The sequence below is a fragment of the Nicotiana attenuata genome, chromosome 6 (assembly GCF_001879085.1).
Source record: "Nicotiana attenuata strain UT chromosome 6, NIATTr2, whole genome shotgun sequence".
NCBI lineage: Eukaryota > Viridiplantae > Streptophyta > Magnoliopsida > Solanales > Solanaceae > Nicotiana > Nicotiana attenuata.
In genome coordinates, this window is record NC_031994.1 from 97152615 (window position 1) to 97224703 (window position 72089).

The window sequence follows — 72089 nt, forward strand, 5'->3', positions numbered from 1 at the left end:
CAAATTTAGTACTTGGTTGTAACTTGCAAGAGTTGAATTTTGAAATTTGAAAAATTGAAATACATGTTGCACTTGCAATTTATAAGTGCAATTTTTTTCATAATCATTGTTATCTTTATATATTTTACTTTATATTTTATATCAATTACAATACGTGTACAAAAACTTTTTTTAAAAAATTGAAATACCTGTAACCCGGCCCGCCCCGCCCCGTAAACCCCTACCCGTACGGGTTACTTTTTATCCGGATAAACCCGAACCCATTAAACCCGTTAACAATTAACCGAAACCAGCCCGTACCCCCAACCCGTCTGGTTAAAAAAAAAAAAGTCTACCCGGCTAGGCCCGGCCCACCCGTTAGACACCTTTACACCAACATAACCTTGTCCACGTATCTTGGATGGACTTAGTGAATGTTTCAAAAGCAAAGAATAAATCTCTTTTTTGTAGATGTGTCACTCACATGGACAATATCCAAGAATCGTTCTATAACCATTCCCCTTTTGTTGACATATCTCAAAATTACAGTCATTTGCTCGTTATATGAGGCGTCTTTTAATTCATCAACTAATATTCCAAAAAAATCACCACCCGGGTCTTCAATGATAGCTTGTTGTTTCTTTAGCACAAGCTTCCACAATCTCTTCCTGAATTGTCGGACAAATCATCATATCATTTAGTGGAGCATGACGTAATATTACTTTTCCCAAATCCGGATGCCTATCTCCATGCCATTCCAAAAGTTCAAGAAAAAGGGCATTTATATTCAGGAATCTTCACTTTCATCATGTCCACGAAATGGAAATCCCGATCTTAAGAGAAATATTGCCACATCTATCGAGGCTTTTAAGCGCATACAATAATCACTTTTTACTTTTTCTCTTTGCTTGTCAAAAGAAGAAAGAATTGATTGATGTTGATTTATCAAATCTTGCATCTTATTAAAACACTTGTGATGGATACTATTCACTTCACCAACATGTGCATTGAGTCATTCCACACCTTTGTTCTAACCCCTAAAACCGTCTTTTGTAAATGCATCTCCCCCATTACCACGACTTTCGCGTTCGTTCTTGAATAAATAACAACACAAACAAAATGCAACATCTGCTTTTATGTTATACTCCAGCCATTGCGAATATGGTCCGTTGAACCAAGTGGAATTAAATTGAAGCATTTTGTTCCCAAACTTAGTTTGAGGGGAGACATGGCCTATCGGTTTACAAGGCCCTATTTGAATATAATTTATTCTCACTTTATCTCGAATATTACGACCACAATTCGAAATAGGCAATCTTTCTTTGGATCCACTTCAAGAGATTCCAAATCAAGCACATTATCCACTATCAAAAGTGGGGAAGGATGTGTCTCCCTTTGAACTTCTGGATTTAACTGTGAATTCGCAGATGGCCGAGAAACACAAGAACTTAGTTGGCCATCATTTAGCTTGGAGAAGTTTATCCATTTCAATGTTAGGATTGCCTTTCCTACAAAATCAAATTTTCACAATTCTATTCAATCGGAATCCAAATAAAATTATTAAAGTACAAATCAATCATAATCATAATAACAAAAATCACAAGTTTGCAATTAGAAGAATTACAAGTTATAACTTATAAGTATTAGACAATTATTTGGGAATTAGGAAATTACTGTCATTTTTTAAGAAGTGCAGTAGCAAGCCATCAATAGTTTCAGTACTTTTAAAATAAAAAATTCAAGCAAATATGAATAGAGTAACATTGACAAGAAAATGTCACCCTTAATTAAAGCTCCTAAGTCTATGAGATTAAATAGATTTCCTCTGTTTTCAAATAAAAACTTAATGCTTTGACCAAAATTGGTCAAGTTACTAGAAAATCTGATGCACATGATTCTCAATTTTCAATAGTCTGATGTATGTCAAAAATAAATGGCAAAATATTTGACATTACTCTAAGAAGCTAGAAGAAGTGAAGAGCAATACCAATTTTGAAGAACTGAAGACGACAATTGACTTAAATCTTCTCAATGCCGATTATAACACTTCCTCTGTGCTTGACTGTCAAAATAAATTTAAACATTCAAATAATCAATAAATATTCCTGATGGTGTCCATCTCGTTCAAAATCCAGAGTAATAGGCATGTGCCTAAGGGAAGTTTGTTTGATTTGGTAGCCAACCTTGTTGAATTGGTTTGGTTTGGTAGCCAACCTTGTTGAAATTGTAAAAAGTGTGTGCAAATTGTCAAATATTGTAGGCTTTAGAGAGTGAGGTTTTGGCTATAAAGGGAGAGCTTTAACTCTCATTTATACACACCAACAAAAGAGAGAAAGAAAGAGTGAGGCTTCACAGACAGAGTATAAGAAAATAGTATGTGAGAAAAATAGAGAGTGAGCGATATTGTAGTGAGGTGGGAATATCAAAAGAGGGTTATTTCTTTTGAGTGTTGTAGTAGTCTTTGGAGTATTTTACTCGGACCTACAACGTGTAAAATTCCTTTCTATAGTGATATCGGTTGCTCCTCTCGAGGCCGTATTTTTTCCCTTATTCAAAAGAGTTTTCCACATAAAATCTTGGTGTCGTTGTTACTCTTTTATTCATGTTAATTATCGTATCTCGGTGCTACATTATTATTTTGCTTTTATTACCGTGAATATTATTTCTGTAGGGGGTTTATTCCAAACAACTGGTATCAGAGCACAAGTTCTGCTCGTTCACAAAAATACTATTCACTCTCGGTAGTACTATACTCGGTGAAAAATAAAAATGTCTGGAGTAAAGTACGAGGTAGCAAAATTCAACGGAGATAACGGTTTCTCAACATGGCAAAGAAGGATGAGGGATCTGCTCATCCAACAAGGATTACACAAGGTACTAGATACTGATGCTAAAAAACCTGATACCGTGAAAGCTGAGGATTGGGCTGACTTGGTTGAAAGGGCTACCAGTGCAATCAGGTTGTACTTATCAGATGATGTGGTAAATAACATCATTGATGAAGACACCGCTTGTGGCATTTGGACAAGATTGGAAAGCCTATACATGTCTAAAACGCTGACAAATAAATTGTACCTGAAGAAGCAGTTATACGCCCTACACATGGGTGAAGGTGCGAATTTTTTGTCCATTTAAATGTATTTAATGGACTAATCACACAGCTCGCCAACCTCAGAGTGAAAATCGAGGAAGAAGATAAAGTGATCTTGCTATTGAACTCTTTGCCATCTTCGTACGATAATTTGGCAACAACCATCCTACACGGTAAGACTACCATTGAGTTGAAAGATGTCACATCGGCTCTTTTACTCAATGAGAAGATTAGAAAGAAGCCTGAAAATCAAGGACAAGCTCTCATCACAGAAGGTAGAGGCAGGAGTTATCAAAGGAGTTCGAGCAACTATGGTAGATCTGGAGCTCGTGGGAAATCTAAGAACCGATCTGAATCAAGAGTCAGAAATTGCTACAATTGTGATCAACCAGGCCAGTTCAAAAGAGATTGCCCAAATCCAAGGCAAAGGTGAAAGCAATGGCCAGAAGAATGACGACAACACAACTGCCGTGGTGCAAAACAATGATACTGTTGTCCTCTATATAAATTAGGAAGAGGAATGCATGCACATGTCAGGTCCAGAATCGGAATGGGTGGTTGATACAGCATCATCTTACCATGCCACACCGGTAAGAGAAGTTTTTTGCAGATATGTAGCAGGTGATTTTGGAACTGTGAGAATGGGTAACACGAGTTACTCAAAGATTGCGGGGATTGGTGACATTTGTATCTAGACAAATGTCGGATGCACATTGGTTCTAAAGGACGTGCGCCATGTACCTGATTTGCGGATGAATTTGATCTTAGGAATTACTTTAGACCGAGATGGATACGAGAACTATTTTGCAAATCAAAAGTGGAGACTCACCATCCTTGGTGATTGCAAAGGGAGTTGCTCATGGTATGTTGTACAGGACAAATGCAGAAATATGCCAAGGTGAATTGAACGCGGCACAAGATGAGATTTCTGTAGATTTATGGCACAAAAGAATGGGTCATATGAGCGAGAAGGGATTGCATATTCTTGCCAAGAAATCACTCATTTCTTATGCCAAAGGTACAACAGTAAAACCTTGTGACTGCTGTTTAATTGGTAAGCAGCATAGAGTCTCATTTCAGACATTGTCTGAAAGAAAATTGAATATACTTGATTTAATTCTGATGTTTGTGGTCCAATGGAAATTGAATCGATGGGCGATAACAAATATTTTGTTACTTTTATTGATGATGCTTCACGTAAATTGTGGGTTTATATCCTGAAAACCAAAGATCATGTGTTTCAAGTTTTCTTGAAGTTTCATGCTCTGGTGGAAAGGGATATGGGTAGAAATTTAAGGCGTCTCCGAAGTGACAATGGACGTGAGTACACTTCTAGGGAATTTGAAGATTACTGTTCAAGTCACGGGATCAGACATGAAAAGACAGTTCCTGGAACCCCACAGCACAATGGCGTAACTGAAAGGATGAACCGCACCATTGTGGAGAAGGTGAGAAACATGCTCAGAATGGCTAAAGTGCCTAAGTCATTCTGGGGTGAAGCAGTTCAGACAACCTGTTACCTGATCAATAGGAGTCCATCAGTTCCGTTGGCATTTGACATCCCAAAGAGATTTTGGACCAACAAGGAGGTGTCCTACTCACACCTGAAGGTGTTCGATTGCAGAGCTTTTGCACATGTATCAAAGGAGCAGAGAACAAAGATGGATGATAAATATGTTCCCTGCACATTCATTGGATATGGAGATGAAGAGTTCGGATACAGATTGTGGGATCCTGTAAAGAAGAAGGTCATCAGAAGTAGAGATGTACTCTTCCGAGAAAGTGAAGTTGGAACTGCTGATGATATGATAGAGAAGGCCAAGAATGGTATAATTCCTAACCTTGTTACCATTCTTTCTTTTTCTAACTATCCCACAAGTGCAAAAAGTACGACCGAGGATGTTTCCGAGTAGGGGGAGCAACCTGATAAGGTTATTGAGCAGGGGGAGCAACTTGATGATGGTGTCGAGCCAGTGGAGCACCCCATTCAGGAAGAAGAACAACCTCAATCTCTGAGGAGATCAGAAAGGCCAAGGGTAGAGTCATGCAGGTACCCTTCTATAGAGTATGTCCTCATCAGTGATGAAGGGGAGCCATAAAGTCTTAGCTGTCCCATCCAGAAAAAAACCAGTGGATGAAAGCCATGCAAGAAGAGATGGAATCTCTACAGAAAAATGGCACTACAAGCTGGTTGAACTTCCAAAGGGTAAAAGACCACTCAAATGCAAATGGGTCTTCAAACTCAAGAAAGATGGAAATGGAAGAGCTGGTCAGATACAAAGTTCGATTGGTGGTTAAAGGCTTCGAACAAAAGAAATGTATTGATTTTGATGAAATCTTCTCACCTGTTGTCCAAATGACTTCTATTCGAACAATTTTGAGCTTAGCAGCTAGCCTAGATCTTGAAGTGGAGCAGTTGGATGTGAAGACTGCATTTCTTCATGTAGATTTGGAAGAGGAGCTTTTTATGGAGCAGCCAGAAGGATTTGAAGTAGCTGGAAAGAAACACATGGTGTGCAAATTGAATAGGAGTCTTTATGGGTGAAAGCAGGCACCAAGGCAGTGGTACATAAAGTTTGACTCATTCATTAAAAGTCAAACATACATAAAGACCTATTCTGATCCATGTGTATACTTCAAAAGATTTTCTGAGAATAACTTTATTATATTGTTGTTGTATGTGGATGAGATGTTAATTGTAGGAAAAGATAAGGGACTGATCGCAAAGTTGAAGGGTGATCTGTCCAAGTCATTTGATATGAAGGACTTGGGCCCAACACAACAAATTCTAGGGATGAAGATAGTTCGAGAGCGAACAAGCAGAAAGTTGTGGCTATCTCAGGAGAAGTATATTGAACGTGTACTGGAACGCTTCAACATGAAAAGTGCTAAGCCAGTCAACACACCTCTTGCTGGTCATCTAAAGTTGAGCAAGAAGATGTGTCCTACAACAGTGGAGGAGAAATAGAACATGGCTAGAGTTCCTTATTCTTCAGCAGTCGTAAGCTTGATGTATGCAATAGTATGCACCAGACCTGATATGCTTATGCTACTAGCAGATTCCTTGAAAATCCTAGAAAGGAATATTGGGAAGCATTCAAGTGGATACTCAGGTACCTAAGAGGTACTGTAGGAGATTGCTTATGTTTTGGAGGATCTGATCCAATCTTGAAGGGCTACACTGATGCTGATATGGCAAGTGATCTTGATAATCGTAAATCTACTACGGGATACCTATTCACATTTTCAGGGGGGAGTTATCTCATGGCAGTCGAAGTTGCAGAAGTGTGTTGCACTCTCTACAACTGAAGCGGGGTATATTACCACTACTGAAGCTGGCAAGGAGATAGTATGGCTCAAGCGGTTTCTTCAAGAGCTAGAATTGCATCAAAAGGAGTATGTCGTCTATTGTGACAGTCAAAGTGCAATAGACTTGAGCAAGAACTCCATGTACCATGTAAGAACAAAGCATATAGATGTGAGATATTACTGGATTCGTGAACAGGTGGAGAACGAATCTTTACAGGTCAAAATGATTCACACGAGTGAAAATCCTGCTGATATGTTGACCAAGGTGGTACCAAGAGACAAGTTTGAGCTATGCAAAGACCTTGTCGGCATGCACTCAAACTAGAAGACGATGCTACCTCCTCTAGATGAATGAGACTGGAGGGGGAGATTGATGGTGTCCATCTCATTCAAAAGCCAAAGTAATAGGCATGTGCCTAAGGAAAGTTTCTTTGGTTTGGTAGCCAACCTTGTTGAAATTGTGAAAAGTGTGTGCAAATTGTCAAATATTGTAGGCTTTAGAGAGTGAGGTTTTGGCTATAAAAGGAGAGCTTCAACTCTCATTTCTACACACCAACAAAAGAGAGAAAGAAAGAGTGAGGCTTCACAGACAGAGTATAAGAAAATAGTCTGTGAGGAAAATAGGGAGTGAGCGATATTGTAGTGAGGTGGGAATATCAAAAGAGGGTTATATCTTTTGAGTGTTGTAGTAGTCTTTAGAGTATTTTACTCGGACCTACAAAGTATAAAATTCCTTGCTATAGTGATATCGGTTGCTCCTCTCGGGGCCGTATTTTTTCCCTTATTCAAAAGGGATTTTCACGTAAAATCTTGGTGTCATTGTTACTCTTTTATTCTTCTTAATTACCGTATCTCGGTGCTACGTTATTATTCCACTTTTATTATCGTGAATATTATTTCTGTAGGGGGTTTATTCCAAACAATTCCAACCCAACTTCACAAATCAAAGAAAAGAGATAGAAAAACAAAAGGAGAAGTGAGATTGATAATGAAACTGGAAAAATATGTGACCTTTGTTTGCAAACAAGTTGGTATTTTGCTGATTTGCAGAAGACTTGAGAGCGCTAGAGAGCTTTGTGCGGAGAGGTATTTACTTGAGGTTGGGTTCACCCATACAAATTTAAGTATTTGTGTTGAAATTTACGGGTGCTATACCGGGTTTAGAGAGAGGAGGATAGGTTTACGTGAACCCACCCCTCCTACGTGAACCCGTCCCTGAAGGTAGGGATAAGATTTGCGTACATACTTGTTAAAATACACTGAGTATGTTGTTACTTTTGTCGTCATTCTCTTCGCAAAATTTGATATGGCCTAAAAGTTTTGATTTAGTGGAATACCGTAATGTGTAGGCGTACATTAAATTCAAACTCTATTATAGATAAAAACTTAATATTTAAGTGGAGAAAAAATAGATAACGAATTCATTATGAAAATTTTACCTCATATAGCAAAGGTATACACCCTATTTTATTATGAATCAAATTATTTAAAAATATTATTTTCTATAGCTACCTTTTATATTTTATAGCAAAATAAGTATTTATGGTATATACTACCATTGAGGCATGAAATACGCTATTTATGTTTTTCCTCTCTCTTAGACAGCTAGACATACCTATTTTTAAGGTGATTGTCGTTACTATATTTATGAATACATGTGAATACATGTGCGTACAGCTGGATTGCCCTGATATTTGGCACTTTTTCTGCTGTATTCATGAATACAGCAGAGCGAATACATGTGAATACATGCGCGTACAGTTGGACTGCCCTGATTTTAGGCGTTTTTTGCTGCTGTATTCATGACTACATGGTGCGAATACAACATCGCGAATACATGTGAATACACGCGCGTACAGCTGGACTGCCCTGATTTTAGGCTTTTTATTTTTATTTTGTATTCATGAATCATGACGCTAATACATGTGAATACATACGCGTACAGCTGGACTACCCCTGATTTTTAGGCACTTTTTGCTGCTGTATTCATGAATACAACAACGCGAATACACTAGCGTAACAACTGAATAGTAGCTATAAGAAGTAATTATATATATGATAGCCATAAAAAGTTAATAGCCACTAAACAATAGTGCTTTCTGAAAATTCCTCATTCATTATCTACAGAATTTCAAATCTTGGGGGTACTAATCTTCAAGAATTGCTCGATTATTTGGAGAAAAAACAAATATTTTGCCCAAATGGGCTTTTTCCTAGGGCTGGCCCAACTAGCTGTCTGGCTCGGTCCATACATTTCCAAAAGTACTTCTCTATTCTTTCGGAGATATTTTCCAATTTCGTCATCTGTTTGTTAAACCCACAAAACCCCCCTCATCTTCAACCCACTCCCTTATCCTCCCCGAGGACCCCGACACACTACAAACTCTGATCACTATGGCGGGCACAACATCCACTGCATTCCGTGCTACCTCGCCAGCTCTCCTCGACTTCGAACCTTTCTTCTGTAACCCAAAATTCATACCCGCAAATTTCCCCTTTCAAACCCGCTCCGCGCACTCCATTTCCCATTCCATCTGCGCCGTAGCTCCGGGTTCGGGTCGGATCAACACAACCAGATGCAAAGCCAATCGTTCCGCTTATTCTCCCCTTAATTCCGGGTCGAACTTCGGGGACCGCCCGCCCACTGAAATGGCTCCGCTTTTCCCCGGTTGTGATTACGAGCACTGGCTTATAGTTATGGATAAACCTGGAGGTGAAGGTGCTACTAAGCAGCAAATGATTGATTGTTATATTCAAACTTTAGCCAAAGTTGTCGGAAGGTAATTGTTGATGCTCTTTTTACTGTTTTGAATAAAAAACTTAATACTTTAAATATTTATATGAATTGTATTTGTAGTCTGGCCTTATAATTATTTTTATGCTGGATGTGCCGTTGATTTTCTGTAGCCATGTTTTTCTGGAGAAAAGAATAGTTAATTTCTGAGGCATGTGAACTACTGAATTCGAATTTTCTAATGAATTGGGATATTTTAGTGAAGAAGAGGCTAAGAAGAGGATATACAATGTTTCATGTGAAAGATACTTCGGTTTCGGATGCGAGATTGATGAGGAGACATCGAATAAGCTTGAAGGTCAGTGTTTGAATCATTTTAGATATTGCGTTAGCAAGATGCTAAGTTTACTTTTTATTAAAAATCTTAAACTTTGTGTTTTTTTTGGGAATCTGTATAGGTTTGCCTGGTGTTCTTTTTGTCCTTCCAGATTCATATGTTGACCCTGAGAACAAGGATTATGGAGGTACAGCTTTACCATTTCTATCCTAATATGCAAAAAATGAGCTTTTTCTCTCTAATTTCATTCGGTCTTTTCTACATTTGCACTACACATGTTAGGAGTTACTGTAGCTTTTGTCCGTGCTTGCTATCAGTCGATAGTATTTTTCATTCAAAAGCAACTATTTTTCTTAGCTAATATATGTGCTGAGGGTCTGCTGTTACTATGCTTATCTCAGCCGAGGGTCTATCCAAAACAACCTCTCTACTTGCACAAGGTAGGGGTAAGGTCTATGTACACACTGCCCTCCCTAGACCCCATTGGTGGGAATATATTGGGTATGTTGTTGTTGTTGTTTATTTGTGCTGTGGGTGTATCCTTCTAAAGTAGTACTAGCTAATTGGAGATCATGATAAAGCAAGATATATTCCTTTTGAGAAGCATCATGGTGATGGACCTCATAGTGATGATTTTTATTGGAAAGTTTGCTACTTTTTTAGGATGATGCGTAGGAAAGAAGTACTCAACCACTTTGCACAGTTATGGGCACGAGTGATACTTATTTCCATGTTTAATACCTTTAGCCTACTTCCTGGTTCCGCTTTTCATTCCTTTGTTTTTCCTTTTAAGTCCTTCCAGTTTTGCGCTAAAGATTGTGCAAGTAAATACAACTGACAAGAATTGAGCTTTTTCTTGTGATATTCTGTATAGCTATTGTGTTGGCGCCCTCTGTATCTCATCATTACATCTTTGACTTTAACCGAATATACATCTTTAACATCTTTTCTAACTTCCAGCTGAGCTATTTGTGAATGGAGAGATAGTTCAAAGGTCACCTGAAAGACAAAGAAGAGTGGAGCCAGTGCCCCAGAGGGCTCAAGACAGACCTAGATATAATGATCGAACACGTTATGTGAGGCGCCGTGAGAATTCACGGTGACAACTCACCTCTTTTATAATATGTATTCCTATTTTTATGTATCTTGGTTGGGGGGAAAAAGAGCCCCTATCATGAGAAGCAAAGGTAGTCAATGTCCTGTTGTTGCTTTCATAAGCTCTATTGTTATGGGACATCAGTGATTTAGCTGAAACGTTGAAAAGATTGGGCACTTAATTGTCAGTAATGTCTCAAGCAAGTTCTTTCATCTGTAAAATTTTACAAGTATATTTTATTTGTGATGTACTGTTCCTAGACTGTTGGCAAAACCTCACAAAGCTGATGACCTTTCGGAGAATCTATGAAATGGCGCAGGTGCTAGTACATCTGATACTTTTTAATTGGATCGCCACACGGCATAACAAAGAATTATCTCGGATCTTGATCAAGGTATTGATGGGGATATTATAATCTCGCCGAAAACAATATGATACGATGAGATAGGATGCAATAGAAATGGCATGTTTGTATTGTTCTTGTAGAACAAACAAATGCAAATGTTAGCCATATGTTCCTGTCGAGCACATTACTTTGACGGAAAGGAGAGAAAATCATGAGTATTTGGATACTCCTTTATACGTAATTCATTCCAAAGTCCGTTTCTTCCATCACATCTATTTTAGTTATTCACATAAGGAACACAAGTGGAAAAAAGAAAGAAAAAAAAAAGCATAGGGAAAATTAAGTAATTTGTAAATAATGCGACTTGCCTCTTTACCTTTACAAAGGTAGGGGTAATATTTGCATGCGCTCAATTTTGTGGGACTACACCAAGTTTGTTGTTATATAAATAATGCGATGCAGATCATAACTTTGAGTTGGATTAAGTGGGCGTTTGGACATAAGTTTTGTAAAATTCCAAAAAAGGTGAAAAAAATTTCAAGTGAAAATGATATTTGAAATTTAGTGGGCGTTTGGGCATAAGAATTGCAAAATTCTGAAAAAAGAGTAATTTTTTTTTCAAGTGAAAATGGTATTAGAAAATTAGAGTTGTGTTTGGACAAAGAATATAATTTTGATTTTTTTGAAGTTTTGTGACTGATCTGAGTGAAAATTTTGAAAAATAGCTTTTTGGAGTTTTTCAAATTTTCGAAAAATTCCAAAATGCATCTTCAAGTAAACATTGGAAATTTTATGAACAAACGCCGATTTCGAAAAAAAGTAAAAAATTTCTTATGTCCAAACGGGCTTTATAGTTGTGTTTGGACATGAATAGAATTTTGTTTGTGAGTGATTTGAGTGAAAATTTTAGAAAACAATCTTTTGGAGTTTTTCAGATTTTCGAAAATTTCTAAAATGCATCTTGGAGTGAAAATTAAAAATTTTATGAACAAACGCTGATTTCGAAAAAAAGTAAACCTTTTTTTGGAAAAAAGGAAAAAATTTCTTATGTCCAAACAGGCTCTAAGTAACATGCCTAAAAACGAAAAATTGATATTTGATTCAACTTTAAAATAAAAATAAGGTGCTCAAGGAAGAATTACTTCTCCTTTCTTTCCCCATGAAGATAATTATATCTTTTATCTCGAATTATTTGACCTTTGGCTTATGCAATCTAATAAAGGTAAATACTTACCCACACCGGTTTACACCAAACTATATTAACTCACTATAATTAATTAATTTAATTAGATGAGAATGCATATAATTTATTATGGTTAAATGATTGAAGTTCATATGCAAGATACATGTCATATATCTATAGGTTTGGTATAAACAAGCGGGTAAGTTTTTACCTCTAATAAATCAAACTAAATCATTTTCTCTTAAATTAGAATTTAGCTATTACTCAGAAACTACAAATTATATTCCTTTTAATCTAAAGAAGGTGCAGCCCAGGGAATAATCAACGGGGAAAGAAAACCAAAAACAAGTTGGTCAGAAAAAGTATACTACGACCTTTTTTTTCGCTTCAGACTTTTGCTTCAGTATTAGGGTTTCGATTCCATTGTACATTTCGATCGCGTAGAGGATCTGAAAAAATGGTTAGAGGAATGCTGCGCAAAGTTGCCAATCAGTCTCTCTCAGTCGCCGGAAAATGGCAGCAGCAACAGCTCCGCCGCCTCAACATCCACGAGTATCAGGTCACTTCCCTTCCCTCTATCTGTAAAGCGAGATGTTTTTAATCTATAAATTAAATCAACTAAGCTTTAATCCCAAACTAGTTAGAGTGAATCCTCTGTGTATATATATTCTGCTTAATTTGGACATATTTCATTATAATTCCAAATAATTTTTGTTTTTTTTTGTGACTTTTTCAAATCGAGATGTAAAATAGAGATCATTTGTAGCTGAGAACTCCGCTATTTCGAGAGGAGAGGCTTGTGATGTTTTGAATTAGTAGATGCAGAGTTTTGAATCTAGTACAAATTCATAATTTTTTTGAAAGAAAAATGTTCATGTAGAAATATAGAGTTCAAGCCAACATGCAATATTTGCGCATTGAGCTATAATCTTTGTACACCATCAGGTTGAATTGACCTAAAATAATACGTAAGTCTTCATAACAAACCTGATATAGCAACTTGAGAAATAAACTGATAACCTACTATAACCAGTTAAATTGTAGTGATGGAGTAAAATTTCATATACGCTGTCGCTGCATATAACTTAAATCCTTATTTTTTTATTGTTCAAGTATAGATATATAAAGTTCAAGCCTACCGGCCACTACTAACATATCATATTCGCCACAGTTCTGAAAATGCAGTGTGGAACTTTTTATCATCAACTAATGGTGCAGATTTTTCATGATATATGGTTTTGAAGTTTTGCTTGATATGATATTAGGGAGCTGAGTTGATGGGCAAATATGGGATCAATGTGCCGAAAGGTGTTGCTGTTGCTTCCCTTAGTGAAGTGAAAAAAGCAATTCAAGACGTGTTCCCCAACCAAAACGAGGTAATTCAAAAAGCAGTATCTGTTGTAAAATCTGATCTCCTTGCTACAGCTAAGGGTAAGGTAAATGCTTTCTAATTTTCGCTTTTGGTGATGCAGGTGGTTGTTAAATCACAAGTCCTTGCCGGTGGACGTGGCCTTGGAACGTTCAAAAATGGATTTCAGGGTGGTGTTCATATTGTCAAGGTTGATCAGGCTGAAGAGATTGCCGGTACTGAAGATCATCCTCTACTAGATTTTTGTAGAATAATTTCATTAACGGGAATGAAATGAAGTTGCTTCTGTGCGAGTTATAGTTGTATCATTAGGTTTTGTCAACTGTCCGAGATATCTAGCATGATGTTGCTTGTCGGAAATGAACGGACGACTGTGCTCGACTTGATAATAATTTTTTCATGCAAAGCAGCTAGGAACACTACTCTTGAGATCTTAAGAGGTTCTTCAGCAGCCATAGCATTATTTTGCTGTTGGGGCTCAATTATATAGTTTTAAACTTTTCTGGTGGCATTTGTGCTTCTGATGTTCGTTTATCCTTGTATTTGACACTGATCTATGGGCATCTTTGGTTGAAACGGAAAACTAGTTAAGAGATGGACCTTCAATTTGTCCCGGGTGGGAGAGGGCACTGAAGGCCTTAAGGACATGTGCTTTCTATCCTAAAGGAGTTTGCTGGACTTTTGAAATGGGCAAAATCAAAATTGTTTTGCAGGATTTTAATAGGCCATAACATTTTTATTCTTGCTAGGATATGCTTTTCCTGTCCCTATAGTTTATTATTACCACTGTCAAGTTACTTTTTTTTCTTTGTTATGGTTTTACATATTTTTTTAATGAACAAATTGTCAATGCCTTTTGGTTTCAGCTAAAATGCTTGGACAGATACTTGTTACTAAACAAACTGGAGCTCAAGGGAAAGTTGTCAGCAAGGTTTGGATTTTTTATTGACATTTTTTTTCTTCAAAGGCATTTTAAGTGATGTCATTTGTTGATGATGATAATTACAAGTTCATTTAATTTTATCAGAAACTCGTAATTACTGATTGTGATCAAATGATGATACTCTAATTCTACTATCAGCACTCAGTAAGATACACAGATTTTCTGATGCTCTGTTACCTAATTGATTGCAGGTTTACCTATGTGAAAAGATGTCCTTGGTTAATGAAATGTACTTTTCAATCATACTTGATCGTGCAACTGCTGGTCCTGTAAGTTCCAAAACTTGCCGGGGCACTTCAGTGCCCACTTAAATATTGTTATTGAAGTGCCCACTTAAATATTGTTAACATATATTCAGAATTTATATCCCTGTCCAGTGTCCCGCCAACCTCACTTTTTATTTATAAATTTTCATCACACCCTGTGATACCCCCAAAAGAGATTAAAGGAGAAAAGGAGTGAAAGAAGAGGAAAATGAAGGAGTTTCTCTGTCCACCTATATTAGTCTTTGTTTTCAATGTTCTCTTAAGTAGTAATTCATTTGTGATTGATTGCACGAGTATCTTTCCAATGTCCTGGTCTAAAAGAAGAGTATCTGCCCCGAATGTATTGATTCTATTGAATGAAACCCAAATTAGAAACATGTACTGCAGTGTCTAGTGTCTGTTCTATGAGTGGAGTAGCTCAATGTTGCTTAACTGATTCGTGCAGCTAACAGTAATCATGCTTGTGTCCTTATTTAGTGCTGATTCGAATGACCTTGATGTCTAGACATGAACGAGTTTGGATTCTTTGAAAGAATTCACTCTTATTTCTAATTGAACAATTATAAGGTATACTTGCTATTCACCTTGGCGTTAGGACGACCTTATGAAAGCATCTGATTGGTAATTAGAGAACTCGTCTGCTTTCATAATTTTTTATGTTCTATGAAGGTCAGGCAAAATGTCAATTCTTCAACTTTTAAGAGTAATTCTATAATCCTGGAAACAACTTATTCAAATAGAGTTCCCTCATTAATTGAATGTTTATGGGGAAGGTGTTGGGGCCTGAAAGCCTAACCCAAAGTTGTTGTACTTTATTAGTAATCTTGATCATGTATTGGATATCCGAAATCACATTTAAATTTTTAGTTGATCTAAGGCTGTGAAGCTGCTTGCTGTTGCTTTCTTTATTGCAGCTCATTATTGCTTGTCGAAAGGGTGGAACCAGCATTGAAGACCTCGCAGAAAAATTCCCCGACATGATTATAAAGGTTTAACTTTTTCTTTCAATATTCATCCAAGCTTTAGGAATTTCTTTTGATGCTATCGTTGTCAACTGATAAACGTTCTCTATATCTGTATTTTCCAGGTTCCAATTGATGTTTTCAAAGGAATCAGTGATGAAGATGCTGCAAAGGTTGTTGATGGTTTGGCTCCAAAAGTAGCTGACAGAAACGATTCAATTGAACAAGTGAAAAAGTTATACCAACTTTTCTGTGAATCTGACTGCACAATGTTAGAGGTGAGCATTTTCATCATTTGTTCAGAAGCACCTTCAAGAGACTTAGCTAAATGTTCCAGAGGTTAATAGTTTTTAGCAAGCATGGCATTAGGAAAAAAATTTCTTCCTATTTATACCTAAATTTAGACTTTTTGTCTGGGCAGATCAACCCCCTTGCGGAAACATCTGATAACAAGCTGGTAGCTGCAGATGCAAAGCTCAATTTTGATGATAATGCTGCTTACCGTCAGAAGGAAATCTTTTCTCTTCGTGATTCTTCACAAGAGGACCCTCGTGAGGTATTCCTTAAGCTTTCTTTATTTGAATGTCACTGAAGCGCTAACCTTTCATCCTCGATGCAACTATGTACAAGCTTTCAGTCTACCCTGGTTAACTCCTCAGGTTGCTGCTGCCAAAGCGGATTTAAATTATATTGGCTTGGATGGAGAAATTGGTTGCATGGTTAATGGTGCTGGATTGGCAATGGCTACCATGGATATAATTAAGCTCCATGGGGGAACTCCAGCCAATTTTCTAGATGTGGGTGGAAATGCTACTGAAGGCCAGGTATACATGGTTTCTTGATAATACATGTGAAGAACAGTTGTTTTTGTTGCTCATTTGCATTTTCCAGCTTTTCTTTTTGTTAGAACTGAACAAGTGTCTTTTTAGAGTGAAGTCTCATTTTTTGTCTTAATGATGTGTTAAAATGTTGAAAGCTTTGGAGTCCACAAAAAGTTGAATTTCTCTCTTGTACCTGGAGTAGGTTGTGGAGGCCTTCAAAATTTTGACTGCAGATGAGAAGGTGAAAGCAATTTTGGTGAACATCTTTGGAGGAATAATGAAGTGTGATGTGATAGCCAGTGGTATTGTTAATGCTGCCAAACAGGTTAGTATTGTTTTTTCTCTGATTATGTGAGGGTTTTGTTTGCCCAACAAGTTCTCTCTGTTTTGTCCCATTTATCTGACACCTCCTCTACTCACCTCTCTGTTCCTTTTGAGTAAGAATTCTATTCTGTTCGCTCTAAAAGTTTCACTTCTCGCCCCATTCCTTTATGAAAGAAAAGATATGGAGAAACGAAAACAAAGAAATGTTAAAAGGATAATTGTGTCGATGGTTCTACTTATTAACCCAAAAAAGTGTTAATGGTTCAACTTTATCCTTCTGCAATTAGTCTCTGTGCGTAGTGTGCTGATTCTTATGTGTTTGTGGTTAAGGTTCAACTGAAAGTGCCTGTGGTTGTTCGTCTGGAAGGCACCAATGTTGAACAAGGGAAGAGAATTCTGAAGGTAAATTGCGAACTTTGTCCTCTGGGCATGAAATTTGCTCCAGTTTCAAGTAGTAATTACTTTCTTCCCTGGTTTGTCTTTGTGCAGGAAAGTGGCATGACATTGATAACTGCCGAGGATTTAGATGATGCGGCTGAAAAAGCTGTCAAAGCCTTAGCCTAGTTGAAAGAACAAAAAAGATACAGTAACAAAATTTGTTATAATTCTAATTTGTAAGCCTTTTGGTTGGCTCCCTTTTTTGCCAAGAAAGATCTGAAATGTGCAATTCTTGATTTTACAATAAAACACTGAACTTCACTTTTTGCTAAGACTTGGAATAATCTTGGTGCTTCCTTCTATTAATATATCATTGGTATTCTGACCCAGCTTTCACACACCTGGATTAATGCAACAGTAGTATTAGCTATCTTTCACAAGAACATGTTCTAATATTGGAAGTGTGTGTATATATAGATGAACACTCATTAGTGCAATGTATTTAAGATTTTGTAGTGTTTAAAATAATCTCTCCAGGTAGGGGTAAGGTCTGCGTACGCACTGCCCTCCCCAAACTCTACTTGTGGGAATTCACTAGATTGTAGTTCTTTTTGTTGTGTTTTAAATAAACAAAATATACATATATAAGATTTAACATCTTTCCCTTCCCTATATTCTAAAAAGAGATTTTACATTAAAAAAAGAATCTGTATAAAGAACAAGGTATGTAAAGGTTAAATCGTACATAGTCTATGAACACGTAAATACAACTTGTTGAGGTTTCCAAACATGTATGGAGTACTAAGCTATCAAAAAAGAGAAAAGATAAAACGCATTTGAGTACTACATTTTTTATTTTATTTTTTTTCTTGTGTTTTGTTATGAAATGATGCCTTCACTGTTTCTCGTATCCTGTATTGACGCTTCAGATCCCTTGTCGGGTCTCGACCCGTGATCCGATGGTGGTGCTGTACTAGAAGAAGAAGTGCCTTTAGACTTCGACGATCGGGATCCGGCAGCAGAACCGCCGGGGACGGATTCCTTGGACTTCTTCCGCCGTGACTTTTTAGGGATGTCCGGGATGTCTCTCGCCGGAGATTCGGAACCGGCAGCTGAATCTAGGTTGACTTGTCGGCCGTGTTTGGAACCGTCAGTAGAGTCTTTCCGACGGTGTCGCCGGGACTTGGAAGACTCTCTCTTGGGACAATCAGTGCCACCGTTTTCTTTAGAAGAATGACGCCGTGATGACTTTGGTGGTTGTTCTGATTGATCTCCGGCGGAAGCAGAATTTGCATTTCTGGACCTTCGGTTTGAATCTGCAATTTCATTATATTGCTCGGATCAGAATGAATTATAATAGAAACATGCAATCCATGCACGGGCATAATCATAGGCCATCGAGTATTGTTGCTACCACTTTTTCGTGACACTGACAAATGAAGTAGGATGATCTCTAAGAGACGAGAAATCTAATTTGGCCGAGATAAAAAACAACTGATTTCTTTTTATCTACCTAAATTTTGGTCGGCAAAATTATTTGATATTTTTACTAGTAGAATGTATAGCAAATATTCCATGACTTAAACAAGCTCCATGCAGGCGTTATTAAATAAATAACCCATCATGCCCCCTCACAAGCAATATCTCTGCTAGGAATATTTTACTAAGCATACTTGAAGGGGAGCCTTGGAGGTTGGAGCAACGATAAAATAGTTTCCGTGTGACCTTTAGATTACAGATTCGAGCCGTGGAAGTAGCCACTAATGCTTGCATTAGGATAGGTTGTTTATGTCATACTCTTGGAGTGTCCTTCCTTGGATCCTGCGTGAACGGTGAATGAGGGATACTTTGTGCACCAGTCTGCCTTTGCTAAGCGTACTTATTTGGATATAATGAATTGTTCAGAGCAGGTATTAATTGGATTAAAGGTGATAGCATAAGTGAAGGGTTGACAAACCTTCAGAAACCCATTTTATTTCAGGATTCTCTTTATGATCTCCTGGAGGAACCAAAGGAGCTGACTGAAATTGTCCTGGTCCATTGAATTCTTTCATCTGCACATTTTACCACAATAACATGTAAGCCAAAGCGGATCTCAGGTCAATTCTGTGATTTCAATTGAATTTATTACTTTCGATTTAAGCGATATGTACCTATATACCGACCCTATTCCTAAGTTGAAAAAGAATTATTACCCAGCTTGGATTATCTGTTGATGGTCCATCCCATCCTATATGGGCAACATGCTTTACATCTGTGGGAAAACCAATCTGCATTTCTTTTTCTTTCTCCTCATCTGCACCAACATACAAATAATAATAATTTTATATATAAATACGTGTATGTATATTGTGTATAGATTGGTGATGGGGTGAGCGTAAAATTCTAACAATCTCACAACACTATATCAGCATTTTGTTTTCCCGATTTAACCATCTGATATATGAAGCTTCTTGACCCAATTAGTTCTGATTCACGTCGAATAGGTCCACTAAGGAGGTAAAAGTATTCTCAGTCTGGGAATCGGATATAAATTCTCTTTATTTGATTACACTATGTTCATTTTGTATTAACATAATTCATCACAGTTAAAATAGTTTTGTAATTATAGTCAATCTATTGCAATCCTCCTTATCCGATAAACATTTCCAACAAAATAAAGGTGGAGAAAAATGAAAAAACTGATAGAATGAATGATCATTCCTCACCAAATATTTGAGAAATGTAATGAAGGCCTTTTAGAAGGCCTTTCACCTTCGTAGACATCCTCAGCTGCCAATTTTTGCTTTTAGGTCTTAAGATTTACAAACCTTTCTTCAGTAGAAAGGAAGAAAGTAAATGAAACTCGTAGATTTAGCAATTCATGCAAAGGAGAATTTAGTATTATTCAGAATTAACGAAAGAACTTTGAATTTGGATACAGAAACTCAAAAATAAAAAATAATTTCAAGAAAATGGACTCAAACCCTCAAAATTTTTAGGTTTGACTCCTCTCTAATGAATCACAACGCAAAATGCTGTTAAAGCGTTTCTTTCATCCATTTAATGGCAATGAATTGCTGGACATTACTAACCAGACACATGTCGTATATTTAGGGATTAGAAACAAATTTTGTTCCTTTTCATTTAATAAAGAAAACTCATTAATTTTCAGTTTCGCCTCTATAAATTCTTGGGAAACTTACACAAATGTCCCATATAAATCTCAATTTAACAACCTCTAGCCATTAGTCATAGACTTATCAAAACTAGCCAATAAAAATTAAAAATCCAAATAATAGGGTTCTTTCTATCAAAGAATCACATGTAAAAATCACCTTCCATATTTTTAAGCGTGATTAGCAACATTAGATACAAGACGGAAAGAAAATTTCATGGACGGGGTAGCAAATAAGGTGATAAAATATAAGATCTATACAATATTCCAAAAATCTAAACAAAACAGGAACTTTTTCAATGGGTATAGTTGAAATTCATTGAAAATATATAGATAAGTCAATATACAAAATTTGAGGAAGACTGGAGGTGATTTGGACTAGTTTTGTATCAAAATTCTTAATGAAATCGAGTTCAAAAAAGTCTTCTGCGACACATGTATCAAACATGTATCACACATGTATCTCACACACAGGTATACATGGATATACACGCGATACACAATTGATACAAATATGATACATATGTGATACACAAATGATACACGTATCATTTTTTTTCATGTTCAGCTTTTACTTCGAATTTTCAATTCAAACCACCTCAAAACTTCAGCAAATCATCCCAAAAATGAGATTCAAGCTCCTTAAGTTGTGCCCAATCTATTCTAATAACACCCACTCAAAACAAAGCAAAAATTTAATATTTTTTTGCTACAAATAGCTAATTGGCTAATATTAGTAATATTTTATCAATTGGCCAATTTTTGTAATGAGCTACTTATAAATGGACATAGCTTCTAATTTCCCTAAATTCTTTGGTCTTTTGATTTTAATTTTGTTGTCAATTTTTGTCGGATCAAATGCTGCAAATAAAATATTAAAGGGTAAAGGTGGAATTTCGACCATTAGGCTATAATTCTAATCCTACCCGTTTGTGCAGGGGCGGCCCGACAAATTTTGTGACCTAAAGCCAAACTTTATGAGGGGCCTTAACTTTTTAATTTTTTATTATTATTTATTTGAAGTCTATTTTTTTTAAGTTTTTCTTAGATACAAAGTTATTTAATTTTCTTATAATCAATAACTCCTAATAAGTATTTCTCAATTGACATTATAGCTAATCCACTTAACCTTTCTTGTGACATTGTTGTTCTTAGGTAAGATTTTATCAATTTTAATTTTGAAAACTTCTTTCCGCTGAAGCAATGGTAACTTGAGTTATGAACATTATTCCATAAGTAATTTAGGCATTTGGAAAAGAATTAGATCTTTTTATTTGATAAGTGTATCAATTAAACTGTTATCTTCTAATTGTACTATTTTTCTCAACACTTCTAATTCAGAAAATAAATCTAAACCGTCAATATCGAATTGATTATTATGCTTTAAGGAACATTCAAGATTAAGGCAATATTTTTTCAAATTTCCAACATCTAGTGATTTTAGTTTTTACTGCCAAATAGCAAATCAAAAATATTTTCATATGCTTCGAATTGTTCAAATCTATTTTGAAGTGAAAAAATAACCTTGTCTATTATGTATAAAAGTAATTAACTCTAAAGGACTCTTCGAAAGATTTTGAGATTTCATTATCAACATTTGCATCAAATTGTTACTTCCTATATATCACACGTTTCTTACGAAATTCGGGTTCAATATTCATTTTAAGTGCAATTTCCTTAGTAGAAATCATAGCAGTTGCAAATCTTTCTTCTCTATATTTATTAGAAGGAAATCAAACTTTTTCACTTTACGGAACTCTTTTTTAGACGTATACACAGTCTATTAGGTGCAACAAAAAATGAGGCCCCCACAAATATGAGGCCTAAAGCGGTTGCTTTACTTGCTTTATGGAAGGGCCACCCCTGCGTTTGTGTTATAATTTAGGCAGAGTTAAAAGGAACAATAATAATAATAATAATAATAATAATAATAATAATAATAATAATAATAATAACAATAATAGATCAATTAACAATGTTTTGGCAATCTTAATCCATCCTATAATCCTATGCCTTCATTGGTTAGGCTCGAGAAGTTTATTTAATACGGAAATTGTGATATCATTATTTTAGTTTCCTTTAGACGGTGGTGTCCAAACTAACTTGCATACATCTGACTATTTCATAGAATGCGTGCTACCTCTCACCAGCTCAAGTACCGAGTAACTATACCCACCAGAACTGTCTCTGCTGGAATTGAAAATTTTGAAATTTTTCCCATAGTTCACTTTACCCGCTACATTGGTCGCTAGGCTACACCCTTAAGTATTGGTTACTTTAGCCATATATGGGTTTGTATTTTTCTATAAGTAGCTGTACAATCTTAATATGTTGAAATAGGACAGCAAACTTGTAATTTACACGAATGAATAGAACTATGCGGTAATAATACTTTACTGAACGATACATTCACTTGAAGTCCTTAAACATGTAAAATCACAAGAGGTGATCATGATCTGGAAAATGAAATTAAATATTTGAGTCAAAACACTATTCTCCAGAATTACTTATTGCCCTCAATCCAGTTCCTTCAATTTTAAGTTACAAACCAATGTCCTCCGACAAGAAAGTTCATGTCTGATGCTATATCTACTCATGGTACAACAGGATAAAGCAGAAGTATGGTTGTTTCAGAAGTTTCTCACAGTGTGGATGAATCTCAACTGAGTTGCAAACTTCCTTTAGACTTAAGATGCTTTCAGATCATCCATTCCTACGCTGGCCTGCAATGGCAACAATGGTAAACAAATTTTACTGTCACCGTTTATATTCCCTGGATTGAAATGCAAGAAAACATGATACTAGAGGCCCTTCAGCTATTCCACTAGTTAATCAGTCCTGCAGTGAAAATTGAAGACAACTAGCTATACCGATTTGAGAAGTTTGTTTTGAACTTACCATCGAGTTTGTTTTGAACTTACCATCGAACCTATATCTCCTCTTAGTTATTGGTTCACAATTAAATATTTATACATACTTAATGAATTTCCTAATATAAATACAGGAAAAGCTACTCAGTCGGTCTGAACCCGTAGGCATACTCTAGCTCCACCCCTGGAAGCGGATCCAGGAACATCTAAAAGATCAATGTGTCGGAAAGTGGAGCAAGTTCTTTTTTCTTTTCGTTCTTTAGGTGGGGGTGGGAAAGAACAACTACAATAATGTAAGCCCAGGAAAAAATCCAAGCATCTATCTGATGAATATCCGCCAATAAAAAATCTTACCAAGAACTTGTGGTTCTCTTCGAGAAGCGGTGAGAAAGTAGTACAGAACTGTCCAATGTCACTGTCAATATCACCAGTCCCACATATTACATCCATAAATTTCTTCCTATCTGGAGCGAGCTTCATTGCCACCTGTAATTACAATCCAGTGTTGTTAGAGAGAGAGAGAGAGAGAGAGAGAGAGAGAGAGAGAGAGAGAGAGAGAGAGAGAGAGAGGGAGAGAGAGTTCAACTTCAAAAATAGCAATAAACAGAAACAGATGTCTGGCTGGTTGGTCATACTTCAGTTTAAATTTTAATAACAGAGTGAAAGCAAAAAAAAAAAGTAAAGTAAACTGCGACTTCCTCTCAAGCGCGAAATAAAAAACGTCCGAGTCGACAAGAGAAGAAAGCATTTTATAGAATAACTAATCCAACATGAATATGAGAGGAAATATAGAGAAAAAGGAGGATGGCAGAAAGATCAAAGTATTTTCCCCTATATAATATATCAGTAAAGTGCAGTTCACACCATTAGTCAGCAGCAGCATATAAGGTCACTGGGCTTAGACTAACATTCATATAGTAGGAAACAATACTGAAGCTAAATTGTGCATTTGACTGCCTATGACAGATCTTAAAACTATTACAGAAGAAAAGAATATACCGGTTAAGCAGATAATATTGGTAACTGGAAAACCAAATAACCCAACATGGATTTTCTTCTGCAAAGATCAATAGTAGCAACCACATTCCAAGACCAGAGAAAAGTAGAGTCTCATAGTTTGCATGGAAAGAAGTATGGGAAAAGATGCAACTGTTCCAGATCAATAGCACTAGCAGCGAAGTTCAGGGCATATGAAACAGTTACCGAAAAACTTGAACTCGCTAACCATCCATGAAACTTTTTCAAGGTCTTGCTGTAAGAATCAGAGCAAGCTTGTGACATCGCCCAGTCCCCATGCTCCAGTAAATTCCTAAACAGCTCCACCAAGAAATCCATAGCCCTAAAGACATAATGACAGATTCTTTTAATTGTAATTCAGTTGACCAGAATTCTAATGCATTGTAGAACAGCATGCATGTGAGAATTTGGACATGGATGCTGCTGAGTGATTTGTATGAGTAAACTCTGAGCATGGGAAAAGACATCATCGAGGAGATGAATAACTACCACAAAAGAGATCATGTAAAATGAGATGGAGAATTATTCTCAACCTTGTCAACCAAAGAAGACCATTTGTGCAACTGGAAGAGCCTTTTGCTGTCTTCGCTTCAACCTCTTCTTGCACCATGCTGTACAAATTCGTATATTTTGTTGGGTTTGACAAGTACTTGTTTTCTAACCTCTGCAGCATCAATATTCAATACCAGATTTTAGAAATGAAGCATCTACCAATTTCAAAAACAGAAAAAGAAAGATCGACTGGGTTTCCTTCAACCTCTTCTTGCACCATGCAGCAAGATAAGTGAATAGAAACCATTTGCATGGCATGGTTCAAGGATAAAGTGCCTAAGAATATGTATTTCCATAGTATAGGAAGTTAAAAACCAAGGTCGAGCTAGTTCAGTTGCCTGGCCAAATAAACTCATTGTTCTCAAGATAACTACTCTACAAACTGTGATAAAAGGCCATTAATTCAGACACGCTGGATTCCTGGAAACAATTATTCTAACATGGCTTTCCTGTTCATTCAGGGAAGGCAAGTGGTAGAGAGAAGGATCAAAAGAGAATATTATCCGGAATCCCCGAAATTAAATGAATTAATTAATGAGGGAGCATGAGAGGAAGAAAAGAGACTTTACTAGAAGAAATGTTGTGAACTCCAAACTCAAAAGCAATATTACCGAGTATTAGCAGGTAGAATTTGAGCAAAAGAAAATAAGCAAGCAAAACATCTGGAAATGTTCAGATAATTGGCAATGGGAGACTGACCGTTATATTTCCACCAATATCAGACTTGACCAATGCCATGGCAGCTCCAAACTTCTCTAGATTTGGATTAAAACAAAGGGATAATCAGTTAACATGCTTCCAGCATGCTTTTGAGATGTAGAAGACAAAACTGACAAAGCATGAGTTTTCAGCATGCTTTACAAAGGAAACTGACACGGGGTAAAGCTTTATGCAACATAGAAGAGAGAAGAAAAGAATATACTTTGACAAATTACCATTACATTTTCCGTAAGGAAGAGCCTGCATAAAATTCTATTCCCAAGTTTAAATTGCAACTAACATTTACGAGTAAAAGGAGTTTCCAGCTTGGCGTTTGCTTCAAAATTTTAACCAAAAAAGACTTGTTTTGGAAAGAAAAAAATCAAATTTTCTAACTTTTATCTTAAGCAAAAAAATGTTTTTCAGCCAAATACCAAGAAAGAAAAAGTTTTAGAGGTTTGTAAAGTTCTACAGTTCTGCAAAAGCTAAAAAGCTATTCTTTCTTGGTATTAGGTTCTAAAACAACTTTTGGAAAAAATTGAATTTTTTTGGTTGAAACTGTACTTCAAATTTTTTTTAACCAAAAACCACCTTTATGGTTTACCATATCAGCTTCTTCGAGCTTCATCTTGAAAGCTCAGGTGGTCAAAAATGCAAATGCCATCATATTATACTTCTTTTTAATGTTTAACTGCCATCAATATCATACTTGCCAAGATTGAAACATCATAAGGTAGATATTGCGACACCCTAATTTCTTTCATAAATTATAAGAGGGTTATGGTGAAATTTGATCAATATCATAACTGGATTTTATTGGGAAAATTAACATCAAGCATTAGATTGACAAAGCAAAAGAAAAAAAGGAAGGAGCTTATCCAGAGTATCTGATCTTGAGAATGAAATATCAGCACTACGAAGAAGCTTAAGCAAGACTCTTCATAAAATTAAAATACCATACTAATTTTTTTTGTTTACATTTGACTAGTCATGAAGAAGTCAAAGCAAAGGGGATCAGTGAAGCACTTGGATGTCAAATGAAACACAGGAGAACAGATTATAAACCCCAAGTAAAAGCACCAGATATAGTACCTATAATGGGTAAGATGTGTTTGCAGACATCTAAGAAAGGTTTGGTAAGCATTACTCCTTCCTCAGACTTGACATGTTTGATTCCTTCTAAAGCAGGGGCGAAGACTGTGCCTTCCATTCTTCTGCTTTACTGCATCAGTTTATAGCAACATAAAAGTTAAAATCCTAAGGAAGTACATTTACATGGAAATAGATCACTTATTAATCCAGTAATTTATCCAGCTATAGCGGAAAGCCTTGATAATAATGATGCTTAAAGATAATAAGACGTAAAACTTCTCTTATTGTTGAAGCTAAGGATGGGTAGCATCAACATATAGTCAAAAGAATTTGCAGAAGTTATCAAAAACTACACACTTAGATGCCAAGCCAACCAATTGGGATAATGACCAAAAAAATGAAAAATCTGAATTTATTAAGATAAAGGCAAAAATGAATGCCATTAAGAGTAAATTACCGCAAAGAGCAACCACAACGTAAAAAGAATCAGTTGTTGATAACCACTTTTGTAACAAAAATCCAAGTCAATCAAGACAATTAGAAATGACTACAGGCACGTCTATGCAATGGTTGTATCACTGCACAGTCCAAAGGCATATCCAAAATTTGAACTTTAAGGGTTTGGGATTCTAGGACAACGACCTCAAATGCTAGTAATTGAGTTCTGAATTTAACTTTTGTACAATATTTAGTGAATTTCTCAACTAGATTCTGCCGAACCCATATCTTAAAAAGCCTACATCAGCCCCTGGCACGCTTCTTTGTATACTGTAGTAATGAGTTCAAACTTAATATGAATAAAAATCTTTTTACACCTATGCAACTATAGATATCTTAGGCTGAGTCAAAACTAGTGGAGGCGCTTGATCCACCAATGGGCACTTCAAGCAACAACTGATGGTTCTAGCATAAACTGAATTCACAACCAAACAAACAAAAGCTCAGATCGCCCCATTACTTAGATCCCGATTATCAACTTGACTATCCATTAAACTTGGCTTCAGAATTTGGTTGATCAAATTCAATTATACTTCAACATCAGTCTACTCTAAAAACTTAAAAGATTTAAACAAAAAATATCTCACTTTAAAATTAACCGCATCAAATCAAACGGATAGTATGCAGAATCATAAACTACGAATGCACTTGTGTTCAGTGTTAATAGCACTCATACTGATCCAGGATCTAAAACCCGGTGGAAATATAATATATGCATGTTGGATCGGCCTTTCGACATGCCATCTAACTAAATGCATAAACAAATCAGACGAGATCTGCTTACAGAAATGTGAGATATGTCTTTGATTTTCAAATTGATTGAAATATACAAGTAATTGAATGAATCAAAGCTAGTTGAAGAATTGATATTTGATACAAAAGATACCTTGGTGAATATGCTCTTTCTCTAGATATTCGAGCTTCCGAAGAACGCTACTGTCAGTGAGTGAGGAACAAATGAACAAGCTTTGCTATTTATACTACAAGCTATATACGGACTATGAAGGATTCGGTGGTTGCGAAACGCAAGGTGCGGTGTCGTTTCAGCCTAAGCGAATCTGCTACTAGACTCAAATTGTTTGTTTTCCCGGTTTTAATTGCTACTAGTCAATTTTTTTTTTCTTTTCTTTTCTTCTTCTTTAGATAGGTCTTATTTTGTGCTAACTGAATTTGAAGAGTGCTGCAGGAATGAGTGTACTTTAAACGAATTGTGCTCAGAAAAATTGGCTAAGTATAGAAAAAGTACGGACCACACGATTTTAGATGCTACAGTAGAAGGCAACTGCAGCCTCACAAACTGAATGGGGAAAATACAAACTCTCTGAAGTTTGATCTGTCAGAGAACTAGACATTCTGCGGCCGCACACCAAATTATGTGGTCCGCAGTCAAACTCTGCGGTCGCACCACAATATGTGCATACCGCAGATCATCAAGGCAGCTGAGCCTCCAAGTAACGGAGTGCGGACCGCAGAAGGAATTCTGCGGCCGCACTCTTCCTTTGTTTTTCCAACGTCTGCCTGCTAGTATAAATAGTAGCCTTGGGCTAATGTACAAGGTTTTCCCTCTCTGAGCACTCTAAACTCTAACACTTTGAAATTTTCTGTTCGATCATCTGCCACACTCTACACACATCTGTTATCAGTTAGTTGCACTCGTTCATATCTGGTATGATCAATTTCTCATAGAACTTTTCAATTTTCTAGTTTAATTTACAATTTTTTCTTTTAGGTTAGTTTAGACCAATTGTTACTAGAAGTCAATTTTATATCCATGTGGGGTGTAAATTGTTTTGGGTAAACTCCTAACTGCAATTTGGGGAATTGGTATCTTGTTTATCATGTTTAATTGCTACTACCATGTCCAATTTGTGCATAAAATTGAAAACCTAAAAGACTCTGCCCGATTTAATTTTGAAATGTGCGGTCCGCAGAAGTATAGATTAGGGCTGTTGGTGAGGCAAGATTGTGCAGACCGCACTTAAAATTATGCGGTCCGCAGATATTCAACCACGACTACAGAAAAGTGTGTGCGGCCGCAGATCATGCATATCTCTGTCTTAAGAGAGTTGCTACTTTGAGGTACTCATAGTGCGGTCGCACTAAGAAATGTGTGGACCACACTTCAATTCAGAGGTCGCACTCAAAATTGTGCGGACCGCAATTTCATCAATGCGGCGCACTTTAAAATTATGCGGTCTGCATAACCCAACCTGTGGTCGCACTTGCATTTGTGCGGACCGCACTTCCCCATGTTGAAACATGTGTTGTTCTATGACTTTCTGTTCATTTGCACTTGATTTAGAACTGACTCCTGCTGTTGTTAGTTGCAGAAAATGGTTAAATCACGTGGTCATAGTGATACATCAAAGGGGAGGGATGAACCTTCCCATGGCCGAGGCTAGAGTACCTTACCCCTCGCCCTTCAAAGAGCTATATCTAAAAAGGCGACAACCGGCCGGGGTAGAGCTGCAGAGCCAGCCGAATCAAGCTCTTATGTCCCGTCTAGGGAAGCATCGGAGGGCGACTCAGTGCAAGAGCAGCCTGCTGTTCAATCACAGCCACAGCAGCTTCAGGGGATATTTCAACTCCGAGACAAGCCTTCCACCTCTGAGAGCACTTTCGAGGGTTCGGAAGGTGACAGTCAGGCTTCAGAGCCTCATCTACACCTGCCCCCGACGCGCCAGCTACTACAGTGGATGTGGATGATATCCCAGATGATGGCCGAGGGGTGATACCAAAGTTGCCGGCCTTGAGAGGTCGAAGAAGAAAGAAATTTAGAAAGATAGATTCGTCAGTATAGCTACCTTCACTAGCTTCCGAAAGTGGTGGCCGGTGAGATCGCGACAATTCCTATTGAAAGATTTTGACAAGTATAATCCGGCAGTTTTGAGACAGTTCCGAGAGCGGAAGGGGGGGATGTGGTTCACCCAGAGTGTAATTGACGCCAAGAATATCTGGTCCGTGAATTCTACGCCAATGTGGCGCACATAAAGAAAGGGACCATGGTGACAAAAGTGAGGAACCTGAAGGTGAGATTTGACCAGAACGCCTTAAATACCTACTTGGGGTTTGAGGATGTTGAGCCGGTGCAGTACTTGGAAAAGCTGGCTATGGGAGATGCAGCTCACCCATGGCTAGCTGAGATTCCAGCAGCCCCGGGTCCACCACCACCATGGATCACAGTAGGGGTTCCTATTCACAGGAACACCCTGAACTTCGAGGCAAAGGGATGGAAAACTTTCGTATGCAGCAGACTAGACCCGTGCCAGAATGAAACAAATCTTCCTATTCAGCGGGCAGTGCTAGTCGCCTCTATCATGGTCGGGTACCCAATCAATATGGGTGCTGTGATATTGCCAACATGTCTGTAGTCACCGGGAAAGCTGACACCTCCTACCCGTATCCCAACACTATTACTGAGTGCCTTACGGATGTGGGGGTGGAGCCGAGGGATTTTGACATAAAGGTTCTGGAAAAGAAGCCCTTCTCTCGGTATTCTCTGATGGACTCGAGGAACCCAAAGAAAAAGGGTCAGCCGACTACTACCGTAGGCCAGTCTGATGAACCTTCGGTGGTAGCTACAGAGTCAGCAAGTATGCCTTCCACTTCGGTCGTGCCTTCTGCCAGTACAGCAGCTATGCTTCCACCTCTTTCTTCAGATCCTTCAGCATTAGCGCCGTCCACCTCGGCTTTGAAGTAGGTGCCCATGCCCACTCATCCACTATCTGCGCTGCGAGTCTCCCAGACACTAGAGAGCCTCAACAACTGGATGAAGACAACCACTGCAAAGCTGTCTGACATATCTAGTGCTGTTGCAGCACAGTCATCCACCCCGACACCCCAGATTCCTCCGACAATAGAGGATACATTGAAGAAGATCTTGGAGAACCAGCTCACCATCATGAACACATTGGTAGCACATGGAGTAGTGATTGAGGAGCTTGGGAAGCAGGTAAAGAAGATAAAGAAATCCTAGGCATCCAAGAAATCAGTGGACAGACTGAGAAGAGAGGTGACCAGGATAGCATCAACTGGTGATCTCCCATTTGATATGCTGATGGAGACATATCCAGCAGCACCAGTAGATCCAGCAGCACCATCAGCTCCAGTGGCACCAGCTGGCCAGTCTGAGGAGCCAGACCTGGCTGCCGACACTGCTGGCGGTGCACCAGATGTTCACCCACCCAGTTACTCTCAGAGCCGAGGATGATGAGATCCAGTTATAGGAGACTGAGGGCGGTGACACTGCTATGGACACGGAGATTTTCAAGGCCACATAGGGAGTCCTCTTCACTCCTACCCTTCTAAATTCTTATTTTGTTAAGCATTGTGGACAATGCTTATTTTTACGGGGGGGGGGGGGGGAGGGGGGTGGAGTTTATTTGCTATTTGGATGATTTCTAGACATTTGGTTTATAATAACTGACAATATTTTCTTCTTTCTCTTTATCATGTATATATTCCCTCCTCTCCCCCTCTCTCTATTGATGCATATATTCTCTCTTTTCGTTTCTCATTATGTATATTCATTATGCTTTTAGTAGTTTGCTTTGTAGCTTCTTTATTCTGTTTTCTTATTAGTCAATGTTTAATTTAGTAGCTTCTTGTTTATCTAATAACTTCTTTTTAGTCCAGTAGCTTCTTTTTATGTTTTAGTGGACAATAAGCCTTTGATTTTTTTAATGTCACAGTTCTTTTCAAAGGTAGTTTTTGTGTGAACCGGGTGACTCTTCCCAACGATGGATGGCGTAACAACCTTCTTAAGGGATTGAGTCCGTTTTTGGTGTTTAGGTAAGAATAGTAGTAATAATGAATTAAAAGACCTAATTGAGTCAGGCTCGAAGAGTCAAACATGCTTCACTTGGTACCAACACACTTAACTACGTGCTTATGATTAAAAACAAGTTTTTTGGAAATAAATAGCTCTAGTTAGTGACCTTCTGACTCTTGTGTTGACTTAAGCAATCATCGAGTGGTTTAGTCGAACCATAGTGATTTTCAATCTTGAATATGGTCTTTGTGGGCCCTCGACTCTATTCTCTTTAACAATCCAGCTGTGTGAGAGGTGAGATATTTTTGTTGCAAGTTCAAGTACCCGTGTGAATGGTCTAGAACTTGCCCCGCATGTGTTTTGAGGTGAAACTTTAAGTTTTGCTTGGCTTGAGAAGTGATTGTAGGCTCCCCTTGACCCGCTTGAAATTTTCCATGGCCCACCAATATTGTTATCCCTAGTCAACCCATTTGAGCCTAAAAACCTTTCTCATTTGATAACCATGTTACAAGCCTTTACCCATTTTGTTGTGACCCTCTCTTGGCACCCGAGATTTCCTTAACACTCTTGAGAAATAATTGGCTAAAAACATAAGTTTGGGGGAGAGACGAGGAGTTTGAAAAGGTATAAAGGCACAAAAAAGAGAAAAAGAAATAAAGAGAAGGAAAGGCAAGAAAAAGAAAGAAAGAACAAAAAGAAAAATGCAAAAAGAAAGTGAATAAGTTGAAGAGTTGAAGGGATTCAAAGAAAAGTAATGATGCAAACAATTGAGAAAGCAAAGAAGGAGAAAATGAATAGCATGATCAAGAAAGAGTGATGTTAAGTCTCTCTAGTTCCCCTAAGGAAAAGAAAACGCCTCAAAGAGTTGGCAAAATATGAGCCGATAAGAGAAAATGGAGTGCTTAAGAAAAGATGAACCCGTTCTATCATAACATATCCAACCTTAGTCCAAAAGCCTTCATTGCATTCCGAAAAAGTCCTACGTAATTTGAAGCCGAGTGAGCTTACATTAGTGGTGATCTACATGAGGGGCAAGCATATGGTACTTAGAGCTGTACTTGCGACATTCTTTTGAGAGAGATGAGCAAACCTTTCACCAATCATTGAATTGAGTGCTACATTCTTAAGTGAGATATGCTAATGGAAAGTAGAGGAGGAGGAGTTTGGGATCCACAATGACTGACATGAAAGAGCGAGCTTCCTTGAAGAATGAAGTCAACTCTTGATGCTCAAGTGTCATATTAGAACTATTTTTGCTTAAAAGTTCAACCTGCTGCCTTGTTGATAATTCATAAGTGTTGTGGGTAATTGTTGGTCCTAATTGATGTGTGATTGATGCATCTTTGATTAGATGGAATAGCTCTTAACTTGTGGAGGTGGGAATTACTTTATTTGCTTGAGGACAAGCAAAAACTTAAGTTTGGTGGAGTTGATAAGTGGGGATTTTGACTACTTATTAGCCCTTTTAGCTTTCATTTTAGTCCAAAAGCGATTGTGTGATGACCCAAAAGGGTCATCACTTGTTTTCGAAATAAATTCTATGTTCCGAGGCCTTAAAACCTCCTTTTTGTCTCACCTCGAATTGCGTGCGCAGTCCGGGCGTGTATCCGGAAAGCCATTATGCAAAAATCTATGAAAAATGATGAATTTTGCTTTTAAAATGAATTTAGGTTGACTTCGGTCAACATTTTAGGTAAACGGACCCGGACCCGTAATTTGACGGTCCCGAAGGGTCCGTAGGAAATATGGGAATTAGGCTTATGCCCGGAATCGAATTCCGAGGTCCCAAGCCCGAGAAATGAAATTTTGAAGAAAATTATTTAACTGAAATATTTAGAGTCTTTGGAAATTTGAATGTATTGGAATTTGATGGTATCGGGTCCGTATTTTGGTTCCGGAGCCCGGTACAGGTCTTATATGGGATTTAAGTTGAGCCTGTAAAATTTGGTAAGAAACGAACTTGAAATGACATGAATCGGACCATCGGTTGTTAAAAATTTGAACTTAAGAGTTCATGAGATTTTTCTTTGATTTTGATGCTAAATTCATAGTTATTGATGTTATTTTGATGATTTGACCGCACGAGCAAGTCCGTATGATATTTTTGGACTTGCGTGCATGTTTGATCTGGAGCCCTGAGGGCTCGGGTGAGTTTTGGATAGGCTTCGGAGTGCATTTAGACTTAGAAAAAATAACTGTTGTAGGTTCAGAGAAGTTGCAGTTCTCTGAACCAGACTTTGCGGTCCGCAGTGATTTCTCGCGACCGCGGTGGGATTTGTGCGGTCCGCGGTGAGCAAGGCCAAGCCTTCGCGGCCGCGCTCGACTTTTCGCGGTCCGCGCTGGAGCTCCGCGGCCGCCGTCCTGTTTATGCGGTCCGCGGTGAGGGTCTGAGAGGGGTATATAAACGGGACCTTTCCGTTATTTTTCCATTTTCAGAAACCTAAAACATAAGTGGCGATTTTTCAAACACTCTTTCTTTCCCACAACACAAGTAAGTGATTTTAAACTCATTCCTTTCACTTCTTAACTTCTTTTTACAAGATTCCATCCTAGAATCTAGGGTTTTTCATGGTGGAATTAGGAATTTTGGGTAAAACCTAAGAATGTTGAAATTTGGGGATTTAGACCTCAATTTGAGGTCCGATTTCAAAATAATTTATATATTTGAGTCGTGGGTGAATGAGTAATCGGGTTTTGGTTCGAACCTCAGGTTTTGACCATGTGGGCCCAGGGTTGATTTTTGACTTTTTGGGGAAAAACTTTAGAAAACCTATTTTTATGCATTAGAATTGATTCATTTAGCATTTATTGATATAGTAAGTAACTTGTGGCTAGATACAAGCGAATTGGTGGTGGAATCAAGAGGTAAAGCGGTAGTTGAGGCTTGAATTGTGTTTGTGGCATGCCTAACCTTGTGTGAGGGAATTCCCCTTAGGATTTGGTATTGTTGATATTTGAAATGCCTTGTACGTGAGGTGACGAGTGCATACTTGTGCTAATTGTTGAAAATTCGATTTTTATTAAGTAACTAAAAATTGTGTTTCCTTTCCTGTTTATACTACTTGCAATTTAAGCCTACTGTTAGCTTAGGGAAGCATGTCTAATTGACTTAATTGCTTAATTGCTCAACTGCCTTATTTGAATTATGTGCAACATGCTAGGTTAGAAATGCCTGTTTTACCTTGGTGTGAAATTTGATTGAATTAAGTATTCTTCTTGTTTCTGCTGTGTATTTACTTTGGGACTACGGGACGGTATCCCGGGAGATCCCCCCTGTATGTTTACTTTGGGACTACGGATTTGTATTCCGGGAGATCCCCCTGCACTTTTACATTGAGACTACGGGACTACACCCAGTAGATTCCCCCAGTACTGAGTATTTACATTTGGGACTACGGATCGGGATTCCGGTAGATCCCCGCGCACTAAGTTGGACTACGGGACGGTATCCCGGGAGATCCACTGGTTATTTATATTTGGAACTACAGGACGGTATCCTGGGAGATCCCCTGTTGTTATCTCTGTGTGAGTTGTATTCCTTTTCCGTGATTATTTTGTCTCTGTTATAGCTGTTGTTGTTCTTTCTATCCTGTGTTACTTCTTACTGTTGCACTTACTATACTGCCTTATTCTATACTGTCATACCTTGTATTTCATTTAACCTCAGTAGGGCCCTGACTTCCCTCGTCACTACCCGACCGAGGTTAGGCCTGGCACTTACTGAGTACCGCTGTGGTGTACTCATGCCAATCTGCGCATGTTTTTTTCATGTGCAGATCCAGGTACTTCCACTCAGTCTTATCATGCTTGAGGCGAGGCGCTTTGTAGAGACTCCGAGGTATATCTGCCACGTCCGCAGACCGAAGAGACCCTTTCTATTCTTAGCACTGGTATAGCCCTTTCTGTATTTTACCCTTGTTGGTAGACATTTATGGAGTTAGAGCTTATTATGAAATCTTTTTAGCTTGTGATTCATGGGGTTCCGGATTTTGGGAGTGTTAGATTGAGATTCTTGTACTGCTATATGCCAGATGACATCTGAACACTGTTTAACCTTGTTATCTCGGTTTTTAATTACTTTCTTTTCCGCAATTGTTTCTTTTCCCGTATTTGTTAGCCTTACCTAGTTGTAGCGACTAGGTGCCGTCGCGACAGTTCACGGAGGGCGAACTGGGGTCGTGACAGTTTGATTTGTTCTCGAAAACTGATGAAATACACTTAATTGCAGGAATATTGGAAAATAAGCCCCCAAGATGAAATCCAACTCAAGAAGGAGTGATTTGAACTCAAGGACAAAACAGCACAAAAGCTCAGAAGTGTGGACAACAGATTATCATCTACTGCCGTAGATTGTGAAGAAATTCATATCAGAGACCTGTGCAAAGTGCGATCCGCACATGAAATGCGCGGCCGCAGAAACTGGGCAAGAGCAAAAGTTCAGAGAACCTGCCTCTCAAGTTCAACAGAAGTGCGGACCACACAATTATTGTGCTGCCGCAGAAGAACAGCTATGCAGCCGCAAACACATTTGTGCGGTCCGTAGAAGAGCAATGTGCGCCCGCACTCAGAAATGCACAGATCGTAGAAAGAGAGAAGTGCGGCTGCAGTTCAGAATTATGCGGCCGCAAGTTTCCAATCCTGTCAGGCTGAAGCAAAGTGCGGACCGCACATGGAATTGTGCGATCGCAGAACCTCCGAAAGGGCATTTTTGTCCGAAAATTCTAGCCCTGTATAAATAGAATTGTTTCACTTTTTTAGGTCAAGTTGTTACATCAGCAGCTACAGTAGACAGCTTTCTTTACTATCTTTAGTAGTTTTTGCTATTTTGAGCTTTTTGAATATAGATTTCATCATTTTAATTATCAATATGGGTTTAATTATCATTTTTTCTTCTATTTCTTCCATCTTAAGCATGAGTGGCTAGGTTTTCACTAGGGTTGTGACTCAACCCTAGAGTGTAATCTTAATGGATGTTTGATTTATTGCTTGGTTATGGTCGGGTGTTTATTATTTAGCATTGTTCTTGCTTCTAATTATAGAATTAATGGTTGCAAACATTAATTAATGCCTATTTCACTTAGTCTCTACTTGAGAAAGAAAGACTTAGTCTAGAAAAACTTGGCTAACAAGAATTGGGTAAATTAAGAGATTGATAGTCCCAATTAAAGGGTTGAACCTAGAGATAGTAAAACTCGACTTGAGCTTTGTATCAACCGTTTTGTTCAATACCCATTTGGACTTGAGAGAGACAAATTGGGCAAAATCACTATCTGACCGAGAGGTATTGAGTGGGTACCTGAGTGTTGGTATCTATAACACACACCGACCAATAAAACAAACTTTAAAGTTTACAACCCGTTAGGCAAACACCTAGTTGAAGGTCATAGCCCTAGACCTTTTATAACATTTGAAAAACAACAACAAAAACAATTTATTAGTTTCAATTCTTAATCTTGCAATCTTAGATTAAAATAGACATAGAACAAACACCAATTTGTGGAAGTGTAAATTGAGATAGTTCATACGCATACACTGCAATCTATACTCTTAAATCCCACGTATAGCTCCCTGTGAAATTCGACCCCGACTCTTTGTTGGGTATTACTATTGCAATCGATCGTTTCATAACCTTGAATTGAGGTGTGAACTTGGACGAGATCAATTATCAAATTTTTTGATTTTTTTAATAATTACATACTTAGAGATTGTATAAAAAGAACTATAAATCGTATTAATTATTTTATAGTTAAAAATATTGAAGATATCATAATTAACGAGAATCTTAATTTATGTTTTAAATAATAATGATATCCAGCTAATTAAAATAAAAATACGTTCTAAGAAAAAGATTTTTCTTTTGCAGATCAGCCCTTACTTGAATAGAATTTTGATAAATTGCATTTGATTGATTTCAGGTTAGGAAATTTTAGGTTGTGTCTTCTAATATTGTGTGCTTTCAATTTACATATCTAATCCATTTTATAATTTATTTTACATGTCAATTAGTAAGAAATAATGAGAAAATTTAAATAAACAAAGAGTGTGTGTGTGTATATATATATATATGAAAAAAGAAAAAGGGGAATATAAACTAAAAGATTTAGATCAAAAAGTCCAAAATCAAAGTCCTTGTGCATTTTAAAGTTTTATCTCTTCTATAAGTTGCTCGTCCTACTGCTAGACTCGTCATTTACTGATATGGTAAATTTTTCTCAGAGACATATCTCAAAACTATGACTCTTAAGATTCAAAAATGGTTGTATGTGTTTGAAATCCTTGTCATAGAGAATTTATTTCTAAATAATTTGAAAGAATGCTTACATTGATTTTCTTTTTAAAGAATGCCTACATTGGAAAAAAGAGAACTACATGTACATCACATATCAAAACTTTATTTACAAATTACAAGCATCTTTATTCTTTCTTGCATCATGTATAGATGGAAAGAGGACCAACAAATACAAAAGGAAGACAACAAACATGATACAATAAAGAGTGAGCAGGGCTATGGTACAACAAAAAAGAGGTGACGGCATAAGATGACTATTTTAATCTTTTTCGCATGTTAATCGGGTTTCCCTTTCAAACCCATGAAAATAAATAGTGTAAATTCGTTAAGATGGAAAACAAACATAAGTTATTTTTTGTTACATCATATGTTGACTAATGAATTATTTGCAGTTAGGAACTCTCGCTATGTGACACTTTTTCTATTTGAGAGTCAAATAGCTTTTCAATTATGACTTCTTAAAGATTTTATGACTTATGTATCTTTGCCGTTTGAAACTCTCCCTATCTAGATTCAAGATCTTAAGCTGGTGATGTATTTGCAGTTAGGAATATAAATTTATATGTAAAACTCTTTTATTTAAATCTCAACAAATGTTGAATTCGAGTCCATAATTTTAATAAGAGCTGCTATTTGGCTACACTCATAATGGCCCAACGATGGCCACACCCGTAAAATACCCTTAAAATCTTTGATTTCATATTTGGCTTGACAACCATTATTTTCCTCCAAAATATTTCCTCCCAAACGAACTAATAACTATTGATTATCTCAAATTATTGATCCCATAAAATCATCATTCTCTCATGGGAAGATCAAAAGCATTCGTATGTATACGTATGTTGTTATGTATTTTTATTTTTTTAAAATAAAATGTATATGGATGGGAAGATCAAAAGCCTTCGTATGTATATGTACATTGTTTTTCGAAAATTTAAACGATATATAAATTCGAGTAACCTTGTTATACTATACACATATGATAAGAGAGCTTTCATGGGCGTACGCAGGACTTTTAGTAAGTGATATCGACATTTAAATAAGTAAATGAATGAATATATTACTGTAACAAGATCATATTTTAAAGAAACCCAATTTAAGTATACTATTATAAATCTTCATCGACGAATTTTCAGTTTTTAAAATTTATCCGTAATAGACGCATAAAGAATATTATTAAATACTTCTTTTTTTATTGGCAGCAACATGTGCCCAACGAAAGCAGGTCTGCTGGTTTAGTAACTCCATTTGAGGAGTCGAAGGATCAAGCCTTTCTGGCTTCTACATTTATCCAAAATAAGGCTCAAAATTTCAAAAAAATGGATCGACTTAACGGGTAGCGAACCTATGACCTCCAAAGGAACACTTCAGTGCATTACCAATGCACCAACGAAGCTCTATTGTTAAGAGATGTTAATTTTTTTTATAACATAGATTTGCATGCACATATATAAATTAATTAAGAATTTGTCGACGAAGCGGTGTCGGATGTCACCGCTTGGATGAATGTGCCTCCGCCCCTGTTCATCAAACACATAATTCACCACCCTTCCCTTAACCTAAACATAAATGCTAACCAAGAAACTAGTTAGGAGCCATTAAACTTGAATAACAACCTAGAAACAAGGTCGGGGCAACTAAGAAATGCATTACACATATCTTTACGGTTGAATTCAGACGACAGTTTGATAAATGAAGATGAGTGGGTCAACATTGATTCAGACGACAACTTCAATGATGGAGAAGATCATGTTGACGATGATGATGACGATGACATCCATTATTTATAGGAAGAGGGAGAAGGTGGAGAGGATAGGGAAATGTCTGATGAGTTTAATGAAGAAGATCTTATAATAGGTCCAATTATTGAAATACAATTCAGTAATAAGGATATTATGTTTGACTTTTACAAAGAACATACAAGATTATCAGGGTATTGCATTGTCAAAAGAACATCAAACAAAAAAAGGATGGTGATATTGTAAGGTATGTGCAATATAGTTGTGATAGGTCTAGGAAACCAATGAATAAGCATGTTACCAAGAGAAGGAACTGTCATGCTAGAATAAATAGAATTTTGGAGGATAATGGTTCATGGCATGTTTCAAAGTTGGTTAAAAAGCATAATCATCAATTGGAACCAACACTATCGCGATTGATGGCTGGACACATGTCGCTTAGTAAGTCTCTTAAGAGAGCTTTTGTAGCCGAAGATATTGCAGGCTTAAGACCCTCAAAAAATATAAGAGTTGCTAAAGTACTTGCTGGTGGCCCCGAAAATCTGGGTTGTACACCAAAGGACTGCAGAAATTATATTTTGAAGAGTAGAAAGCTTCAATTGCAAGAAGGGGACAGACAATTATTTCTCAAGTTCTTCAGTGACATGAAACAAAAAGATAGAGAATTTTACTACTCCATAGATGTGGATAGTTTTGGTCGACTTCGTAATATCGTATGGGTTCATTCACACTCTAAGGTTGCATATGAGGAGTTCCATGATGTAATATGCCTTGATACCACATACCTTGTGAATCGATACAATATGCCATTTGCTTCATTTGTTGGTGTCACATACTTTTGGGATGCACTCTTATGTCTAGTGAGGATATAACAAGTTACAAAATGGTGCTCTCCACATGGCTTGGGGCTCTAAGCAATGTTCATCCATTAGCTATCATGACTGACCAATGTGACAATATTAAGGCTGTCATCAATTCATTGATGCCAAATACGGTACTTAGATATTGTATATGGCACATATTCGCAAAGTTGCCTATGAAATTAAGCGGAGTTCTTGATGGTAATATTGCAAAGGCAGAATTTAAGGCTTTAGTCCTTTGCTGAGCTTGAGAGAAGATGGTTTGATTATATTGCAAAATATAACTTAGATGGAAGGGATTGATTTTATAAGCTTTATTTGGAGAAGGAAAAATGGGTTCCTGTATACCTAAATGACCACTTTTGGGTTGGGATGTTGTCCACACAAATAAGTGAAGGAATGCATGCTTTCTTTGATGGATTTATCACCCGCCAAAGCACTTTGAAGCAGTTTAGCAATATGAGTGAGCCATAAGAGCTAAATTCAAGAAAGAATTGGAAGCTGAATATAGGTCAAGGTTCTTTGAACCAAAATATTTGTATAAATTCGCATGGGAGGAAAAACTTCAAGCATGTTATACTCGTGAAGTGTTTGAATTTTTTCAAGTATAGTTAAGGAAATGTACCATTGTGAAATCAGTACCCCTGAAGATCATCAAGTAAACCTTGTAGTGGAGAAATATTTATAACAGATTATTCGCTTAGGAGTTTTAACACTAGAGATCCATTTGTCTTCACGATTGAATATACACCTATTGGCAAATATCTAAGCTGCAGCTGTAGGTGGTTTGAAACAAGAGGTATTCTATGCTGCCATATACTTAACATGTTGTCTCATAAGAGGATTGAAAACGTTAATGAGAGGTATATACTGAAAATGTAGAGAAGAGATGTTATTCGTCCACACTTGAAGCGTTTCTTTCTAGGAGGTTACCTACGTATGACTTCTGAATACATGATGTACACGGAACTCTTGTAGCATTTTTGTAACGACCCGATCGGTTGTTTTGAGCTCTAGCGCGTCGTTCAACAGTTTGAGGCCATGAATAGCTTCATTTCAGGTATTATGACTTGTACGCATGGTCGAAATTGAATTCCGGAAAGTTCGGAGTTGATTTGGAAAGAGAATTCTCATTTCGGAAGCCTTAAGTTGAAAGAACTGACTAAGATTGGATTTTTGAGTAAACGACCTCGAAATCAGGATTCGAAGGTTCCAGCAGGTTCATATGATGATTTCGGACTTGGGCGTATATCCGGATCGGGTTTCGGAAGACCCGGGAGCGTTTCGGCACCTATTATGGAAGTTAGCATTTTTGGAGGAATTTCATAAGTTTGGGTTGAAGTGCATTTCAGTGTTATCAATGTCCGTTTGGGAATTTGAGTCTAGGAATAGCTACGTATTATGATTCTGGTGTTGGGAGCACGATCGAAAGTGAATTCGGAGGTCCGTGGGTCATTTTGGAGCCATTTGGCTAAAGATAGAAATTTGAAGGTTTTTTAGAAGTTTGACCGGGAGTGGACTTTTTGATATCGGGGTCGGATTTCGATTCCGGAAGTTGGAGTAGGTCCGTAATGTCGATTCCGGGAATATGACTTGTGTGCAAAATTTGAGGTCGATCGGACGTGATTTGATAGGTTTCGGCATCGAATGTGAAAGTTTGGAATTCTAAAGTTCATTAAGCTTGGATTGGAGGTCGATTCATGATTTTAGCGTTGTTTGATATGATTTGAGGCCTCGAGCAAGTCCGTAATGTGTTTTGGGACTGGTTGGTGTGAACGGGCGGGGTCCCGGGGGCCCCGGGTGGATTCCGGGTGGTTAACGGATCAATTTTAGAATTTGAAGAAGCAGTGATCAACTGCCTTTTGGTGTAACCGCACCTACGAGGCTTGGGCCGCAGGTGCAGAGCCGCAGAAGCGGCCCTTGGGTCGCAGAAGCGAAAATGGGCCGGCCAGGCTGGGACCGCAGATGTGGTCGATATGTCGCAGATGTGGGACCACACCTGCGGAAGGAGAAGCGCAGATGCGGAAGCTGAGGCTTGGAGGAGGACCGCAGATGCGGATGATAGCTCGCACCTGCGGGACCGCAGAAGCGGTCAAGTGACCGCAGGTGTGGAAATGCTGGAACCAGTAAGGTTGTTTAAAAGGGGGGTTTAGCTCATTTCAACCAGTAAGTGTCGAAGTCGACCTCTCATCTCTACTTTCTCGAGATTAGGCAGGATACTTACTGAGTACACGTTGTTTTCATACTCACGCTACACTTGCTGTGCATTTTTGTTGCACAGGCACATGCATCTCTAGCGGCCTAGTGGGCGTAGCAGCATGGTTGATACGGAGACTTAGGTGAGCTGCACTTCTCGAGACGACCCGCAGCAAGCAGAGTCTCTTTCAAATTTCCATATTTACTTTCTGTCCTATTTGTATTCCGGGCGGTTGTTGTATTATATTATTTCCTAGAGATAGCTCATGCACTTGTGACGCCAGGTTCTGGGATGTCTATGGGATTATTCAGTATTTTGAAATTGTTAAAGACATTAGTATTCATTCAGTGGAACTTATTATTTATTGTTTAAATGTATAAAAGAAGTGATTTCTGAAATATTTAAAACGAGAAATCTCTAGTTAAATAGTGTTGGCTTGCCTGACAGTGGTGTCCGGCGCCATCACGACCCTTAGTAGATTTTGGGTCGTGACAATTTTGAACGGGTTTGTGATATTGCATTGGACACCGAAGTGATGAGACAATATATTAAGTTTGATTTGAACAGATTGGAGCATGACCTTTTGAATTGGGATGATGATATGATAGTTCCAAATTGGGATTTGGAAGATATACATGATGGTGTGGGTGAGGGTGGGGTTGAGGGTGAAGGAAGAAATATAAGAGATCCTAGATACGTAGCTTCTCTGGGACATCCAAGGTTGAATAGATATAGAGGTCGAATTGATTCATTCTTTAGAATTTTTCACAAACGGGTGGTGGAAGTGGAGTTAGAGGTAATAAGAGGGGTAGAGGTGGTAGTAGAGGCCATAGTAGAGGTGGTGGTAGAGGCCGTGGTAGAGGTGGTGGAACTCCTCGACTAGCGGAAGGAATTGAGGTAAAGTAGAACAAATTTGATTAATTATTTTTTTTACGTAAATACATTCCCACTAGTGGGATTTTACTGGGTATGTTGTTGTTGTTGTTGTTACATAAATACATTGCTTATACTTATTTGTCTTCTTTACTCTAATTACAGCAAGATGATGCAACAATACCACCACGGAGTAGCTTGCATGGTCTAAACAATGAAGCAAACTGAAAGTGGAAGACTTGACTGTTTAGTTTGAGATGATTTAAGTTTGGAACTTATTTAATTTGATTTGAGATAGATTTGTTTTGAATTTATTGACTTTATTTTGTAATGAGTTTAAACGCGTGGTATTATAATTGTCATTGTTAAATGCTTTATTTTATTGTTACTTGCTTTAAATTTAGAGGATTAGACTAACAAAATGTGACTAGTTGCAACTATTATAGAAGTGAAAGACTTGACAAGATTAGAATCTATCTAAAATCAGAATCATATCATCAATACATGCCAAAGGAACAAAACCCATGCGAAAATTATCAAATTTAATCAAAATTTCCGAAATTGGCCAAACTTGAACCCCCGGGCCCACATCTCGGAATTCGATAAAAATTACAACACTAAAATTCTTATCCTCTCCCGAGTCTATACATACCAAAATCATCAAAATCAGACCTCAAATGGCCCCTCAAATCCCCAATTGAACTCTCCAATTTTAAGCCCTAATCTCTCAATATCTTCCTTAATTTTCTTACTAAAACCATGATTAAACAATGGAATAATTGCCATAAACATAAGATACAAGGCCCAAGTAGCTTACCTCACTGAAAACACTTGATTTTCCCCTTCAAACCACAACTCCCAAGCTCCAACTCATTAAAAAATGGTGGATAAAAGACTGAAATTCGCGAAGATGGCTTTTTATACTTTCTGCCCAGCGATTTACGCACATGCGGTCCATTACCCGCGCCTGCGGGACGTCGCACCTGCGGTTCCCACTCCGCAGGTGTGGTTATGACAGCTGAAGGAATTCTTCAGCACTTCCTCAAATCCAATCCTTGATCCGTCAACCTCCCGAAATCAACCCGAGGCCCTCGGGACCTCAACCAAACATACCAACAAGTCACATATCATCATTCAAACTTACACCAACCTTCGGAACACTCAAAACAACATCAAAACACCCTCAGATTCAAGCCTAAGGATTTCAAAACTTCCGAATTACGCAAACAGTGTAAAAACCTATCAAACCTCATCCGAATGACCTGAAATTTTGCACACACGTCACAAATGACACCACGGACCTACTCCAATTTCCGAAATTCCATTCCGACCCCGATATCAAGATTTTCGCTGCCGATCGGAAAGCTCCAAATTTCCAATTTCGCCAATTCAAGCCTAAATCTACCACGGACCTCCAAATTACATTCCGAACACGCTCCCATGTCCAAAATCACCTAACGAAGCTATCCGAACCATCATAATTCACATCCGAGACCTTCTACTCATAAGTCAACATCCGGTTGACTTTTCCAACTTAAACTCCTAAATTAGAGACTAAGTGTCTCATTCCACTCTAAGACCACTCCGAACACAACACAACCAACACAATATGATGAAATACAGCTGAACAACACATAAAAAAGCAGGAATGGAAAACGGGACTGAAACTCATGAAACGACCGGCCGGGTCGTTAAAAACACCCTCCTCAAAAATTTTGAATGCTAATTTTCCCTCTTAAGTTTTTTCATCGTTCAATTTGGACAGCTTTGTATCCCATCATTTGAATACTAATTAAATCATTTTTAATGCTAATTCTATTATTTTTCATCCTAAAGTTGAATCCTAAGTAGCAATTTTAATTATGAAATATTAATGAATTAAGTTATGTATTTAGTCCCCTTTTAATGATCAATAGTTATTGATTAAGGTTATTCATACTAACCATATAAGTCCATTGATTAAGGTTATAGTCATATGGCCTATGTTAATTACATCGTTGTGATTCATAGTTATATTGACCGTTTATATAATAGCCAATATATAATTTCATTCATTAAGGTCATACGTATCGGCCACTAGTTATTCATAGTAACCATATAATTCTATTGACTAAGGTTTTAATCATATGGCCTATGTTAATTACATCGTTGTGATTATATTGACTGTTTATATAATAGCCAATATATAATTTCATTCACTAAGGTAATATGTATCGATCACTAGTTATTCATAGCAACCATATAAGTCTATTGATTAAGGTTTTAATCATATGGCCTATGTTATACATAACCAATATATAATTTCATTCATTAAGGTCATACGTATCGGCCACTAGTTATTCAAAACAACCATGTAAGTCCATTGACTAAGGTTTTAATCATTTGGCCTATGTTATACATAGCCAATATATAATTTCATTCATTAAGGTCATATTGACTGTTTATATAATAGCCAATATATAATTTCGTTCATTAAGGTCATACACATCGGCCACTAGTTATTCATAGCAACCATATAATAGCCTATTTGGCCAAGCTGGAAAAATCAGCTTATTTTGAGAAGTGCTTTTTCAAAAGTACTTTTGGTGAGAAATAATTTGTGTTTGACTAATTAATTTAAAAAGTACTTCTAAAAAGCAGCAATTAGTGTTTGGCGAAGCTTATAAAAAATGCTTCTAAGTGTATTTTTCTCAAAAGTGCTTCTCAAAAAAGTGCTTCTGGGAAGAAGCTACTTTTTTTCTGCTTCTCCAAAACTGCTTCTGCTTTTGCTTCTCCTCAAAAGCACTTTTTTTCCTCCTAAAAGCTTGGCCAAACACTTCAAATTTGGAAAAAAGCACTTTTTTGTTTGAACTTTGAGAAGCTTGGCCAAACAGGCTATAAGTCCATTGACTAAGTTATAGTCATATGACCTATGTTAATTACATCGTTGTGATTCATAGTTATATTGACCTTTTATATAATAGTCAATATATAATTTCATTCATTAAGGTTATATGTATCAACCACTAGTTATTCATAGCAACCATATAAGTCCATTGATTTAAGAATTTAATCACATGGCCTATGTTAATTACATCGTTGTGATTCATAGTTATTGTGAGAAGTATAGCACGGAAAAGTTTTATATTATTTATCTAAAGTATTGTACAATGCCCTATTTATATACAGTAATTACATAATAGTAGGTATCCACTTTCTAATGTGTGACACTATACATGACTAACTATTTAACACTCCCCCTCAAGCCGGTGCATATAAATCATATGTCCCGAGCTTGTTACAGATGTAACTAATACGAGAACCAGTAAGAGACTTAGTGAAAATATTTGCAAGCTGATCATTCGACTTCACAAACTTTGTAACAATATCTCCTGAGAGTATCTTTTCTCTAACAAAGTGTTAGTCGATGTTAATGTATTTAGTCCTCTCATGGAACACCAGATTTGACGCAATATGAAGAGAAGCTTGATTATCACACACCAATTCCATCTTGCTGATTTCTCCGAACTTCAACTCCTTGAGCAACTGCTTGACCCAAACTAGCTCACATGTTGCCATAACCATGGCCCGGTATTCTACTTCGTCGCTAGATCGAGCAACTACACTCTGTTTCTTGCTCTTCTAAGAGACCAAATTACCTCATACTAGAACACAATATCCAGACGTAGAACGTCTATCAGAAGGTGATCCTGCCTAATCAGCATATGTATACTTAACAATTTGCTCGTGGCCTCAATCCTCGAATAGTTATCCTTTGCATGGAGCTGACTTTATATACCGGAGAATGCGAACAACTTCGTCCTAGTGACTATCACAGGGAGAATCCATAATTGACTTACAACACACATATGAAAAGAAATGTCAGGTCTAGTCACCGTGAGGTAATTCAATTTGCCAACCAACCTTATATATCTCGTAAGATCTCTAAGATGCTCCCCCTGTCCTAGTAGAAGCTTAACATTCGGATCCATAGGAGCGTCAACAGGTTTGCAGCCCATCATTCTAGTCTCCTCAAGAATGTCTAAGGCATACTTCCGCTGTGAAATAACAATACCTGAGCTAGACTGAGCGATCTCAATACCTAGAAAATACTTCAATCTGCCCAGATCTTTAGTCTGGAAGTGCTGAAAGAGATGCTGCTTCAGATTAGTAATTCTATCCTGATCATTGCTTGTAATAACAATATCATCAATATAAACCACCAGATAAATACACAGATTAGGAGCAGAATGCCGATAAAACACAGAGTGATCAGCTTTACTACGAGTCATGCCGAACTCCTGAATAAGTATGCTGGACTTACCAAACCAAGCTCGAGGGGACCGTTTCAAAACCATATAGTGACCTGCGCAATCGGCATACAAGACCACTAAATTCTCCCTAAGCAACAAAACTAGGTGGTTGCTCCATATAAACTTCTTCCTCAAGATCACTGAGGAGAAAAACATTCTTAATTTCAAACTAATAAAGAGGCCAATGAGGTACAACAACCATGGACAAAAAGAGGCGAACAGATGCTACTTTAGCCACGGGAGATAAAGTGTCACTATTAATGCTGTATGGTGGGCCGGGCTAGGACCGGGACCGGACCGGGCCCGCGGTCTTAACGGGCTAAACGGTCCTGGTGGGCCGGTCCTGGTGGGCCGGTCCCCAATGGTGCAAGAGGCCCGTCGCGGGACGGTTCTCATCTCTAAGCCCACGAGCCCGGGACCGCTAAGCCCGGGACCGACAGGCGGGCCTGGGCCGGTTCAACCGGGCCTAACGGGCCTAACGGGCTCCAACGACTATTTTTAAAAAAAAAAAAATTTTAAAAAAAAAGACCAACGGTCAGATTTTTAAAATCTAGCCGTTGGCCTTCATAATTTATCCGTTGGCCACTTTAAAAAATAGCCATTTGGCCCCCAAACTTTATTTTAACCCCAAACTTTATATAATTACACTTTTTCCCAATTCTCAACTATAAATACCCCCTCATTCTTTCATTTTTACTCACCAATTCATCAATATCTCTCAATCTCTCTTAATCTATATCTAATTTCTCTTCTATAATTGCTTATTTTATTATTGCAATTTCGTGAAAAATTGTGAAGTTGGTGAATTGAAGTATTCAAGTCTTCAAGTCTTCAACGATTTTCAATTTTTAAGAAGTTGTTCGGCAATTCGGTAAACTCGTTCCAACTCTTTAAGAATATATTTTTGTGTGTTTAGTTTGCATAATTGTAATTAATATGGCATTTTCTTTGAAAAAAATATATGGTGGTAAGGGAAAAGCTAAAATTGGTGAAAGTAGTCTCCAACCTACTACCCTTCCCCCGGCTCCCCGACCCAGACCTGTTACCCGTCCTGCTGCTCCTATTATTCTTGATAGTGATAACCCTTGTTTTCAATTTTCCGATAGTGAATTTTTCCATAATGTTGCACTAGGTGAACAATTAAATGAAGAAGTTATGAATGCTCTTTATCCTAATCAAACTATCTTAGAAAATGATGAGGAAAATGAGGATGTAGATGAAACCCAACCGGATTTAGATGATACACCTACTAGTCCTGTTAATAACCCAACTGATGCCCCGCCCGACCCACCTGTAGAAACCCCTACTTTTAATAGACAACCTTCTAAACGCCTAGAAACATCAATAGTTTGGAATTTTTTTACTCAAGTAAGAGAACAAAATAAGGCTAAGTGTAAAACTTGTGGGAAATTGCTGGCGCATAAATATACTGGAGACCGTAGCGGTACGGGTAGTTTGGCTAGGCACATACAAACACACCCTTGAGATAAAGTTAAATATTTACAAATGAAAGCGCAGCAAGAGGGGACAAGTGTAGATACTGCGGTTAACCCTAGTACAGGTTCAAATCTAGTTCAACCAGGAATTAACACTGTGACCGGTGGTATTTTATATTACGATCCTACTAAAGATCGTGAAGAATTAGCAAAGATGGTTACCGTTATGTGCTTACCATATACTTTTCCTTCTAACCCTAATTTTGTGCATTATATTAGAAAAGTTTTTAATCCTACTTATAAAGGTTGGCCTCGCGCAACAGTTAAGAGCGATATTTATAAATATAAACATGAATATGAACAATATTTGCGGTATTTATTTACTCATATAACTAATCGGATTTCTATTATTACTGATATTGGTAGAAGTAATAATGACTGTGATTATCTAACTGTTAGGGGTTCTCAAGGTGATAATTTTGATGAGACTTCACATCTAAATGAGCTTCAAGTTTATTTGTCGCAGGGACTTGAAAAGGAGAATCCAAACGGCACCTTTGATCTTTTGGAATGGTGGAAGGCAAGGGAAAAATATTTTCCGGTTCTTGCAAGGATGGCTCGGGATATTTTATATATTCAAGCTTCAACAGTTGCATCAGAGAGCGCTTTCAGTCAAGCAAGGCTTCAAATAGGTGATCATAGAGCGTCTATGAGGGAGAGCTCGGAAAAATCAGTACTATTCAGAGATTGGATCCGCTCGAAAAGAAGAAACTTTAGACTTGCAGAATCACAACCCGAGATAGACGAAGCTTATAAATAAATGATAGTGGAACTTGCGGAGGATGCTGCTTCGCTCGGAAGCGGTGATGAACAAGCTTCTTTTCCGCCACCACCAACGGAACCTCCTCCGAACCTTGAAGGATTTATGAGATTTGTTAGAGATACAATGTAGATTATGGTGTAACTTGTACTTTGGCATATCTTCTTTAGTTTTTTTTCCTTTTAATGGTGGTATTAGTACCTTGTTGTGCTCATTCCATCGGGGGGAAGAAGANTATATAAGGAAATATATATACATAACATACAATATATACTACAAGAAAATATATAAGGGAATATATATACATAACATACAATATATACTAAAAGAAAATATATAAGGGAATTTATATACATAACATACAATATATACTACAAGAAAATATATAAGGGAATAACATACAATATATACTACAAGAAAATATATAAGGGAATATATATACATAACATACTATATATAGTATACTATACTAGTATACTATATATATTATATATACTTGAAGAAGTAGTACTATATATACTACAAAACAAGATTTTTCAAAATGAGGGCCCCACCCCCAATGACCACCAACGATCATATTGCACAAATAGCCGTTTTTTTTTCCAATTTACAAAACTAACCTTCTCTAACACTATAAATACCCCCTCCCTCTTCTTCATTTCAATACTCAATACTCATTTCTCAATCTAAATTTCTCTCAATCTCTCAATCTCCAATTTTCAAGACTTCAAGTCTCAATCTCATTTTTCAAGTTAAATCATGCCTCGTTCGGAAAGAGTGCGCTTATTTGTTTCGCAATACTAAGAAGTGCTTGAAGAAAATGAAGAAGGCCAAATATTAAAGTGCAAGAACTGTGGAAGAGTCTTAAATTTTCGTTCAGGGTGTACCACAGGCATTTTAAGGAGGCATATAAAGTATTGTGTTGAGGGTATTTATCCGCAAATTCGTCTTTAAGATTTTTCAACAATTTGTGTTATTTTAAAATTATTAGACGTATTTATGCTTCATGTTGTACTTTGTTATTAATTTATTATGCATGCCAATTTAGTTTTACTATTATTTTGTTATTTTACTTTTACGTCAAGCACTTTAATAATTAGATTTCTATATTATAAATACTACATATATTTATATAGCCATGCATAAGAGCAATTTATATGTATACATACATATATGGTTTCAAGAAATTGCCTTAAATAAAAAAAATTAAAAAAAAGCCCGGAAATAAAAAAAGCCCGTTAGGCCCGCTAAGCCCACGAGCTCGGCCCATTTAGCCCAGGACCATATGGGCTTAGGCCCGTCACGGGCTGGTCCCACCCGTTGAGCCAACGAAGCCCGGGACCGCCAGAGCCCGGGACCGCTAAGCCCAGGCCCGTTTAGCCCATTTAGGCCCGGGCCCGGCCCACCATACAGCCTTAGTCACTATAATCAAGCCCAAAAATCTGAGCGTATCCTTTTGTAAAAGGACGAGACTTAAGCCGATCGACCTGGTCGTCCAGGACGGCTTTGACTACATAAACCCAATGACAACCAATAGTAGACTTACCCGAAGGAAGAGGAACAAGCTCCCAGTGCCACTCGCATGTAAAGCAGGCATCTCGTCAATCATAGCCTGTCGCTATCCTGGATGAGATAGTGCCTCACCTATAGACTTAGGGATAGAAACAGTGGACAAAGATGATATAAAAGCATTATGAGATGATGACAGACAATGATAACTTAAACCGACATAATAGGGATTAGGATTAAGTGTGGATCGTACACCTTTGCAGAGCAATTGGTTGACTAAGAGAAGACAAGTCCGCATTAGGTGCAAAATTTGATGTTGGACGTGAATCACCTGGGCCTGATGCTAGACGTGGACGACGATGATAAGTCAAGAGTGGTGGCCTTGCGGGTGGGGATGTAGGAGGCGCAACTATAGACTCCTCAAAAGTTTGTATAGGTAGTTGGGGTTGTGGTGGTATTGTGGGTGTGGATTTCTCACAAGTAGGTAAAGGTAAGAATTTAGATATATTAAGATGATTGAAAGAAGTAAAGTAAGGTTAAGACTCAAAAAATGTGACATCAGCTGACATAAGATACCTACGAAAGTCAGGTGAGTAATAACGATATCCCTTTTGAACCCGAGAATAACCAAGGAAGACATACTTAAGAGCACGAGGAGCTAATTTTATCTTTTCCAGGAGCTAAGTTGTGAACAAAATATGTACTCCCAAACACGAGGAGAAAGTCATAAGGGTGACTGAGGGAACAATACTGAATGTGAAATCTGATGCTGGATAGAAGATGAAGGCATTCGATTAATCAAGTAACAGGTTGTAAGAACTGCATCGCCCCAAAAACGCAACAGAACATGGAACTGAATGAGAAGTGTGCGAGCAGTTTCAATGAGATGCCTATTCTTTCTCTGTGCTACCCCATTCTGCTGAGTAGTATACAGACAAGATGTTTGATGGATAATTCTTTGAGAGGTCATAAACTATTGAAACTGAGAGGATAAGTATTCTAAAGCATTATCACTACGAAAAGTGTGAATAGAAACACCATATTTATTTTTAATTTCAGCACAAAAATTCTTGAAGATATAAAACAACTCAGAACAATATTTCAGTAGGAAAATCCAAGTACATCTTGAGTAATCATCAATGAAACTAACAAAATAATGAAATCCTAAGGTTGAACTAACTCTACTAGGACTCATATATCAGAATGAACTAAGAAAAAAATAGACTCTGAACGACTCTCAGCACTACGCGGAAAGGTGGATCGAGTATGTTCCCCAAGTTGACGCGACTCACAATCTAATGTAGATAAACTAGACAAACTAGGCACTATCTTCTGAAGCTTGGATAAACTCGAATGTCCTAAAAGTCTGTGAATAAGGTCTGGAGGATCTGTAACTGGACATGTTGTGGAAGGATTGAGTGGGCTAAGGCAGTAAAGGCCTTTTAATTCAAGCCCTGTGCCAATCGTCTGCCCCGTACTGCGGTTGGTGTCCTGCATAATAAAAGAATCATCAATAAAATATATACCACAATAGAGAGCACGAGTCAAACAACTAACAGATGCAAGACTAAAAAGATAGCCAGGGACATAAAGAGCGGAATCTAGAGTGACAGAAGATGAGGGATTAGCTTGTCCAACTCCTTTTGCTTTAGCTTGGAACTCATTGGCTAAAGTAACAATAGGAAGAGACTGTGAATACACAATGTTCGACAAAAGTGATTTATTACCAGAGATATGACTAGAAGCTCCTGAGTCATGACCCACGGTCCAAGAGTAATAGACTGAGAAACACATGCAAAAGAATTACCAGCAATAGGAGTATCAATCTGAGCAACCGAGGCTACTTGTGGAGATGTCTGCTTACTTGCTCGATACTGAAGGAACTCATTATATTCCCCTTCAGATAAAGAACATCCCTGGTTACCTGTAGTCTCGATCTGAGCAACATGAGCATTTTTGGGTGGTCGACCATGTAAAGAATAGCACACTTTACGAGTGTGTCCAAGTTTATTAAAATAAGAACACTTGGGCCGAGAGCTCCCCAAACGACCTCCTCCTCGTCGATTCTCCATTGCCTGAGATGTCCAATTTTCCATTGTCTGAGAGGCGAGAATATAGGAGTCAACAATTGGTAGTGAGACCACTGCGTGACTGGGTGGCACAACAAGACGAAGAAATCGAGAGAATAATTCATCATTTGTTGGAGCTGAAGGACTAGTGTAACGACCCGATCGGTCGTTTTGAGCTCTAGCGCGTCGTTCAGCAGTTGGAAGTCATGAAAAACTTCATTTCAAGTATATTGACTTGTGCGTATGGTCAGAGTTGAATTTCGGGAAATTCGGAGTCAAATTGGAAAGAAAATTTTCATTTCGGCAGCCTTAAGTTGAAGAAAATGGCTAAGAGTGGAATTTTGAGTAAACGACCTCGGAATCAGGATCGGAAAGTTCCAGAAGGTTCGTATGATGATTTCGGACTTGGGCGTATGTCCGGATTTGGTTATGATAACCCGTGAGCATTTCGGCGTATATTGTTGAAGTTAGTATTTTAGAAGAATTTCATAAATTTGGGTTGGAAGGCATTTCAGTGCTATAGATGTCCGTTTGGGATTCCGAGTCTGGGTATAGCTCTGTATGATGATTCTGGAGTTGGGAGCGCGATCGAAGTGAATTCGGATGTCCGGAGGTCATTTGGAAGTCATTTGGCTATATATAGAAATTTGAAGTTTTTTTGAGAAAATTCGACCGGAAGTGGAAATTTTGATATCGGGGTCGGAATGCGATTCCGAAAGTTGGGGCAAGTCCGTAATGTCGAATGTGACTTGTGTGCAAAATTTGAAGTCATTCCGGAATGATTTTGGTAAGGTTTGAGACGCTTAGTCTCTTTTAAGGAAGCTTAAGTTGGAAAAGTCAACCAGATATTGACTTATGTGTTAGAGGGCTCGAAATGTGAATTTTATGGTTCGGATAGCTTCGTTAGGTGATTTGGGACTTAGGAGTGTGTCCGGAATATTTTTGTGATGACTGGTGTAGAATTAAGCTTGAATTGGCAAAGTTAGTATTTTGACGAATTCCGGTTGATAGGTGAGATTTTGATCAGAGGGTCGGAATGGAATTCCGAGAGTTGCTGTAGCTTTGTTATGTCATTTTGGATTTGTCTGCAAAATTTGAGGTCATTCGGACGTGGTTTGGTTGGGTTTTTGATCAAAAATGGAATTTGGAAGTTCTTGAGATTCATAGGCTTGAATCCGATGATGATTTGATGTTTTGATGTTATTTTGGGTGTTCCGAAGGTTGGGACAAGTTTGAATGATATTGCGGGACATGTTGATATAATTGGTTAAGGTCCTGAGGGCCTCGGGTGGATTTCGAAAGGTTAACAGAATGGAATTCGGACCCAAAAGAAAAGAAAAAGCTGCTGCAATTTCTGCTGCTAAGCTGTCTTTGGACAGCAAATGTGCAGTCGTGGAGCGTACTTCGGAGGCCTATATCTTTTGATCTACAAGGAATTTTGAGATGATTCAAAAACAAAAGTTGTAGCNGTTATGAGAAGAAATGACTTATTACGGGTCCAGGAAAGGCTATCAGCCTAGTTCAGTGCGAGCAGAATCGACCTGAAGTGGGTGAATGGATTTAAATAGGATTATGGGCTTCATGTGATTCAGATGTGTTCATTTCAGTATAGCGCTCCTCAAGGAGGGGTGTTGGAATATCATATGTTGTTCCGTGTTCGTCAATTCATGTAATATTATGATTGTGCCATGTGTGTTGTGAAACGGCTTGATAAATTCCTATTCTCTGGGGAAGAGTCCATATTAGTTGTGTGAGTTGAGCAGTCCATTCCTGAGTCATTTCCTTATGTATATTGTTCGCGTTATGGCCTATTAGCGCATTTTTGCACCATGTGAGACCGTTGGTCATTGTCTGTGGTGATTGGTTGTCTGAGCAGCTCGTACTAGGTGAGGCGAGACTATTGGTATCGGGGACCATTGCAGTGGGATTATGTGAGGTATATTACAGGGCAGTTACCAGTATTTGGGTAGTAATGAGGTGATGATTTTAGTCAAAAAGGAGAGAATTAATGTTGGGTTAACTCTGCAATTGGTTAGAAATTTCTGCACATCTCCTCCGTTGTGGTTGTATCGTCAGCATTATAACAGAATGTATAGGTATATCATCATATGCATTGGGAGTATCAGAGTCGTGGAATTTTGGCTATTAAGGTTCATGGAGTGTCATTGTGGTTAGATGGTGAATTACACGATGCATGGTGCTAATTCAACAAAGGTACGCAGTCGTGTTCTGGTACCTCGTGTGGTAGTTGATACAGTGTTTATATACAGGGAACAAGTATGGCAGAGAATTTCAGGTGTTGGAATTGGGTTCTGAGCTTATTGTATGGATAAAAGAGGATATCTGCAGATTTGATCAAACTAATGTGTCCATATGAGTTGTGGTGCACGAGGTGTTAAACAGTGATTTCAGATAACTTAAGAGCAGTTCTTGGAACGTTCGAGGACGAACGTCTATTTAAGTGGGGGAGAATGTAACGACCCGATCGGTCGTTTTGAGCTCTAGCGCGTCGTTCAGCAGTTGGAAGTCTGAACAGCTTCATTTCAGGTATATTGACTTGTGCGTATGGTCAGAGTTGAATTTCGGGAAATTCGGAGTCAAATTGGAAAGAAAATTTTCATTTCGGCAGCCTTAAGTTGAAGAAAATGGCTAAGATTGGAATTTTGAGTAAACGACCTCGGAATCGGGATCTAAAAGTTCCAGCAGGTTCGTATGATGATTTCGGACTTGGGCGTATGTCCGGATTTGGTTATGATAACCCGTGAGCATTTTGGCGTATATTGTTGAAGTTAGTATTTTAGAAGAATTTCATAAATTTGGGTTGGAAGCCATTTCAGTGCTATAGATGTCCGTTTGGGATTCCGAGTCTGGCTATAGCGCTGTATGATGATTCTGGAGTTGGGAGCGCGATCGGAAGTGAATTCGGATGTCCGGAGGTCATTTTGAAATCATTTGGCTATATATAGAAATTTGAAGGTTTTTTTGAGAAAATTCGACCGGAAGTGGAAATTTTGATATCAGGGTCGGAATGCGATTCCGAAAGTTGGGGCAAGTCCGTAATGTCGAATGTGACTTGTGTGCAAAATTTGAAGTCATTCCGGAATGATTTTGATAAGGTTTGAGACGCTTAGTCTCTTTTAAGGAAGCTTAAGTTGGAAAAGTCAATCAGATATTGACTTATGTGTTAGAGGGCTCGAAATGTGAATTTTATGGTTCGGATAGCTTCGTTAGGTGATTTGGGACTTAGGAGTGTGTCCGGAATATTTTTGTGATGACTGGTGTAGAATTAAGCTTGAATTGGCAAAGTTAGTATTTTGACGAATTCCGGTTGATAGGTGAGATTTTGATCAGAGGGTCGGAATGGAATTCCGAGAGTTGCTGTAGCTTTGTTATGTCATTTTGGATTTGTCTGCAAAATTTGAGGTCATTCGGACGTGGTTTGGTTGGGTTTTTGATCAAAAATGGAATTTGGAAGTTCTTGAGATTCATAGGCTTGAATCCGATGATGATTTGATGTTTTGATGTTATTTTGGGTGTTCCGAAGGTTGGGACAAGTTTGAATGATATTGCGGGACATGTTGATATAATTGGTTAAGGTCCTGAGGGCCTCGGGTGGATTTCGAAAGGTTAACAGAATGGAATTCGGACCCAAAAGAAAAGAAAAAGCTGCTGCAATTTCTGCTGCTAAGCTGTCTTTGGACAGCAAATGTGCAGTCGTGGAGCGTACTTCGGAGGCCTATATCTTTTGATCTACAAGAAATTTTGAGATGATTCAAAAACAAAAGTTGTAGCCCTTCATATCTAGTTTCCATAAAGATAAAGAAATCGTAATTTGGACATCCGTAGAGGAAGTTATGATCGATTGAAGATGACTGGTGGAGCAGTTTCTCCAGATTTTTCTGATTTCATGGAACCGACTTTAGAAGCTCATATCTCGGGATATATAAAGATTTATATGGTGTACAACCTATCAAATTAAAGATCTTTGAGTCTAGTTTCTAAATATTCAAACCATTTGTCATTTGGATATTTATACAAGACGTTATGGGTGTTTAAACAGAAGGTGTCCGACAAGGGAAAATTTTAATAGGATGTACAATTTGTATAGCACAAGTGCAAGGTACAACTCGACGAAGCACGGGCAGATTCTTTAAACACGGATTTGGCTTATTTCTTTCATTTCTTTCATTTGGCTTGGATGATTTTGGAGAGAATTTCAAGGGGGATTTCATCAAGCATCAAAGGTGAGTTGTTTCTACTTATTTCCAAGTTAAATACATGATTATTATGTGAAATTAACCTAGAAATTCATGGAATTAAGCCTAAAATTGATGAACTAGGGCTTGGGATTTTGAGATTTAAATATGGAATTTGGAGGATCAAATGGACTCCGATTTTGGTAAATTTGATATGTACGGACTCGTGGCGAGACGAGGAATCCGGTAATGTGAATTTTGTAATTTTTCGAGAAGTGGGCCCGGGGCTTGGGTTTTGCTAGTTTCGAAATTTCTGCTATTTCTCGATTGTTTTCGATTGGGTATTGTTCCCTTAGCATATTGTGATATATTCGCTCTGATTTTGGTTAGATTCGACGCGCGTGGAGGCCGGTTTGAGGGGCAAAGGCGTCGCGACCTAGGGATTTTGCCGGTTCGAGGTGAGTAATACTTGTAAATGATATCCTGAGGGTTTGAAATCCCGGGTTTGCACATCATAGTGCTGTATTGAGGTGACTTGCACGCCGGATAGCGAGCGTGAGGTAGAGCACCGTTGGGGATTGTGACTTGGTCCGTCCCGATTGATGAAATTACTACGTATTTGACTGAAACTACTTGTTATCATCATGATTTTGGCTGATTGCCATGTTTTGGGCTTCGTGCCGATTATTTGTATCCTTCAGGGATTGATATCACTAATTTTGCATTACTTTGCATGTTATTTGACCTCGGTCCAGGGTTTTAATACTGTTTTGCAAATTCAGCCATTTTTCATGATTTGAAAACTTAAATGATATTTTACTGACGTTTTGAGCTGAGAACTGCTATTTTATTATTGCCCAAGGGGCTTATGTGCATTTCTGGACTGAGCATGGATCGGGCTACGCGCCGCAGCAGTGTTATAGTGATTTCTGGATATATGGATGGCTCGGGCTGCACGCCGCAGCGGTGTTATATTGATATTGCGCTTGGGCTGTAGGAGCCCCTCCGGAGTCTGAACCCCCATAGTGAGCGCGGGTACCCAAATGTATCGGGCTGCACGCCGCAGCGGTCATATGCATTGCATTGCATTCATGCATTGGTTCCTGTTTGTAATACGTGTCATGACATTCAGCACTCTCATTTCATTGGCATTCATGCTACTTCTTGCACTGTTTACCAGACGCCCTGGTGTTAATTGTTAGTGGAGTGCTGTGCCCGAGGGGTTGACTTATGTGCTGACTTGCACTATCTGATTACGCATTCATTTGCTTAACTGTTGGAAAGGATGTTTTCAAAAGAAGTTTTAACTGAGTCCAAATATTTTCTAAAGGATTTTCACGGTTTTACTGTTTTCTCAAAGATTTGCACTGTCTTATATAGCATGATGGAGTGCTTTTACGTGATTTCTTACCGCTCAGTTATTATTTACTTTTATTGCTCACTGAGTTGGAGTACTCACTTTACTCCCTGCACCTCGCGTGCAGTTGCAGGTGTTGTTCACCCGGTAGCGGGTTATTAGCTGATTGAAGGTATTACTATTGTAGCTGAGTAAGGTGACCGCCAGCATTCGCGGCACCGGACGTTGTCTTTAGCATTCCAGAATTTATTTTTGTATAATATTGGCCCTGTAGTTGTGTTCAGGTTTCTTTAGATGCTCGTGACTTGTGACACCCCGGTCGGGTTGTGTTGGGTTGTAAATACTGGTTATTATTGTCGTTAAGGTGTATTTATCTATTCATTTATGTTTAAAAATTATTAAAGAGACGATTTGGGTTGGTTGGCTGGCCTTGTCTTCACGAGAGGCGCCATCACGACCGGGTTTGGAAATTGGGTCGTGACAACTAGCCAAAATTTGGTCTCGCACCGAGTCAATGTCATTAGGCAGCAAGTGTAAGAACTGGAAACAATTTCTGTTGTTGCTCTTGTTGTTGTTCAATACAAGTAGTGACTAGCATCAACTTCTCAAATTCCTCCAAAACTGCCTGCACTTTTCTCAAGTAAGTAGACATATCCAATTCATTTTTTTAAGCTTGTCATCCGAGATATCACATCATAAAAACAAGATATGTCATTAGTGTATAAAGTGCAAGCCTTCTCCCAAACTGAACAACATGTTTGGAATGGACGAAACAAAGGCATTAACTTCGAATCAATCGATCACCACAACAAACTACATAATTGAGCATTAATTTTCTCCTAGAGTGCTTTGGCCTTTTCATCTCCATCACTAGTATTCTTGTATATATGATCTTGCACCACAACTCAACAGAAGAAGCCCAAGCTAAGTAGTTTGAACTTCCCATTAATCATCAAACTTGAATTTCCATAACCCGTATTTTTAGAATAAAAATATCAAGCCCCAAAGACATTGTTGGACCAAATAGCACAGACAATCAAGAACACTAAAAAGCTCACAGGAACAATGAAGAAAAAAATACTGTATCTCGCCGGAATTTGAACAGTCGCCGGAAATCTCGCCGAAAAGTAAAAAAGTTATCGGAATTTGATGTAACTTGGATGGATAGGCTCGGAATAGCCTTGCAAGCAAGCTGTCCAAAAACACTCTATTCAGAAACTAACCAGAAAGCAGCTCACACTCCGGCACATGAGGAGATCTCGCCGAAATTTTCCTCCCTCTGGTCGGCGCGTGTGGGGGTATTTTTCGGCAGGGTTTTGTGGTGTTTGGTCGCCGAAAGGTGTAGGGCCCTGTGGTGGTGTTGGTTTTAGTACAACACAGAGGGAAATGTAGTGACGCAATAACATCGCTAGAAGTCGCCGAAAATTGACACACGGCGACTGTCTGACGGAGTTTCTTTCCCGAATGTTTCTCACCAATGCTCTGCTACCAAGTGGAAGGTATAGCACAGAAAAGTTTTATATTACTTAACTTAAGTGTTGTACAATGCCCTATTTATACACAATGATTACATATTAATAACTATCTACTTCCTGATGTAAGACACTATACATGACAAAATACTTAACAGTTATATTGATCATTCATATAATAGCCAATATATAATTTCATTCATTAAGGTCATACGTATTGGCCACTAGTTATTCATAGCAACCATATAAGTCCATTGACTAAGGTTTTAATCGTATGACCTATTTTATACATAGCCAATATATAATTTCATTCATTAAGGTCGTATTGATCGTTTATATAATAGCCAATATATAATTCTATATATTTTGTCATGACCCAAACTACCATACCGTGATGGCGCCTAACGTGGTACTAGGCAAGCCGACTCTTTACCATAAAACAACACGATATTCCATTTCAAAGATAAGTTCAAGCTATTTAGTAATAAAACTTCATAAAGAAAATCCGAATAATGAAGGTGCGGAAAGAAAAGCCCTACATCGGGGTGTCACTAGCCATGAGCATCTACTACAATCTGTCCAAAAATACTGAGACTAACACAGTCTGGAAATGTAACTACAAATAACTATAGGAAGATAGGAGGGAGAAGAGCAGGGCTGCGATTGCCAGCAGCTACCTTGCTAACTCCGAGAAGAATCTACAGCTGGACTAGTCAACAGCCGCTACCAGGTCCTGATATGCCTGAATCTGCACACAAGGTGCAGGGAGTAACATGAGTATGCCAACTCAGTAAGTAACCAAAGTAAATAAAGGCTGAGAAGTAGTGACGAGCAATAAAATATTTAAAGTTTGTATCATGAAATCTCAGTAATATACAACAGGCTCTTAAAATCAGGGTTGAATCAAATCATCTCTTTTTAAACCCAGTTCTAGTAAAAATTATTAGATATTTTTCAACAGTTTTCAACAAGGCTCAATACAAAGGTGAGCAAAAATGATGAAATCATAAGCAGCCCATCGGGCAAAACATCATTCATATACAGCCCCTCGGGCAAGCCAACTCGTGGCATAAATCAATCAGGCCCTCGGCCTCACTCAATCATGAATCAATAACATGCTGCAGCGTGCAGCATGATCCCATAAATTTCCTTACAAATCAGGCCCTCGGCCTCACTCAGTCATAAACCTCTCAGGCCATTCGGGCTCTCAGTAAAAACAGGGTACTCAGCCCAAAACAACATTTATATGCATCAAAACATAGTAATAAAGACTGAGTTATGAAATCAGTAAGTATAACATGACTGAGTATAGATTTTCAATCAAAAAGAGTGAGAGGATAGTAAGAAAAAGGCCCCTAAGGGTCTAAACAGCTCTCGCACAAGGCCCAAACATGGCATTCAGCCCAATTTACGGGAACTCTTTCTAAATCACATAAGCATCATATAGTTTCAACCAAATACGCAACTTTACAGTTGTTACAGGACGGCCCAAGTTACAATCCCCAATGGTGCACGCCCACACGCCCATCACCTAGCATGTACATCACATTAAAATAGTAAAATGATACGAAATCCGGGGTTTCATACCCTCAGGACTAGATTTACAATCGTTACTTACCTGAAGCCGATCAAATCTCTACTCCACGATACTCTTGCCCCTCGACTTGGCCTCCAATCGCTTTGAATCTATTCACAACCATAACAATACCATCAATATGCGCTAATGGAATGAATACCACAAGAAAAACTATCAAATTAGACACAAATCTCAAAATCCACTCAAACCCGGCCCCCAGGCCCACGTCTCGGAATCCAACAAACGTCACAAAACTAGAAAGCCCATTCACTCACGAGTCTACCCATACCAAATTCATTAAAATCCGACATCGAATGGTCCCTCAAATCCTCAAATCAAACTCTCCAATTCCCAAGCCCTAATCCCTCTTTTTTACCCCTAATCTTCACTAATTACATGATTAAACAATGGGAAATCACCACATATACGAGTATTAGGGCTCAACCACTTACCTCATTGATAATCCCTTGAATCCCTCTTCAAAATCACTCTAAAAGCTCCAAATCCGTTTTTAAAAATGGTGGAAAATGAGCAAAATTCGCGAAGGGTTCAATTTATAGGTTCTGCCCAGCAAAACTGCATCTGCGGTCAAAATACATGCTTCTGTGACTGTAACGACCCGACCAGTCGTTTTGAGCTCTAGCGCACCGTTCAGCAGTTTGAGGCCATGAGCACCTTCCATTCTGGCATTATGACTTGTACGCGTGGTCGGAATTAAATTTTGGGAAGTTCGGAGTTGACTTGGAGAGGAAATTCTCATCTCGGAAGCTTTAAGTTGAAAGAATTAAGTAGGGTTGGATTTTTGAGTAAACGACCTCAGAATCGAGATTCGAAGGTTCCAGCAGGTTTGTATGATGATTTCGGACTTGGGCGTATGCCCAGATCGGGTTTTGGGTGACGCGGGAGCGTTTTGGCGCCTATTGTGGAAGTTAGCACTTTGGAAGAAATTTCATAAGTTTGGGTTGAAGTGCATTTCAGTGTTATCGATGTCTGTTTGGGATTCCGACTCTGGGAATAGCTCCATATGGTGATTCTGGAGTTGGGAGCGCGATCGAAAGTGAATTCGGATGTCCGTGGAGCATTTTGGAGCCATTTGGCTAAAGATAGAAATTTGAAGGTTTTTGAGAAGTTTGACCGGAGGTGGACTTTTTGATATCGGGGTCGAAATCCAATTCTGAAAGTTGGAGTAGGTCCGTAATGTCGAATATGACTTGTGTACAAAATTTGAAGTCAATCGTACGTGATTCGATAGGTTTAAACATCGAAAGTAGAAGTTTGAAATTCTAAAGTTCATAAAGCTTGGATTGGAGGTCGATTCTTTGTTTTAGCATTGTTTGATATGATTTGAGGCCTCGAGCAAGTCCGTAATGTGTTTTAGGACTGGTTGGTATGATTGGTTGGGGTCCCGGGGGCATCGGGTGGATTCTGGATGGTTAGCGGATCGAAAATGAAATTTTGAGAAGTGCTGAAGGTGCTGCTTCTGTCATAACCACACCTGCGGTTGGTGGACCGCAAGTGCGAGACCGCATATGCGGTCCTTCCATCGCAGAAGCGGCCCAGGGCAGGCCAGGCCTGGAACCGTAGAAACGGCTCCGTAGATGCGGGCTCGAGACCACAGGAGCGGTCCCAGCTCTTTTGGCCCATTTCGCAGATGCAGTCCATTTCCCGCAAATGCGGGAGCGCAGATGCGGTCCCCTGACCGCAGATGCGGAAATGCTGGAGGCAGTGAGGTTCTTTTAAATCGGGGGTTAGGTTCATTTCAACCCCATTTTCTTCCATTGGAGCCGATTTGGAGCAACCTTGAGGTGCCATTTTCACCACCAAGCATGAGGTAAGTAATTTATGTTAGTTTTGAGTTAAATACATGATTATATACGGATTTGGACATGGAAATTTGTAGAAAACTTGGGGTTTGAGGGAAAACCTAGAAAATTAATATTCTTGGAATTTGACCACGATTTTGGGTATGGAATTAAGAGAAAATCATATATTTTAGTTCGTGAGTTCATGGGTAGACTCTATCTTCGAAAAATTTCGGAATCCGGGCACGTGGGCCCAAGGGCATTTTTGTCAACTTTTCGATCGGGGTTAGGAATTGTTATATATTGGATTGTAATGAGTAATTGAGCGTATATTAATTGATTGGCATAATTATTGGCTAGTTTTGGAGCGTTGTGTATCCGTTTGAGTCTTCGGAAGGGCGTGGAATGCCAGTTTTGGATCTTCGGAGCGAGGTGAGTCTCCTTTCTAACCTTGTAAGAGAGAATTGTCCCCATAGGTGAAATAATTGGTTATGTGCTCCTATTTGTGGTGGCTACGTGCGCACGAGGTAACGAGAGTCCGTGCGTAGCTACTAATATGTGTAAGTCCGGGTAGTCTAGGACCCAAAAAGCATGCTATACTTGGGATATCCGTGATCTTATTGACAATTGAATTTCTTAAATCCAATCGAATTGGTAAATGAATTTCTAAGAAGATTAAATTTCATTTTCTTGAATTGTTAAAGGAGAATTGGCTTTTCCTTGGATAATTGTTCCCTGATAAATTTATTATTGACTGATTGTCGTGTTTATTTATATTTGACCGCGTCGCATGTATGATTCGCGAGCGGGGTAATAGATGCATCCATGGTTCGGGCCGCTCGACCCTCGGCAGTGCACATTTTACATTTATGTTGGATCGGGTCGTACGACCTCGGCATGAGTTGCACATGCTTGTATTGCTTGCCTTGAGATTTAATGATATTGCTATCTGCTCTCCCGACTTGAGATAGTTGTTAATTAATGGATTATGACTCCGGAGACTTTAAATAAAAAGGAACTTTCACCTGTTTAGTGACTCATTTGAACCCACTGTTGCTCTTAATAGATCCGTGAGTTATCGCATTAATAATACTATTACTGGACCTTTAGTAAGTGTCGAAGTTGCCATCTCGTCTCTACTTCTTCGAGATTAGGCGGGATACTTACTGAGTACGCGTTGTCTTCGTACTCATACTACACTTGCTGTGCATTTTTGTTGCACAGGCACATGTACTTCTAGTGGCCTACTGGGCGTAGTAGCATGGATGATACTGGGACTAGGTGAGCTGCATTACTCGAGGCGACCCGCAGCTAGTATAGTCTCTTTCAGTGTATTGTATTTATTTTCTGTCCAATTGTATTCCGGATGGATGTTGTATTGTATCGTTTCTTAGAAGTAGCTCATGCGCTTGTGACACCGGGTTCTAGGGATGTCTATGGGTTTATTCAGAAATTTTAAAAAGTTGTTAAATATTTCATTATTTATTCAATGGAATTTATTATGTATTGTTCAAACGTATAAAAGAAGAGATTTCAAAAATATTTAAAACGAGAATTTAATTAAGTAATTTGGTTGGCTTGCCTAACAGCGGTGTCCGGCGCCATCACGACCCTTAGTGGATTTTGGGTCGTGACAGCGACGCCGCACCTGTGGAAAAAACCATCACAGGTGCGGATTCCACTTACTCCTCAAAATTTGCATCTGTGGCCAACATCTCGCACCTGCGCATCCAGCCCAAACCACTCCTGCCCGTATCTGCGAGCCTCTTTCCGCTTCTGCGGACCTCGCACCTGCGGTTACCACTCCGCAGGTGCGGAAACACCAGCAAAATCACACCAGCAGTTTTCATCAACTCTCAAACACCAAAAACCAATCCGTCAACCATCCGAAATCATCCCGAGCCCCTCGGGACCTCAACCAAATATACAAACAAGTCGCATATCAACATACGAACTTAGTTGAACCTTAGGAACACTCAAAACAACATCAAAACACCAAATTACCCTCGGATTCAAGCCTAAGAACTTCTAAACTTCAAAATTCCGCAAACGACGCCGAAATTTTGCACACACGTCATAAATGATGCTACAAACCTACTCCAACTTCCGAAATTCCATTCCGACCCCGATATTAAAATTTCTACTGCCGACTAGAATCGCCAAAATTCCAACTTTTGCCAATTCATGCCTAATTCTACCACGGACCTCCAAATCACATTTCGGACGCGCTCCCAAGTACAAAATCACCTAACGGAGCTAAACGAACCATAAAAATCCAAATCCGAGATCGTTTACTCATAAGTCAACATCCGGATGACTTTTCCAACTTAAACTTCTAATAGGAGACTAAGTGTCTCATTCCACTCTGAAAGCACTCTGGACCCGAGCCAACCAACACGATACGTTAAAATATAGATGAATAACACAAAAGGAAGCAGAAATGGGGGAAACAAGGCTATAACTCACTAAACGACCAGACGGGTCGTTACATCCTCCCCCTCTTAAACAAACGTTCGTCCTCGAACGAGTCTAGAAATATACCTAAAGCCTCAAATAGGTGTGGATATCTGCTCCGCATCTCCCGCTCGGTCCCCCAGGTAGCCTGCTCCATAGGCCGACCTCTCCACTTCACTTTCACTAAAGTTATATCCTCTGATCTCAACTTTCGGACCTGCCGCTCCAAAATAACTACCAGTTCCACATCGTAAGTCAAATCACCATCTAACTGAACCGTGCTGAAATCCGAAACATGAGACGGATCGGTGATATACTTCCGGAGCATAGAAACATGAAATACTGGATGCACACCCGACAAGCTAGGTGGTAAAGAAAGCTCATAAGCCACCTCCCCAATCCTCCGAAGCACCTCAAAAGGCCCAATGAACCGAGGGCTCAACTTGTCCTTCTTCCCAAATTTCATAACACACTACATGGATGAAACCTTCAGTAGAACCTTCTCCCCAACCATATAAGACACATCACGAACTTTTCTGTTAGCATAACTCTTTTGTCTTGACTGTGCTGTACGAAACCGCTTCTGAATCACTTTCACCTTGTCCAAAGCATCCTGCACCAAGTTTGTACCCAAAAGCCTAGCCTCGCCCGGCTCAAACCAGCCTACTGGAGATCTACACCGCCTCCCATATAAAGTCTCATATGGAGCCATCTGAATACTCGATTGATAACTGTTGTTATATGCAAACTCCACGAGTGGAAGAAACTGGTCCCATGAACCCCCAAAATCAATGACGCAAGCGCGTAACATGTCCTCCAATATCTGAATAGTGTGCTTGGACTGTCCGTCCGTCTGAGGGTGAAAAGTTATGCTCAACTCAACCTGAGTACCCAACTCTCGCTGCACGTCCCTCCAAAACTGCGATGTAAACTGAGTACCTCTATCTGAAATGATGGAAACTAGGACACCATGCAGGGAACAATCTCTTGGATATAAATCTAAGCTAACCGCTTTGAAGAATATGTAGTACACATAGGAATGAAGTGCGCGGACTTGGTCAGCCGATTCACAATCACCCAAATAGCATCGAACTTCCTCAAAGTCCATGGGAGTCCAACTACGAAATCCATGGTGATTCGCTCCCACTTCCATTCTGGAATCTCTATCTGCTGAAGCAAGCCACCCGGTCTCTGATGCTCATATTTCACCTGTTGACAATTGAGACACCGAGCTACAAACCCCACTATATCTTTCTTCATCCTCCTCCACCAATAGTGCTGTCTCAATCCTGGTACATCTTCGCGGCACCCGAATGGATGGAATACCGCGAACTATGGGCCTCCTCCAGAATCAACTCTCGAAGCCCCTCTACATTGGGCACACATATCCGGCCCTGCATCCTCAATACCCCATCATCACCAATAGTCACATCTCTGGCATCATCATGCAGGACCTTGTCCTTGAGGGCAAGCAAATGAGGATCATCATACTGGTGCTCTCTGATACAATCAAGCAAGGAAGACCGAGAAACCACACAAGCTAGGACTCGACTGAGCTCCGAAATATCCAACCTCACAAATCGATTGGCCAAAGCCTAAACATCAACCGCAAGAGGTCTCTCCCCAACAGGAATAAATGCAAGATTGCCCATACTCACCGCCTTCCTACTCAAGGCATCGGCCACCACATTGGTCTTTCCCAAATGATACAAAATAGTAATATCATAGTCCTGGAGGCTACGATGATCAGTAAACACCTCACATAAAGAGAGCACTGCTACACGGCATTGGCACAATTAGAAATGGATTTGCAACAACTCCAGGAACAAAACCAGGTAGCCGAGCAAACTTTGGAGGCTAGGGCCCAACAGATAGGGCGGTTGCTTCAAGAAAAAGGCAGAATCAGAGAGAGAATCCTAATCGTTACTCACTCCATTACTAGGAAATGCCAAATGTGCGAGAACATGACNTGCCAACCCGAGAAGCATCACAATATACCGTGTAAGAACCTGAAGTTGATGGCAAAACTAATACTGGAGCTGTGGTCAAGGCAGTCTTGAGCTTCTGAAAGCTCGCCTCACACTCATCCAACCACCTGAAAGGAGCACCCTTTTGGGTCAATTTGGTCAAGGGTGATGCAATAGGTGAAAATCCCTGAACGAACCGACGGTAATAACTCGCAAAACCAAGAAAGCTATGAATCTCTGTGGCCGAGGACGGTCTGCGCCAACTCTGGACCACCCCTATCTTCTTCGGATCAACCTGAATACCCTCACTGGACACCACGTGCCCCAAGAATGCCACTGAACTGAGCCAAAACTCACACTTGGAGAACTTTGCATAAAGCTTCTCCTCCCTCAACCGCTGCAATACAACTCTCAAATGCTCGGCGTGCTCCTCCTAGCTACGAGAGTACACCAGGATATCATCAGTGAATACAATAACAAACGAGTCGAGATAAGGCCGAAACACACTGTTCATCAAATACATGAATGTTGCTGGGGCATTGGTCAGCCAAAAAGGCATCACAAGGAACTCATAATGACCATATCGGGTCCTGAAAGTTGTCTTAAGAATGTCCGAGTCCCTAATCTTCAACTGGTGATACCCTGACCTGAGATCAATATGAGGCAAAGGATACTTGTTTTTTATTGTGACTTTGTTCAACTGCCTGTAATCAATTCACATTCTTATAGTGCCATCCTTCTTCTTCACAAATAGAACAGGCGCACCCCAAGGTGACATACTAGGTCGAATAAACCCCTTATCAAGGAGTTCCTGAAGCTGCTCCTTCAATTCCTTTAACTCCGCCGGTGCCATACCATACGGTGGAATAGAAATGGGCTGAGTGCCCGGCACCAAATTAATACCGAAGTCAATGTTCCTGTCCGGTGGCATGCCCGGCAGGTCTGCAGGAAACACATCCGAAAAGTCCCTCACTACCGGAACTGAATCAATGGAAGGAGTCTCTGCACTAACATCCCTCACAAAAGCCAAATAAGAAAGACACCCCTTCCCAACCATCTATTGGGACTTCAAAAATGAAATTACCTTACTAGGAACATAATCCGACGAACCTCGCCACTCAATCCGTGGCACCCCCGGCATAGCCAACGTCACCGTCTTAGCGTGACAGTCCAGAATAGCATGACACGGAGACAACCACTCCATGCCTAATATCACATCAAATCAACCAAACTAAGTAGAAGTAGGTCTACTCGGGTCTCCAAACCCCCAATAGTCACCACACAAGACTGATATACGCGGTCCACAACAATCGTATTGCCCACAGGAGTAGATACATGAACAGATGAAACAAGAGACTCGCGGGGTGTATCCAAATAATGAGCAAAATATGATGACACATATGAAAAAGTGGAACCAAGATCAAATAATACAGAGGCATCCCTGTGGCAAACTGAGACAATACCTGTGATCACAGCATCTGAGGCAATAGCATCTGGTCTGGCTGGGAGTGCATAGAAACGGGCCTGACCACCACCTGATCGACCTCCCCCTCTAGGGCGACCCCTGGCTGACTGTGCTCCACCCCTAGCTGACTGGGCGGGTGGTGAAGTAACTGGTGCTAAAGTCGATGGCTGACTCCTCTGCTTAGGCGGACCCCCATGACGACGAGGACACTGCCTCCACATATGCCCCAACTCCTCACACTCAAAACAACCCCCTTGTACTGGTGAGGAGGACTGAAGGGAACCCTTAGCACCGGGATTACTAGTAGAAGAACCTGGCATGGAGGAGCCCTGAACTGATGGAGCACGGGACGAACTCTGGGCTGGGAGGGCACTAAGTGATGAATGGCCCTGATGAGAACTGTGAGAACCATGGCCCGATGATGCCCCACGGTGAACTGGGCGAGCTGACTGAGCATGTCTGAATAGACGGCCTCTGCCGTGCTAAAACTGACCCCCATGAGGAGCACCACCAAAACTACCGGATCCACAAGGCCTCTTGGCTTCCCTGTCCACTCGCTCCTAACGGCGAATCTACTCTATGTCTCGAGCAAGGTCAACAACCTCCTCAAAAGAAGAACCAGACACTCTCTCCCTAGTCATAAGAATCCGTAGCTGATATGTGAGGCCATCAACAAAACTCCCGATCCTCTGCCTTTCTATGGGAACCAACCAGATAGCATGACGGGCTAACTCGGAGAACCTCATCTCGTATTGCGTCACAGTCATATCATCCTGACGTAACTGCTCGAGCTGTCTACGCCGCTCCTCTATGCGAGACTGCGGCACATACTTCTCTAGGAAGAGAACAGAGAACTACTGCCAGGTAAGGGGTGCTGCACCAACAGGCCTACGCCTCTCATAAGCCTCCCACCAAGTAAAGGCAGCTCCCGAGAACTGAAAGGTAGTGAACGAGACCCCACTGGTCTCCAGAATACCCGCTGTACGGAGAATCCTCTAACACTTGTCCAAGAAACCCTGGGCATCCTCGCCCTTTGTACTATTGGAAGTCGGAGGTTGAAGTCTACCAAACCTCTCCAATCTACACTTCTCGTCATCAGGCATGACTGGCACCATATAATCCTGAGCAGGTGCAACCGGCTGGGCTGGTGGTGCCCCCGGTGTCTGAAGTCCCTGAACTACCTGCTCGGGTGTGCGGGTGGCGGGAGTCTGAGTGCCTCCCCCGGCCTGGGAAGTAGCTGTTGTAGTAGAAACAGCGACCGCCTGAACAAGATTGGTGCACACGGTCAAAATCTAAGCTAAGGTCTCATGAAGACCTGGGATAACAGTAGGCACCGCCGGTGCCTGAGCTGGTCCCGCTGGAGCATCCACGACTGGGACATGATCATGAACTGGGGCGGCTAGTAGATTTGTAGGTGTTGCCCTAGCTGCTGTGCGGGCTAGACCTCTACTCTTACCACAACCTCGACCATGACCTCGGCCTCTCGCGACCCCGATTAGTGGTATCGGTGGCCATCCCTCCTGACCAGTAGCACGTGTCTTCACCATCTGTGAGAGAATAGAATAACAGAACTTTAGTTACCAGAATCAACAAATTCCCACGACAAGAATTCAAGAATGTGAAGTTTTCATAAAGGTTCTGTAGCCTCTCAAAGATAAGTATAGACGTCTCCGTACCGATCTGTAAGACTCTACTAAACCCGCTCATGACCCGTGAGACCTATGTAACCTAGGCTTTGATACCAACTTGTCACGATCCAAACTACCATGCCGTGATGGTGCCTAATGTGGTACCAGGCAAGCTGACTTTTTACCAAAAAATAATACGATATTCCATTTCAAAGATAAATTCAAGTTATTTAATAATAAAACTTCATAAAGAAAATCTGAATAATGAAGGCGCGGAAAGAAAAGCCCGACATC

At 39.1% G+C, this 72089-nt stretch overlaps 5 protein-coding genes and 1 long non-coding RNA gene across 6 annotated transcripts; 3 read left to right on the forward strand and 3 right to left on the reverse strand.

Moving 5' to 3' along the window:
- LOC109228392 lies at window positions 472–2262 on the reverse strand. Its single transcript, XR_002068382.1, has 2 exons — window positions 1967–2262; window positions 472–1487 (listed from the first exon to the last, which is right to left on the reverse strand). It is a non-coding gene; the product is annotated as an uncharacterized LOC109228392 (long non-coding RNA).
- Window positions 8668–10803, forward strand: LOC109227539 (multiple organellar RNA editing factor 2, chloroplastic-like). The gene is made up of 4 exons (XM_019392741.1): window positions 8668–9159; window positions 9374–9471; window positions 9572–9637; window positions 10411–10803. Exons 1-4 carry the CDS (start codon window positions 8774–8776, stop codon window positions 10551–10553), a joined length of 693 nt encoding a protein of 230 aa, XP_019248286.1. The 5' UTR covers window positions 8668–8773; the 3' UTR covers window positions 10554–10803.
- Window positions 12364–17534, forward strand: LOC109227540 (succinate--CoA ligase [ADP-forming] subunit beta, mitochondrial). The gene is made up of 12 exons (XM_019392742.1): window positions 12364–12634; window positions 13341–13451; window positions 13548–13659; window positions 14311–14375; window positions 14579–14656; window positions 15568–15642; window positions 15741–15893; window positions 16037–16171; window positions 16275–16439; window positions 16639–16761; window positions 17091–17162; window positions 17250–17534. Exons 1-12 carry the CDS (start codon window positions 12533–12535, stop codon window positions 17322–17324), a joined length of 1266 nt encoding a protein of 421 aa, XP_019248287.1. The 5' UTR covers window positions 12364–12532; the 3' UTR covers window positions 17325–17534.
- Window positions 17833–20120, reverse strand: LOC109227541 (CRIB domain-containing protein RIC6-like). Its single transcript, XM_019392743.1, has 4 exons — window positions 19847–20120; window positions 19334–19434; window positions 19096–19192; window positions 17833–18454 (listed from the first exon to the last, which is right to left on the reverse strand). Exons 1-4 carry the CDS (start codon window positions 19902–19904, stop codon window positions 18018–18020), a joined length of 693 nt encoding a protein of 230 aa, XP_019248288.1. The 5' UTR covers window positions 19905–20120; the 3' UTR covers window positions 17833–18017.
- On the reverse strand, window positions 22664–28014 carry LOC109227542 (glycolipid transfer protein 1). The gene is made up of 7 exons (XM_019392744.1): window positions 27910–28014; window positions 26526–26655; window positions 25434–25489; window positions 24716–24846; window positions 24369–24504; window positions 23520–23651; window positions 22664–23018 (listed from the first exon to the last, which is right to left on the reverse strand). Exons 2-7 carry the CDS (start codon window positions 26641–26643, stop codon window positions 22983–22985), a joined length of 609 nt encoding a protein of 202 aa, XP_019248289.1. The 5' UTR covers window positions 26644–26655; window positions 27910–28014; the 3' UTR covers window positions 22664–22982.
- LOC109228139 (protein FAR1-RELATED SEQUENCE 5-like) lies at window positions 40107–40694 on the forward strand. Its single transcript, XM_019393319.1, has one exon. The coding sequence runs from the start codon at window positions 40107–40109 to the stop codon at window positions 40692–40694; it is 588 nt and encodes a 195-aa protein (XP_019248864.1).

Bases quoted from the DNA above. Each gene is read 5' to 3' on its own strand.
- LOC109227539 (XM_019392741.1), top strand. From the start codon at position 8,774: ATGGCGGGCACAACATCCACTGCATTCCGTGCTACCTCGCCAGCTCTC. The intron at 9,160-9,373 runs GTAATTGTTGAT...GGGATATTTTAG, and splicing joins TTAGCCAAAGTTGTCGGAAG to TGAAGAAGAGGCTAAGAAGA. The intron at 9,638-10,410 runs GTACAGCTTTAC...TCTAACTTCCAG, and splicing joins TGAGAACAAGGATTATGGAG to CTGAGCTATTTGTGAATGGA.
- LOC109227540 (XM_019392742.1), top strand. From the start codon at position 12,533: ATGGTTAGAGGAATGCTGCGCAAAGTTGCCAATCAGTCTCTCTCAGTC. The intron at 13,660-14,310 runs GTACTGAAGATC...TTTTGGTTTCAG, and splicing joins TCAGGCTGAAGAGATTGCCG to CTAAAATGCTTGGACAGATA. The intron at 16,172-16,274 runs GTATTCCTTAAG...TTAACTCCTCAG, and splicing joins CACAAGAGGACCCTCGTGAG to GTTGCTGCTGCCAAAGCGGA.
- LOC109227542 (XM_019392744.1), bottom strand. From the start codon at position 26,643: ATGGAAGGCACAGTCTTCGCCCCTGCTTTAGAAGGAATCAAACATGTC. The intron at 24,505-24,715 runs GTTGAGAATAAT...TTATGTCTTTAG, and splicing joins GGTCTTCTTTGGTTGACAAG to GGCTATGGATTTCTTGGTGG. The intron at 23,019-23,519 runs GTAAGATTTTTT...TTGCCATTGCAG, and splicing joins AAGAGAACCACAAGTTCTTG to GCCAGCGTAGGAATGGATGA.
- LOC109227541 (XM_019392743.1), bottom strand. From the start codon at position 19,904: ATGTCTACGAAGGTGAAAGGCCTTCTAAAAGGCCTTCATTACATTTCT. The intron at 19,193-19,333 runs GTAATAATTCTT...TAAAATGTGCAG, and splicing joins CAACAGATAATCCAAGCTGG to ATGAAAGAATTCAATGGACC. The intron at 18,455-19,095 runs GTTTGTCAACCC...ATGAAATTGCAG, and splicing joins AATAAAATGGGTTTCTGAAG to ATTCAAACCGAAGGTCCAGA.
- LOC109228139 (XM_019393319.1), top strand. From the start codon at position 40,107: ATGAATAAGCATGTTACCAAGAGAAGGAACTGTCATGCTAGAATAAAT.